Genomic DNA, 72,089 nt, shown 5'->3' on the forward strand with positions numbered 1-72,089 from the left:
GCGGCTTAACCAACTGAGCCACCCAGGCGTCCCTATATATGGGTTTTTGACTGGGTGAGGGTTCAGCACCTCTAACCTTCATGTTGTTCAAGGGTCAACTGTAGTTAGAAATGTTGAAGAATGTCTTTAAGGAAAAAATCATGACTTATGCAAATATAAAATATATACTTACAAATTTATCATGTTAATTAATAAGGGAACCAGTGTGATGTAAAAAAACAGAAATAATTTAAAGAAGAAAGGCACATATGCAATCAAGAAAGCTGAAATGAGTTTGCTACATGGTGCAATATATTATTGAATTATTGAATATATATTCAATACACATAAGAAAATAAAAAGCTATATCTCCAACAAAAAAATTCAACTGCATTTCTACAGATAAGAACCATGTGCATTAAAAAAAAAGAACCATGTGCATTACTAACAGTTTCTGCAATTTATAAAGTATAAAATATCTCAAAGACAATTAGAAGTATAGATCCATATATAATAAGATAACCCTAGAAGGATCCACTAGACAATGGCCAACATTTTATTGCATGATCTTTTTGACCATTTCAAAGTCTGTCACCATTTTTTTCTAAGAAAATGTTTAAAGAAATTTCATCTTATCAGTATCTGGGGAATTAGATATGACAGCCCTAAACATCTTTTAACTTCATACCTCCAGTTTTATTATCCTAATGTTCTCCCTATTTTTGAAACTTTAAGAAAAGCAATGTTGATTCTGTTCTTCATAATGGTCTCTACAACTATAAAAGTCTCTATATCTCTACAATGGATATTTGCTTTTCTGAGGACTACTAGGTTTGGTAATACCCTTAGCACTGATAATTTGTCAATTTATCTTTTCCCTCTGGAAAATTTCTTCTCACTCTACACCCCACAATAAAAAGTACAAATTGTTTAGTATGACAAGTCCTCTACATCTAGTCCAAACCTGTATTTTTCAATTTCATTTACCACTGCCCTTCTCCTCCTTCATATTCCAACTGAATGTGTACAATCTCTGTTCACAGCACAAAGTCTGGGCTGATAACTCTCTGTCTCTGTTCATAATATTCCTTTATTTAGAATGTCCTTTGCTTCACATTTGTATGCCCAAGAGACTAGTCTCGAATTTCACTGCCTAGTTTAAAATCCTGGTCCTGACCCTTGTTTTAAATTACTATTCTAACCTCTCTGTAACTCAGTTGATTTATTTGTAAATAAGGATAATAATAATCCTTCTTCAGAGAATTGTTCTTAAAATTAAATTAGATAAATCAGATAAACCACTTAAAAAAATCTCTGGCACCTAATAAACTCTTATCGTTAGCAGTCATCATCATCATCATCATCATCATCACTCTCCAAGATCCTACCACATACCACAAATTTTGCCTTACCTCTCTAAAAATGAAAAAAAATAAGACTTTTGTCTAAAAACCTCCACAGGTCTTAAGCAGAGAGTGTTTCATCTTAAAAAAACAAAACAAAAACAAAACAAAAGCAGTGAGAGGTATAAATCCACAGGTCTTTCAGTGAAGCTCCTCCCCCACTCTTTTCACTCTAGAAGAATGTTATAACTATCAGTTCCTTCGACAAATATGTTTTCCTTCCCCTGGCCTTTCTACTAGTTCAAACCACAAGAGCCATAATTTTGGACTGCTCTTTGGGCTCACATTCTCATGCCTGACCCTCCTTAAATTTGTCATCTTTGGGTTTTTTTTTTTATTGTTGTTTATTTACTTTTGTCTTAATTCACATTGCTCTTGTGGTCTCGTATTAGTCCTACATTATGGCAAAAAATAAATTGAAAGAAACAAGTAGAATCTAAGATCTTTAGTTCTCAACCAGATACCTACCATGGTCACAGATTCTTGAGGAATATACACAATGGGATTATTCCATACAGGAGTCTCAAAGCTCAAGGTGGGGTCCTGTTGAAATACAGTACATCACATGAACTTAAAAAGTACACCTCTTGGTGGGTGTGGTGGCAGAAATTTATCATCAAGAAATGCCATCCTTTGGTATTTTGTTTACCACTGAAAAGATTTTCATAAACTCCGTATTAAAAGCTTTGTCCTAAGTCCTCACCTGATCATGGCCATCTAAATGCCATTACTCAGATGGCAAAGAAAAAGGGAAGACCTACAGAAAGCCAAACTTAAAGGAGGTACAGCTAGGCATTTCCAGGGTGGAGTTAATCCTCTTACAGGCAACAACCTGGGTGTATGTTTCCATACCAGCCACAGGAGAAAACCAATAAGCAATGTGAAGAGCTTGGGAATTTCTAAAGTATCAAATCTAGAAGTTCAAGCTTGGAAGACTTAAGAGCATCTATTATTTGGAATCAATCATTCATTTATTTGATAAAATATATTAAAAGCAGAGTTACCATGTTAATACTTGGATAAAATAGTGAACAAGGCAGAGAAGATAAAATACGCTCTCAAGGGTATATGACTCAGGAAGGTAGTTAGACAATGCAACTAGAATTTATTTCCACTAGATGAAAAGGATTTCAATAAGGAGAAGCCAATGTATTAAGGGTCAAAAGGGAGATCAAAGAGCAGAGGCAACTAGCCAAGCCAAGGAAAGCTTTCCATAGGAAATGTCACCTAGGTTGAAACTTAGTGATAGTACAAACCACATTAGTGATGAATGCTAAGGAAACAAAATGAAACAGAGAAACAAGAGCATAAGGTGCCAGATGTGGAGGATGAGGGGATTGCTTAGCCACAAAATTAGACAAGACTGGCCTAAATATGACAGCCCAAAATGCAGTCTAAAATTTGGAACCACTTTAAACTACAGTTCTTTATGTATTTTAAATATTTATTTATAGGAGAGTTTGCGTGGGACAAGAGAAGAGAATCAAAGGGTTTGCCTCACACCATTACTCAAAGACATTTGGTACTAACCCAAAGCTCTCAGATCCCCTACATCTAAACAAAAGTCCAGTGGTTACTGGAGTCATCTTCCCCAGAAGGCAATTCATAAAACATGAAAGTTCGCTGTGTAAAATTGTCCCTTATAGGAGTTTTCATAAATACAATTTCATCATCCAATTATATTACCAGCCATGCCCTAGCATCTTACTAATGTTAAGTGGCTCTTTATGTATAGGTAGGACTCCTGAGAGCTGACTGGCTGGCTGACTGACTCACCCCCTTATCTGGCTCTAAGTGAAAGTGGAAAATTATGTTTAATTTTATTTCTGAGGAATTGCAAGGAATACCACAGATCTAGGAGTAAAAGCAGGATGTAGAAAAGCTTGAAAGAAAGATGAATACAGGTCACAAATTTACCAACTTCATAATCTGGCCAAGGACTGTTGCTGTAAATATAATTCCTAACAAATGTATTGTTTTACATAGGATATTTCTAAATTGTGCTAAATGGCCTTCTTCCCTACTATTTTTTCCTACACAAAATTCTAGAAAGTGCTCATATAGACCCTATCTTTCACAGACATATGCCCCCGTTTAGTTACTGCCAATGTATTTGTTTGCTGGTAAATAGAAAGAGTCATAATGATGGCTTCCAGCTTCTTTATTTTATGTACATCTTCAATTACAGCTGGCTGAAAGCATCTCTCACATTCTCCTATCCATTTTTTCCAAGGAAACCTTGATAAATTTTAGTTCTCTTGCTATCAAATTTACCAAAATGGCTATTTCCTTTTTATGTCTGCCTTTGTGTTCACAGCAATTTCTTAGCCTCTTTTGTAAATTTGCCAAAATCTTAATTGCATTTACAAAAGCAAGCAAATTAAATGCATAAAGGAGTATACCAAATATAGAGGTTTAAAGAATGACAAAAATAAGACAAAATGGAGTGCAGAGAGTAGCATTTAAAGCTCATTTTGTTTTTTGAAATTTCTAATTATTATCTTGTTATAAATGGACAAAAGAACTTCAAATGTCTGCAAAAGGATTTTAAAATGGTATCACATTCTTAAAATTAATACTTGTAAAGTATTCACCTATCTAGTTGATTTAAATCTCAAAACCTAAGTGTTCATGCCAGAGTAATTAACAAGGTTTGGCTTATTCAATTAAGAATAGTCTGAAAATAAGTTCCTAAAAAATAAAAAAAGTTAAAAAATTAAAAATGGTAAACATTAAGTAAATCATCCCTTTTTTTTTCCTTTGTATTTCTTATCTGCTTCATAACAAGTTTTATATTTTCTTCGACATGTAAAGAAAGGATACTTATTAAGGAATAGATACAGCTTTATAGCAAAACTGAATATTGTGCTAAAAATTCACTAAAAATAAACTTCTTTGTCTTACAGTGATAAAGCAATATGGAAGCAGTGTACAGAAAGGTCTTAGACGATTCATGACAGTAGAATAACTAGTTTATAACATAAACACCTACCAAAAAGCAACAGAGAAATGAAAAAATCAAGCCTCCACTCCCCAAACTGACACAATATATTTGCATAGGAATAAGCATTCTCAAAAGCTCTCTCAAAACTTAACATTCTAATGAGAACTAATATAACTTGGCCATAAAGTCGCATTCCAACTTTTGCCGTCATGTAATCTACGGGAATCTAACTCCCAACTATCTTTACAAGAGCTCAGACAAACTAAAAGCCTAATACCATCTTTAATTATTACAAGTCATGCTGTATCACTTTTTGTTGTTTAGGCAAAATAAGTCTATCATAAAGGTTATCTGATGATTAATCATTAGTGATCTCTTATTTCATAGTTGGATGGGATGAACGCTCAAAGGTCTTCCTATTTGTAACCATTTGACTTTTTAAGCTAATCCACTAATTGAAAGCTCTTAAACCTCTCAATCAATGAATCAGTTAGGATACCAAGGTACCAGTTAGGATTCCATGTGTTGAAATGGATGTACCAATCAACCCAAACTAGGTTAACAGAAAAGTTCAAAGTTTCATACATAGTTTTATTCAAGACTCAACTTATGTGCGGTAAGCCAGCTGTAAAGATGATTCCTAATGACTCTAGTTTCCTAGTATTCATGACCTCCCACAATGAATCAGGGTTTACTGGTATGATTAACTGAATAATATAGAAATAGCTATATGGGAAAAAAAAAAATGAAATAGTCATCTGAAAGTTTCAAGGCAGTGTCAAAAAAACACATCTTCCACATTGGCTTCATGGATCACTCGCTCTGGGGGAAGTTTGACACCATGTTGTGAGGAAGCTGAAGCAATCTTGTGGAGAAGACCACCTAGTAGTAAAGTAAAAGAAGGCTGGCTTGATAACAGCCAGCACCAATTCCCCATCTATGTGTGTGATCCTCATTGAAGGCAAATCCTCTAGCCTCAGTCAAGCCTCCAGATGACTGCAACACTGGCCAACACAGGACTACAAGTGCAACCTAATGAGAGACTCCCCTTGCCAAAACATCTCAGGCAAGCTGCTCATTTCTTACCCACAAAACTGTGGGCGATATTAAATAATTATTATTGTTTGAAACCATTCAGTCTTCAGATAATGTGTTATTTAATCACAGATAACTAGTAAACTGTACCATGAAGTACAAGTTGATATACATTTCTTTGCTCTGTGTATGCATGTTGGCTCTCCAATGCCAGGCCCCAAAGAGTCTCAGGATAGCCACTAGCAACTTAAAAGCAATTGGATACATACTCAGAAAGGTTGTGAGGGGCCAGATCATGAAATCATTGTAAAGATTTTGGCTTTTGGCTATTAATGAGAATGGGAAGTCATTTAAGGGATTTGAGCAGAATAATTATTTGATCTGGCTTACAACTTTAAAGCATTTAAACCTAGATTCTGTGCTGAGAAGTCTACTGCAAACATCCAAGAAAGGGAGGATGTACGGGTGAGAGTGACACAGATGGTGAGAACTGGTCAGATTCACCACTTGTGATACTTGTGGCAAGCTACTGAACTCTGAAAATGTGACATGTTCTATACATGTACACTTTAGATAGTGCTATCTTCCTCACAGTGTATTTTGCAGCATTATACAAAAGAAGAATGGGACACACCCAATGAGTGCTTGCTCCTCAGTCTCAAACAATCACAAACTATGAATGGAAAACCACAGGCAGAGGGCAGGGAAAGGGGAATCCTGTGGCTGTAGATCACAGGCTGAGGAGAAATTGAGAAATGTTCAGGAAATCTTGTTTTCTATATTTCAACATTTTCATTAAACTTAAGAAAATAACAGAGCAGGGGCACCTGGGTGGCTCAGTGGGTTAAGCCTCTGCCTTCGGCTCAGGTCATGATCTCAGGGTCCTGGGATTGAGTCCCATATGGGGCTCTCTGCTCAGCAGGGAGCCTGCTTCCCCTTCTCTCTCTACCTGCCTCTCTCTGTCTGCTTGTGATCTCTCTCTGTCAAATAAATAAATAAAATCTTTAAAAAAAAAAAAAAAGAAAAAGAAAATAACAGAGCACTGCAAAGACAAGAGAGAATGAAATTTTTCAATTTTATAGAATTTCTTCACATAGGTTATCATGCAATAAAAAAAAATTAAGTTGGCCTACCTTTAAACCCATCAAAACAATGCCTTTTGAATAAATTTTAACACAAGCTGCTGTATCATTGGGGTTTGAGGTTTTTTGTTTTTTTTTTAAAAGATTTTATTTATTTATTTATTTGACAGACAGAGATCACAAGTAGGCAGAGAGGCAGGCAGAGAGAGAGAGGAGGAAGCAGGCTCCCTGCTGAGCAGAGAGCCCGATGCGGGGCTTGATCCCACAACCTGGGATCATGACCTGAGCCGAAGGCAGAGGCTTTAACCCACTGAGCCACCCAGGCACCCCTGGGGTTTGAGGTTGTTGATCCTTGCTAGGATAACTCAGGACATAAGCACAATCCAGAGGTCGGTGTAAATGTAGAGAACTAAACAAAATTCACCAAATAGAGGATTAAAGGTAGAACCACAGGGATCTTCTAGTTTAAATGAGTTTTATTCCTAGAAGTAGTATCAAAATTGGTCTTTAACAAGATGCCCAGTGTCTCTAGTTTTGAAGAAGAATGTTATAAAAAGTAAAATGGAGCTAGAGCCTAACACTGAACTCCCTAGACAGTTTTCCAGTGTATTAACAGCCAGCACTTGTGGGTTATTAAATGTTGAAGTATTTGAGAAAAGTTTAAAAAAAAAATAAAGAACAGAATAACAAGCTAGTTTTCAAAATATTCTTGATGAGGGCCAAGCCACTTCTTATTTTCTGATCCATTCACTTCTTATTTTCTGATCCATTCACTGTGCTTCTTACGCATGGGTGTGTTGGGGGCAGTTAACTCCGATATTTGTCCTTCAAAAACATTTAGCCTTCCCTACCCCTCCAAACATAAAAATCAAATCCAGACAGAAATACTTGGCAAATTATACAAAAGATAATCCAAAATACACTTATTTATACAAGAAAAACAAACAAGGACAACACTTGGAAGAATATGCAAAATCACTTTAATAGTTTTTAAAAGCTGGGTAAAGAATACAAAATACAAATAATATAATCCTAAATCTGAGACAAAAATTAGCATAGATAATCATGGGCAAGTATTTATTTTTATGCAGTTTATTAGTGCTTAGTTTCCTGTGTTGGCGTTTAATCACCGTTTATAAATATGTCCTATCCTGGGCGCCTGGGTGGCTCAGTGGGTTAAGCCGCTGCCTTCAGCTCAGGTCATGATCTCAGGGTCCTGGGATTGAGTCCCACATCGGGCTCTCTGCTCAGCAGGGAGCCTGCTTCCCTCTCTCTCTCTGCCTGCCTCTCTGTCTACTTGTGATCTCTGTCTGTCAAATAAATAAATAAGATCTTTAAAAAAAAAATATGTCCTATCCTCACCTTTTATAGAACAGTTTATATCTAGAATGAAACTTTTTTTTAACTTGTTTAAAAGTGTGTTTCCATGGCTAAGTATTATAGTACCTGCACTCCTAAAATAAGAAATAATCACTGTCATGAAGAATTTGACAGTCTAGATAAGGGGAAATACCTGGCCCTCTGTGTAATGACCTCACATGACATGCTGAATAAGTAGGATGGGTCCAAAAGAGATTATACCTGTGTATCTCTCTCTCTGAACAGGCCTAAAAATTGCCCAGAAGTCACATGAGCTATAAAGTGCAACATGCTAATATTAGCATTCTATGCATTTCATAAAACATGATCAGATGGCAAATAATGTCCACCCCTCTTTATTAAACTCAGTGGAAATGATTTCTGTCCCTTACCACTCAGAGTCTTACTTGAAATATCCTGTAGGTAAAGACAACATTTCAACACAGAAGTATATCTATTATCTTATGTGATATGTTGATAAAAGTGAGTGAATGAAATATTTTCAGATTTTACTAAAATATATTTTAATGTATATATAAATTATATCACTAATGAAATCTTTATGATACCGCATTTTGTGTCTGTCTGCAAATAAAATATCTGCTGCAAAATGTAGTTATCATCTTTCTATTGTGAGTTAAGTATCTTGTATTTTAAAAAAATGTTTTTACTCTGTCTGTGCAAACATACGATGACATAATAGAGTATCTTCAATTCATCTAGTGTTGTTTAATTAGCTGTGCAGTGTAGGGGAAAACTAGATGCTTAGATATGCCTACACCAGTGACTGGCTAAGAGTAGCAGTGGCAAAATCTCTTTTCCTCTTTGTGTCATGAATTCCACATGTGAAATGGGCTGATTATTCCCTAGGGATAAACTGTCAATATGGTGATCACTTACCACATGTGGTTCTTGACCATCTGAATGTGCTAGTCCAAACTGGTATGTGTTATAAAGGTAAAATGCACACACAATTTAAAAAACAATACAAATATGAGGTAAAATAACTGAGCAATAATTTAGATTGATTATCTTTTGAAATAATTTTTTTACATGTTGGGATAAATAAAATATAACTTAAAAATTATTTTCATCTGTTTTGTTTTACTCTTTTAATGTGACTACCATAAAATTTCAAATTAAACATGTGGATCACTTTTGTTACTCTCATTATATTCCTATTAGAGAGCATTGCCCTAGAGGTTTTTCCCAACACTTTTCCAAGCATGACAACTTTTCAGTGCTCTACAAGTTTAAAAAAAAACAAACAAAAAAATTTTTTTAAATCCAACTACTGAGGAATGAATGACCTTTTCTTTCTTTCTTCCTTCCTTTCTTTCTTCCTTCCTTTCTTCCTTTCTTTCTTTCTTTCTTTCTTTCTTTCTTTCTTTCTTTCTTTCTTTTTCCCTCTCTTCTAGTTTACTGGGCTGGAATGAATTTGAGGATGCAATGAAAGGAAATCTATTCACAGATTCATTCCCTTAATTTTTCCTGCCTGTGTCATTTAGCATCAAAACGTGAGATGGCATCAATAGGAATGGATTAACCAGTTTATACACTCCTCCTAAAGGGTTAGGGTTGGTCATTACTTGTTAACTCTACCAGCTTATCTACAGATGACCCCTGTTTCTGAATACTAATACGTTTCCACCAATGTATATTCCACATAGTTCTGCTAATATATTGACAAAGGTCATTTCCACTCTAGAATCTTCAAGAACTTCTATGCTTTCTTCCAGTCTCCCAGCTGCCAGTGTATCCCACAACCCACTTGGGCAACATTCTTCTCCACAGACAGCCCTTAATAGAAATGGCAGAAGTCTACAGCTTGTCCCATTACCCAGGTCTCCCTCAAATACAAATAACCCTGACCCTGCCACTACACCTGCACCCTTTATGCATGTGCATCCATTTCTCAGGGGTGAGTACGCCACAGGGCACAAAACTCCACCTGCAGCACTGAATTCTAAGCAATGTCTATAAAAGATAACCTGCTTGCTTTCTAATTCTAAAGTCCTAGAATTGAGTCCATATTTATCTCAAAAAGAAAGAACTCCAGAAATGCATATTTTACATCCTATATTTACTCAGTTACTTTTATGATAATTCATTTGCATAAATGAGATAATTTTTTCTTTTCATTATTTTTTAAATCATGCTTTTTGACCTAAATGTTGAGCATATGGCATGTAATTTCATATAGGAAATTGGCTTGGTTTCTCTAATTCTCATTTTACCATTTACTCCCTTGAGTTGTCATATCCACAGTTCCTGACAAAAAAAGAAACACATCACTGTGTTGTTACAAACCAAAAGCAATGCTGCCACTCTGGGTTCATGAAACCTTTAAAAAATCAAGGCACAAAGATTTATAGAAAATGCTGACTTCTTCAATGGTGAAGTGCTCTCTTTCATGTTTTACCATAAAATGATATGGAGTTTTATCAAAATATCTTATAAGACTAAAATGAGAAGTATACTAAAATTCTCCTCCATAAAAGGAGGTATAAAAGGCAAACAAAATGAAAATGTTTTACAAGTTCATTCAATTTCCCATTCCCTTTTAATAAAGAATAAGCCATTGATAGAAAAATGAACAAAATTGCAACAGATAGCCAGTCAGTTCACATATACTACATCAATGAAAAAAATAATCTCAACAAGTATAAAACACAGAAAGGATTTGGCAAAACCTCAGTGGATTTACTTTAAGAACATTAGACAGCAACTAAAGAGATTTAAGTCAGTTAAAGATATGTAAAGGGATTTTTGGCCAAGAGAATCACAATAAAAAAGGACATATATTTAATAGCATGTGAATATTAAAAAACAATAAAAGGGACAAATGATATAATTAACTTTAAGACTGAGTAAGCTATCTTTTGTTTTGCATCTTTTGAAAAGGCTGTTATGTGCCCTAGGACATTTTTATTTTATTTTTTAAATTTTATTTATTTGAGAGAGAGAGAAAGAGATGGAGAGAATGAGTGGGAGGAGGGACAGACAGAGAAGCAGACTCCCTGTGGACCAAGGAGCCTGACGCAGGATCTGATCCCGGGACCCTGGGATCATGACTAAGGGGAAGACAGACACTTAACCAACTGAGCTCCCAGACACCCTGCACTACAACATTTTTAAATAAAGCTTTATGATGAAAGTGATTATGAGCTTAATCATTATAGTTAGTATTTATAAAGTCTATATGACTTGTTACATTCTTTTTGTGGAGTATCAGTGTTATTTCTCAGAAAATAAAACATTTTTTCCATTTTGTAAATAAGGAAGCTTAGACATAGAGAAGTTAAATGACCTGTCCAAGGCCACCCAACTAATAAGTGACAGAATCAGTATTTGAACTTAGAAAGTCAGGCTCCAGAGCTCAAGATTTTTAGTGCTTTGATGTACTAATGAACTGGACACACCTTATTTCCACATCTCATGCCCCTGATAACTTAAAACATACTAAAAAAGATAATTAAGAAAATAATCTCTAAAAAAAAGAAAGAAAAAATAGTCTCTAGAGTACTAAACTCATAGTATTTTAGAGGAAGCCACAACAAATTTCACATATTAGCACACTAGTCCAGGAAAGTTAATTATTTAAATCAAACATCATTTTTACTTGGGAAGTTTTAGCCAAAGTTCAAAAGAAACTCTCTCACACTTAAGAAAACCTTAACGTTTGTGGCGCCGGGGTGGCACTGTTAGGTGGGCATCCAACTCGTGATCTTAAACTTAAAACTCAATAAAATATGAATGGAAAGGCTCAGACATCAATCAGATAATAGATGACAAATTCTTTTTTATTCCTTTGCTTTTATTTTTGAGCACAACTTTACTGCACATATTAAATCCATTGTAATTATTGGTCTCTTGTTAGTCGATTTTATTGGTTTATTGAAGTGGGAAGCAGAATTCTCTAAGACCCCTAAGATTTCCCACCCTGTGTTGTATATGCCCCGCATAATCTGTCAGACTATGAATGTCATGGATTTTTATTCCTGTGATTAAGTTATGTGATATGGCATAGCTGACCTTGAAATAGGGACATTATCTAGGTGGGCCTGAACGAATTACATGAATCCTTTAAAAATAAAAATTTCCTACCTGGTTGCAAAACAGGCAATTGGAGATTCCAAGCCTGACAAGCATTCAGGGGGCATGTGGTAGCTTTAAGAGTTAAGGAATGTAGGCAGCCTCTAATAACTATGAGGGCCCTCAACTAAAAGCCAGCAAGGAAAGGAGGACATCAATCCTACAGCCACACAGCAAGAAAGATTTGGGAAGCAGTGTTTTTTCACCAGAGACTGCACACATGAACTCAGCCCAGATGGCACATGATTTCAGCCTCATGATACTCTGACAAAAGTATCCGCCGTGGGCACCTGGGTGGCTCAGTGGGTTAAACCTCTGCCTTAGGCTCAGGTCATGATCTCAGGGTTCTGGGACTGAGTCCCGCATTGGGTTCTCTGCTCAGCAGAGAACCTGCTTCCCCCTCTCTCTCTGCCTACTTGTGATCTCTCTCTGTCAAATAAATAAATAAAATCTTAAAAAAAAAAAAAAAGCATCCTCCACAGTGGGACAAACTTCTAATTTAAATGAGTTGCAAGCTAACAAACAGTTGTTTTTAAAGCCACTAAATTTGTTGTAATTAATTACACAGCCAGAAAAAAAAAACTAGTATAATTGATTTTCTGTGAAAAATGAGTATTTGAGAACCCACCACCCAAGCAAAGAACTAAAAATAAATAACCCTACCTGTAGGTTTCTTTCCTTTCTTATACCCCTGCCTCTTCCCCAACAGTCCAGCTTATTTAATTTCTTGCTTATTTTATTTTACCAAAAACACATGTATGCCTAAATAAAATAATATTTAGAATAGTTTAGTCCAGATTTATTTTAAACTTTATAAAATGGGTACCATTGTTTGAAATCTTTCAAGACCTTATTTTCACTAAAAACTGCATTGCTTAAATTCATTCGTATGATTTCACTCATATAATTGTAACTTATCATTCCATTTCACCACTATGTTACAACATATTTACCCCATTCTTGAAGATGGTCATTTGAGTTTTTTCCAATTTATGCTACTAAAAAAATACATTGCTTAGATATTCTTGTGTATCTCTCCAACTACACATATATAAAAGTTCATTTTGGATATACCTAGGAAATGAGTTGCTAGGTTGTAGGAAATATGAATGATCAACTTACAAGATGACACATTTTTCAAAGATAGTTGAAGGCCATCAGCAATGGAGAAGGAAATGCTTGTTCCCCATTTTCCCCAACCATAGTGTCAGGTTTGTTATTTTTTGCCAATAGAATGCCATCTCTTTGTTGTCTGTTTTGCATTTCCATAAACAATGTTGAGTCTTTAATGATTTGAGGCCAAACAGGTTTTCTCTTCTCTAAAATGCTTTTTCATGTGTTTTGTCTACTTTTCTTTTGGATTATTACTTTTTCTTACTGATTTTTAAATTTCTTATACAGTCTCAATAATAATCTGCCATTAGTTACATGTTGCAAACATATTCTCACAATTTGTGACTTTTCATTTTTTTCAAGGCATCTTTTTATACATAAAAATTCTTATTTTTAAAAATTTCAAATGTGTCAGCCTTATAGACATTTTTTCCTAATTTGCTTCTTAGGAATTCTTCCTGACCAAGATCAGAAAGATAATTACCACTGTTTTGTTTGTTTGTTTGTTTGTTTGTTTTTTAATTTCTGTTTTGCTTCTGATATTTTAAGGCTTTAATCCACTTGGAGTCAGGACAGAGGTGACACGGGGATCTGGGCTATCTGCTCCTGCATCTTATTTGTGGCATGTGGCCCTATTAATGCTTTATCCTGGATGTACCACTTTCATTTTACAATGATTTCTGCTGAGTCTGCCCATGTGACTTGGTAACATCTGACAAAACCCAGATCATGATTAGCAGTTCTGGTTTCATAGTTATTTTCGCCCACAATCAGACACCCCATCTCTACCAAGGCCCAATAACACACCAGAAGCATATGTTTTAAAAAGTATATAATTTTCTGCTATAGATATTCTAGAACCCTAGGGTCTCCTCTGTGACTCTCTGTCTCATGTGACTTGCCATAAGCTCCATATAAGATCTTCTCCCACTATTATACCTCTAAAGTTACAGGTTTACTATGTTATAAGGCCCAAGCAAGAAAACTGATTACAATGTAGTCTGGACTTTGGGCTCTGCAGAGCCCTTTCTATTCTGTGTCCCCTCTCTGAGCCGTAAGCCTTTTATGCCACCCAATATATGGGTTAGAATACTACTCACAGATGTCGAACATGCTGCCTCTAGACTCCTAAGAGTGTTACCAATCATCATGCTTAATTTTTAGTGTGGGGAGTATAAGAGATGGGGCCATTCCATCATTCCGCAGACCTCCAGGCTACCAACCTCCAGTGATTAGGTCTTTGATGCCAAACAGATAAGCAGCATGTTATCTGATTTACAGATCTTGGCATTCTTTTCTTAGAACATTTCTGGGACCAAATTTTGCAGGTTGGGTATACTGAGAACTAAATTCTGAAATGGTGATTAACTGATGCAGGCTCTCCTAGGGAGCGTTCTGAGGACTGTCATCTGTGGAAGGGAATGGAGTGAAACAGAAATGGCTTAAAGGAGAATCTGGACTGCTATGTGGCTATAACAAAGGCCTTAGGCACCTTCTGGGGAGATCTGAAGCTGGACCAGTCCTCTAGAAGGTCCCCAGCTCACATGAGGGGAAATGTCTTTATATCCATAAGCTGATAAGTGAGTGGATTCAGCTCTTTAATCCTGAAGGCTAATCTAGGTGGCATATCTTAGTACTCATCTAAAAAATCACAATGTCAACAGGGGTGCCTAGGTGGCATAGTCAGTTAAGTGTCCAACTCTAGGATTCAGCTCAGGTCCTATCTCAGGGTTGAGAGACTGAGCCCCTCACTGGACTCTGTGCTCAGCATGGATTCTGCTTAAGATTCTCTCTCCCTCCCCTGCTGCAAGCCCCTCTCAAATAAATAGATAAATCTTTAAAAAAAAAAAAAAGTAAGCGTGCCAACAAAGATGTTACAGGATAATTCTGGAAACTCAGAATAACTGGAAACTCCTATAAAATATAATTGATCAAAATATAACCAGAGGAGATGCTCCTGGGTGGCTCAGTAGGTAAGCGTCTGCCTTCAGCTCAGGTCATAATCCCGGGGTCCTGGGATCAAGCATGGTGTTGGCTCCCTGTCCAGCACTCCCCTGCTCCCACTCCCCCTCCTTATGTTCCCTCTCTCACTGTGTCTCTCTCTGTCAAATGAAAACATAAAATCTTAAAAATATATATATATATATATCCATATATATATGGATATATATATGGATATATATATATATCCAGAGGAAATAGAACGCATGAATGGTCCCCTGTTGAGAACTTTAGTCAGAGTTGAAAATCTTTCCACAAAGAAAATGCCAAGCCTAAGATTTTATGGGCAAATTTGACTAATTCTAAAAAATCTCATGAATTCCATTTCTGAAAAATTTTCCAAAGAACAGAGAAAAATGATAATATTCCCAATTCATGCCATGGGGTCAGAATAATGACAAAAGTTGGCAAGGCATTTTTAAAAAGGAAAGTTATATATTCACCTTACTTGTGTATATACATGCAAATATCCTGAACAGAATCCTAGCATGCTGGAGCTAATAAAAAAAGAATATACCACATTGAGTTTACCTCAGTATTCTATAGTAGAGTAATATTAGAAACATTTCAAATGTTATCCACCATGCTAATAGATTTATATAGAACACTTTTTTATCTCAATAGATGCAGAGAACAATTTTGATAAGACTTTTTTATTTTCTACCCAACATAAAATGTGTAAAATTAGATATTACACCATTTCATTAGCCTTCTGCCAGCGAAGCCCTTGTCCCTGAACTACTGACTACTTCGATGTGGCAGGGCTTCTCCATGTATTAGAGGAGGGAAGAGCAAATGAATATAAGGTGGTTTCTCCCATGAGGTGACCTTTTTTTGGTAATAAATCTTTTCCAGTTTTATTGGGAATATAATGGACATATAATTTTCTATTAGTTTAAGGTTTACAACATAATGATTTGATATACAGGTAATCCCCAACTTATGATGGTTTGACTTAACAATTTTCAACTTTATTATGGTGCAAAAGTAATAGACATTTAGTATTTTGGATTTTGAATTTTCAACTCTGATCTTTTTCCAGGCTACCAATATACAGTATAACACTCTCTGGTGATGCTGGCCAGAGGCAGTGAACCATAGCTCCCAGTCGGCCAGATGATCACAAGGATAAACAGACCATATACTTAACAACTATTCTGTACTCATATAGATATTCTGTTTTTCACTTTCAATAAATTCATATTTAATAAATTACATGAGATATTCAGTACTTTATTATAATACAGGCTTTGTGTTAGGTGATTTTTTTCCAACTGTAGACTAATGTATGTGTTCTGAGCACATTTAAGGTATGTGAAGCTAGGCTATGATGTTCATTAGGTTGGGTGTATTAAATGCATCTTCAACTTTCAATATTTCAATTTACAACATATTTATTGAAGTGTAACACCTCATCATAAGTTGAAGAAGATGTATGTGAATATACTGCAAAATGATCACCACAATAAGCTTAGTTAACATCCATCACCTCATACAGTTGTAATTATTTTCATGTGAAGAGAACTTTTTTCATGTGAAGAAAACAACGATCCTCTTAGCAACTTTTAAATATACAGTAAGTATTATTAACTACAGTCACCATACTGTATATTATATCCCCAGAACCTATATATCTCTCTTTTTAATTCAAAAGGACAAACTCTGAGGATTACCAATTATGACTTTTCCTTTCTTAATGGGGTTCTGGAAGATAGGCTTTCTCCAATCTCTGACAATAATAATTCAAAGTAACAAGCATTTATACTAAACAAAAATTTCATGATATAGTCAAATACAAAAACTGGAAAAAATCATTTTATTAAATCCCTTTGTTGTATATTGTATACATTATCTTCTGGAAATGGAATGTTTGGACATAGCTATGCCATGCTCCTCTGGTGAGAAATAATCAAACCTATCTGTTACCACACAGAAGAAACTTTGTCCCACTGTAAAAGGCAAAATAATCTACTTGGCAAGATAAAAGTGGCCAACTGTCTCTCACTAGTAATTTTAGCAGTTGAGCTAAGATAGAACATATCTTCTATTATTTCCTTATAACATATATTTATAACTAAGTTCTGTTCATACTAAGCATAAATACACTTACAAATACTCAGCCCAAACTGCAGAAATCTCTATATTTGTTTATTTCATGATCCTAACTCAACATTATTTCTTTTTGACTCATAGGTTCTTTTCGATTCATAAGTTCCATATTTTTCTAACATCAGTTTCTTGTTTTTCTTCTGATCCCACCATTGACTTTTTGGGTCAATGGGTTAATTGTGTCAAGTTGAAGACCTGATTTAGAATATACCATTTATTAAGTTATCATCTTATTGTTTAAAGCAAAGTTAATTCATAGACTCTCTGACTCTGTTTTTATAATGCATAAGTTATCAAAAAGGCTTTTTCGAAGGTGCCTGGGTGGCTCAGTCAGTTAAGCATCTGCCTTTGGCTCAGGTCATGATCCTAGATTCCTGGGATCGAGCCCTACATCGGGCTCCCTGTTCAGTGGGGAGCCTGCTTCTCCCTCTCCCTCTGCTGCTCCCCCTACTCGTTCTCTCACTCTCTCTGTAAAATAAATAAAATCTTTAAAAAGAAAAAAAAAAAGGCTTGAGCTCATCCAGCTCTGATCCCCCCTTAAAAAAAAAAAGTTGTTTTTAATTGGTAAATTATTTAAGGGGTTTGTTGAACAAATGAATTTACCAGGTCAACAAATGTTTTATGTAAAGGACAATATAGTAAATATTTAAGGCTTTGTGGATTAATGGTCAGTATGACAACTGTACAACTCATTGAAATGCAGAAGTAGTCATAGGTAATATGAAATTGAATGTGTATGGTTGTGTTCCAAAAAAAAAAAAAAAATGGCAGTAACTCAAATTTGGTCCACAAGTAGTAGTTTGCCCAATCTCTATTCCAAAGTCTCTCTCTCTTTTTTAAAAGTTTTATTTATTTATTTGACAGAAAGAGACACAGCAAGAGAGGGAACACAAGCAGGGGTAGTGGAAGTGGGAGAGGGAGAAGCAGGCCTCCCACTGAACAGGGAGCCCAATCCGGACTCCAACCTAGGACCCTGGGATCATGACCTGAGCAGAAGGCAGATGCCTAACAACTGAGCCACCCAGGCGCCCCCGAGACAAAGTCTCTTAATTAGTTGATTTATTTTGGTTTCATTCTCCTGTTCCTACATACCATAAAGTTAAAAGCTAGTAAGCGAGATGGGGAAAAAATGATGGACACTGTGCATTTCCCTGGATCATGTAACATAATCATAGCTGTTCAAATTTTGAAACTTTCTAACAGAGATGCCATAAGTATAGACAACCATCCAAAAAAAAAAAAAAAAAACAAACAAACATATGTACCAACAGTAATTTAGCACCATGCAGTAGTTCTGTTTTTCTAGCTTCGGGAAAATGGCAGTTTTCAACTGGCAGTTAGATAAACATCTAATGAAACACACTTTACAAGGAATGGCTAAATTGTTTTTCAAGCTGGCTATATCATTTTGCATTCTCAGTACCAGTTATTCTGCATCTATGCCAGGGTTTGGTATATGTATGTATATGCCAGAATGTGCCAAAAAGAATATAAATATATTAAATAAATCTATTTAAGCCCTTCTCAGTGAGGTCATGAAACTAAACCTACGTGATACTATAGTTACAAAAATTCTATTCATACCAAGTTGCAAAAATGACCATGGTCCTTTATCCTTTTCCATATCCACTCCTTTGTTGCAAAGCAACTTTTCTATTATTTCTCCACACCTTAAATCTGGGCTGGCATTATGACTTGTTTTGATCAATAAAATACAGGAGCAACAACAGGCCAGTTTTGAATGTGTCCCTCAAAAACTTTTGCATGCCTCTACTCTTAATCTTGGATTCCTGTGTCAATCATATGAACAAGCCTAGGAACATAGGTTAATACATGAAGCACTTTCAAATCATGCTCACTCAGGCACTTTTTCAAATGAGCCAGCCTCCAGCCAATCTAGCAACTAATTACAGAGGCATGAATGATCCTAGTCAAAACCAAAAGAACTACCTTGCTTATTAGCCCAAACAAAATTGCCAAACCACAGTCTCATGATTAAATAAGTGGGTGTTCTTTTAAGCCAGTGAGTTTTTCAGTTTTTGCTTTTAAAGATTTTATTTATTTATTTGAGAGAGATTGAGAGAGAGAGAGAAAGAGAGAGAGAGAGAGAGAGCGAGCATGAGCAAATGGAGGGAGGAGTGGAGGGGGAAGGAGAGAAGGAGGAAAAGAATCCAAGCAGACTCCCTCTGAGCACAGAGCCCTGTGTGGGGCTTGATCCCACAACCCTAAGATCATGACCTGAGCCAAAATCAAGAGTCCAATGGGTAATCAACTGAACCACCCAGGTGCCCCTTAAGCCACTGAGTTTTGAAGTGGTTCATTACATAGCAATAGTTAATCCACAGACTGTTTCATCCCTAGTCTGTTTATAAAGCACAAAATAAAGTGAATGCCATTATGATTAAACAAAATTAATGTTCTTACTGGCTTTTCTGTAACTATTCCAATCTGCAACATAAAAGGGTTTTCTTTCCAAATAAAATGGTACTTCATATAAGTATGCAGACTAGTTCCTATAAATAAGTTACATTCTTAGTTCTGCCAATAATAAGCTTATGTAATTTAAAAAAATTGTTTGACTTTTGCTTGCCTTAAATCTTCATATGTAAAAGGAGAATACTGGAGAAATCACATTTTAGGAAAGGAAATGCCATGTGTATGTATATATTGGTATATGTATGAATACACATTATATTAATGTATGTATTATACACACATATATACAAACGTGTATGTGCTTTCATGTGTGTATGTCCTTCTACATTTTCGTATTTTTATTTTTTAATTTTTCTCAAAGACTTATTTATTTTTAGGGAGAGAGAGGGAGAGCAAGCGCAGTGGGGTAGGAGTGGAGGTGTGAGAGGAACAGAGGGAGAGAGATTCTGAAGCAGACTCCATGCTAAGCACAGACCCCAGGTTGGGGCTCCGTCTCACAACCCTGAGATCATGACCTAAGCAGAAACCAAGAGTTGGATGTTTAGCTGACTCTATCACCCAACATTGTATTTATTTTTAAAAGCCCTTGGAAAAACAGCTCTCAATGGAGCTCAGTCAGAAAACATGTCAGTGTCCCCAAGATACATAAAGTAGGTAGGTCATATTTTCCAACCATCTTAGAAAGCCCCAAATATATGTGAGCTATAATTAGTACAGACAGATAAAGAGATAAGGACAGTAAAAATTTTTAACAAATGTTCAGATACAACGATCTCTGGGAGTGGTAAGAAATTGGCCAGTCTGTTGTTAGTACATAAGTGAAAGAGGCAAACGGAATTTTTTATATACTACAGTGAAAGCAAACTACAAGTACTGAATGAATAAGTCATCACAGAAATTTAGATATAGTAGGAACTTTTTTTAAATTTTTTTTTAAGATTTTATTTATTTATTTGACAGAGGCAGATCACAAGTAGGCAGAGAGGCAGGCAGAGAGAGAGAGAGAGGAAGGGAAGCAGGCTCCCTGCTGAGCAGAGCACCCGAAGCAGGACCCTGGGATCATGACCCGAGCCGAAGGCAGCGGCTTAACCCACTGAGCCACCCAGGTGCCCCGATATAGTAGGAACTTTAAAAATCAAATCCAACTTTCAGAGTTTCTTGATTTGACTAAGTTCATGTTAATAGAAAATTATTAAAAAATATCCACTGTGAAGTATATCATGCATGTATTATCAAAATTCTATTCTGGATAGATCAAATAACTTATATAAAGTCAATCAATTAGTAGTTGAGAATAGAAAACAAGTTTCCTGATTGCCATTTCAGTACCCTTTCTACCATACGAGGTAACTATCCCAAATAATGACAAAACATCTATCTCTGACAAGTTATAATTATGTATTAGATAGTAAACAAAAATGGATTTTAATATATTGCAAGTTATATGGTTACATAGTAAACAAAACTGAATTTTAATATATTGCAAGAGAGTCAGCTATTCAATGTAATCTTATTTGGAAAAGAGTTTTTTAGAGGAAATGGGGTGAAGAAAATTCCCCAATTTAACCAGAAATGTAATCAAACTCCTACATTTAGTTGGATCTCTGGGATCCTATCTATGTAGAATCTAAATTGTCCTGCCAGTCACAGTTAGGAACCGGGTATAAACTACTGAAAGCAATTCAGGCCTCACCCACTTTGTTCCCTATCTTTAAAAAGAATCCCTTCATCAATGTAATAGTGGGAAGCTTTTCTCTTTTCCGATACCTGCTCTCTTCCTGCTGCAAAACTCTCAATCTTCTTGTGCCGCAATGTCTCCTAAAATTAATTATTCTCTCTGAGTCATTGTCTCCTTTTTTCCTTTTCTCTTTCTCAAATACACTATGCCATGCTGTCCAGATTCTCCTTTAATTTGAGATTCTATTCCTATTTGAGAGAGGAGGAAGATGTTCAAATGGTCGTGATTCTTTTTAATCATATATAAAGAGATGACAGTTGCTTTTTAATGTCTCTGCTTGACAAATAAAAACAAAAACTATTAATAAACAAACAACAAACAAACCACAATTTCCTAGCTCAGGAAATTCATGTCTGGAAATCAAATAAGAGAGTTTCAGACCAACAAATGCTCCCAGATATATTTTAAAATTCTCAAGCATGCTCTATTACTTATTGATTTTCATTCCCATAATTAATTAATCTGTATATAAAATACAAAAGGAATGTTTTATTTAGCTATCTCAAATTAGTGCAAATAAAAAACCAAGTGAATTATTGACAATTATTGATAATCATATTTCTAAAATATTTTACAGTTTCTTAAAACTTTTATAAATGTTATCTCCTTGATAAAGCCAGGCAGTATTTCTAGTATCATTTTACAGGATGAAACTGGAGTTAACAGAGATTATCTGATATACTAAGAACCTAATAATTGAAGGATCTAAGAAGGATCTAATGGGGAATTTAGACATAAATATTTTGACTATAATTCTAGAGTTGTTTCCATTGCCTCTGGCTGTATCATGTCAAGAGGTTTAAGTTGAATATTTCATTGGCCCCAAATCATATGATTAAGTGAAGAATAGCACTCACATATATAATTATATAGTAAAACCAGATTTCATAAATCTGGGGAAATTGGGCATTTGCTCACTTAAAATGTAGAGAGGGTAGCGGCATCTCTTTCTAGGAGACAGTCAAACTCAGTTCACTGCTTAACACACTTTAAATCTAAGTTGTAATATATAGCAAATTGAAAATCACTTTCCAGTTTATCTGCCAGTCTAAATTTTGTTATCCCAGGATAGATGTGATCTAATCCACAGCACTTTTTTTTTTCCAATTAGTTGCTTCCTTTTCATACTAGAAAAAATGTTCTTTAATATCAGAGATATATCTCTACCAAGTCTTTTTACCAATTACTACAGTCTTCCCCTAAGGGATTCCTTTGAACTGTGAGCATTCTTGGGAGGAATTGATGCTACAAGCATTATACACTATATATTTTCAAATTAGGTATCATATTGCATTGATTTTAAAAGGGTTCTTTCTAAAACATACAACTCACTATTTTCATCCAAAAGAATTCAAGAAATACTGTTTTTAGATTTAACTTCAAAAGGTTATAGCTTTTAAAAAGATATAAACTTTTGCAACACAAGATCTGGAGTCCTATTTTGCCTTATACATTGGCTTCTATTTCTTAAATTCTTTTTTTTTTTTAAAGATTTTATTTATTTATTTGACAGAGAGAAATTACAAGTAGGCAGAGAGGCAGGCAGAGAGAGAGGAGGAAGCAGGCTCCCTGCTGAGCAGAGAGCCCAATGTGGGGCTCGATCCCAGGACTCTGGGATCATGACCTGAGCCGAAGGCAGCGGCTTAACCCACTGAGCCACCCAGGCGCCCCTATTTCTTAAATTCTTAAGAAAATATCTCATAAGAATTATACTTGTATTTAAAACACTAGGGTATAATGCTTTATACACACCACTGTATAGCCACATAGATTTTATTCCTTCATCTAAAGGGGGGAAATCTATTACATCAGAGAGATTTCAAAAATAAATTAATAGGGGCACCTGGGTGGCTCAGTGGGTTAAGCCGCTGCCTTTGGCTCAGGTCATGATCCCAGGTCCTGGGTTCGAGCCCCACATCGGGCTTACTGCTCAGCAGGGAGCCTGCTTCCTCCTCTCTCTCTGCCTGCCTCTCTGCTTACTTGTGATTTCTCTCTGTCAAATAAATAAATAAAATCTTTAAAAAAAATTAATAATTAAGACTTAAACAGGATGTTAGTTATAACATTTATAATATGTTAGTTATAACATTGGGGTGTGTGTATGTCTATGTCTGTGTTCTAAAAAGACTTTTATTAATCAGCACTATGTTATTCCATTTGGAATATTTGGTTCCTAAATGTGATTTTTCACATGTCTAGAAAGAAATTCACAAAATAATGTGATTTCTTCCTAGCTTATGAAATAAGGTTAAACCAATGCAAATCAAAAGACATTTTGAAACTTGTATGCCTATACTCATCCAATCATTATGTACTCATTCAACAAATATTTATTGGAAAGCAATTACATGTCCGGCAATAAGATGGGTCTTGAGGGTGATACATTGATGCATGAAGAAAAAGTCAGAGTTTTGTTTCAAAGAGCTTCCATGACTAATAGTGGTAAGAGTTAAGTGACAAACCATTACTTATGATAACAAACAGTTAGAATGAAACAAATGTTAAAGAGAGAGTAGGGTCAGGAAGCTATATAACAAAGTAAGAGAGGTAGCCACATTAGAAGAGGTTAAAAAAAAAAAAAAAAAGGAAAAGCCTCCCAAATGAGGAAAAGGACCAAGAAGTGGGGACGTAGGCATGCTAAAGAATGAAAAGGGCCAACAATTATATAAAATGAAGAGGCTGAAACATGATATTTAGGAAATCACAATTTCAGTACAACAGTACAGGGCAGGTCATTGGACAGAAGTTGTAGTAATGTGTATGTTCTGATTAAAGAGAAGGAATTAGAAACTACTGTCAAGAGTAGTAGATGATGAAAATTAATACAAAGAGGAAGTGATAAAATCAGAGAGTTTCACCTTATAAAGGAAATATAAAGATAGGAGGAAGTAAGCTTAAAAAGTGGGATATTTTAACTCAAAATTTTAACATACAGTTTCAGAATTAGAGAAGAAAGAACTTCGTTTTTTATTTGTAAGCATTTCAAAAAGAAAAATAATTAGAACCATGAAAAAAGACTGACATCCAAGATAGTGGATTAACTTTTAAAATCAAAGAAAATACCTCACCTACAAAAAATATTTCCGGAAACAGAATAAATGTTAGAGAAGATTTTCAGTTAGCATTTTTCAACTGAATTATAGACGACGGTGTATCTAAAAATATGGCAAAAATAATCATCAAGAGAAAAGCAGCTAAAATCCTGCAGAGATTGTTTTAATTTAAGAAAGTTCATTGCCAAATTATAAACCATGATGAAAGCAGCTAGGTAAAATATTGTGAAAATCATATCAGCAAAGTTCAAAGAAAAAGACCAAAAAGACTCCTAAAAATTAAAGTTAAGATTTTAAAAAACTTTTAAATTAAAGAAGTCCACACTAATGCTAACTGGGAGATAATGCAATGTGTAAAACTAATGCATATGCTTTCGAATCAACAAGAAGGGACAAAAGATACGAAACAGCAATTTACAGAACAAGCAAATAGCTAACAAGAATATATAGAGGAGATCAATTTTTGCATAGAAATGCAAAATGAAAGGTAAATGATGTTTTGCATTACATACATCATAGTGCTGAATATTTGAAAATAGGTAACATCAGTTTTCAGCAAAATGAGAAGTAGAACCTTCATGAATTACTGGGAGATGTATCAACTTGGGATGACCATTTTCATGAGGATTCTGGTAATACTGTAGTGAAATTTAACATATATGCAAACCCACTCATAGGTATAGGCAGCTGAGTAATTTCCCCACTGGTCGACAGGAGATGAGCAGGAATATCTCTTAGCAACGTGTTCAAGGCAACGAGTAGTTGATGTTCAGCATTAAGCAAATGGCTATATAAGAGATACACACTATGTAATACTATGTAGCAGGGGGAAGAAATTAACAATATGAACTACAGAAATTAGATACATCTAAAAATAAAGGATATTAAGTGAAACTTTTAAAATAGTATGAGTTAAAAGATGACAAAATTCAGAATAAGGAATCTAAATATACTAGAAATCAAAACATAATTCTATTCTCTACTATCTTGTAAAAAAAAAAAAGATAAATAAAACAAAAATAATTACCCCCCCAAAAAAAAGAAATTAAAGGAAAAGATTTTCTGAGCTGAAAAAAGATCTAAGTTGGCTAATCAAAGAGCTTTATGAAAATATAATGTAACAGAGGCACCTGGGTGGCTCAGTGGGTTAAAGCCTCTGCCTTCGGCTCAGGTCATGATCGAGGGATCGAGCCGGCATCTGGGCTCTTTGCTCAGCGGGGAGCCTGCTTCCCTTCCTCTCTCTCTGCCTGCTTCTCTGCCTACTTGTGATCTCTGTCAAATAAATAAAATCTTAAAAAAAAAAGAAAATATAATGTAACAGATAAGATTGATTAGGTTATGTTACAAGTAGCCTCCAAAATTCAATGTTTTAATCCAGCTAAAGTTTACTTCTTCCTCATGTAAAGTTGGCTGAGGATCTGGGTGATATTTCAGGCCAATCTGCCTCCTTAAAGTGCTGAGAAATTCAAGCTGTGTCCATAGTAAAGCCTCCATCTCAACATGTGCATCCACTATTTCTGTTGTAAGAGACATAACGAGGAAATCACAGGCCACCTCTTAAAAGCACAGATCCCTTCTGCTCTTGGTCCAGTAACAGAGCCAGTCATGTGGTCAATTTTCAAGAACGCTAGGAAATAAAAATTTCCATATACCCAGGAAATAAGGAGGAACATATAGTGATGAGTACAAGTAATAGTTCTTCGTGTGGTACATAAATCTTTCTCAAGCCCATATTTAGTAGCATAGTTTAGATAAATTTGTAGTTCAAAAATCAGCAAATAAGTATTTATACTAATTTATCCAAAACACAGGGACTGTGGAAGAAAGAAAATCCTTAAATTAGAGGCCTGGGGATTCTGAGTTTATTCTAGGAGCATATATTTATTCATTATGTAATCTTTAGTAAATTATTTGGGTCACAATTTTATTATTCTGAACAGATATGATAATAATGATGATAATAAAACAGATAATATGATAATATTATAAGAAAACAGATAATTGTTATCTGTTTAATAATTATCAGATAATAAGATAATAATTGTTAAAATGTTTTAAGTGTATTCCCTGTGTCAGGCATTCTTCTAAATCTTTTGTATATATAGTTCATTTAATCCTTACAACAATCCCAATGTTCTATTAAGTACCCTCATTCTACAGTTGACGACACTCAGAAAGGTTAAGTAATTCATTTGAAGTCACAGAGCTAGAAGAACAAAGATTAGAATCCAGGCAGTCCAATACCAAAGTTCATATTTTTAATCCTAGCATGAACCTTTTTTCCAATTAGTGTCATTTCTGTCCTATTTCATGTGTTGAATTAGAATATCAAATGAGATTATAAAAATACTTCATAAACTTCAGAGTCCAATGCAAAAATTGTTGGCTTATAAAAATCAGCAAATACTCCTTTCCACATTCCATGGTAGTCATTTCTCTGGGTCAAAGAAAACAGCAAGGTGTGATATTTCTTGCCATAAATTTCACAGTGTGTATTTTTCCCATTACAGGTAAAGATAACTTTCACCATAATTCTTTTCAGCAATATAAACTGATGAGTCAAAATGTGAAACGAAGAAACTACAGAAATTTACTATTTAAGTTCCATATTTTGAAATCTGCTCTACAATACATGAAAGTGTTCCTTAAAATCTATAATATTAAGCTTGCAAACTAATGACACAATAATATGAATGTTTTAGCTATAGTTACATAATTTTTCTTGTTTGAAAATGAATTGATTCTTTCCTGAACACACATCTTTCTCTCAATATATTGCTACAGACAACCAATAATAACCAATACAGGCCATGACATTCTGGCTATTCACAACAATTTTTCCTCAGTCATGAGGTTCATTAGGCACATGGCTGCCTTCAAGGTTCCCACAGGCAACAGCTTCCCCACAGCATCAGGAGACAGCCCGGACTTCCAGCCTGCTTTAGTTCTTTTGCTTCACTGACAATTACCCAACCACAAGCCATGGCCACATATTTAAGACTTGTTATGGCAGCACCCTATTAATACAATTTTGTGTATTAAGGTAATACTATTTGCTGTAATACACGCATATGAAATGTCAGAGGCTTGACAGAACCACATATCTTGTGTATGTAAAAATCTACTGCATGTTGTTCCAGGTTGGAGGAGGGGGAAGCTTCTGTTGTAGACTCTGGATGACACGGACCATGTCACATTTAATACATGAACAAAGGTTATGCTGCCCATTGACATCCAGCCAAGAAAGGAGAAAAGAAAGTGTCTGGAGAAGATACAGCCTTCTCGTTTACTTGGCCTTGGCCTTGGCCTTTACCTTGGCCTAAGAGTGCCATATATCATTTTGTAGTGTGTTCCCTTAGAACAAGACACAAGTCCTAAATGCAAAGAATTGGGAAGTATAATCATTGTCAAGACATTACGACATTACCAGGCAATGACACTATAAGATAGGAGAAAAAAATATTATCATTAGACAACCACCAATTTCTGCTACACATCATGTATTTAGCTCTAGGTGGCTCCCAGCTGTGTTTGACTGGTTATTGCTATATTGTTTTATTTAGCCTAGCATCCACCTCCACTTGCATCCTTGCTTCCCAGAATTAGCTTCTTGTGATTTAGTAATGATTCCTTCACTTGTCATCATGTTAGAATCACTTGGGAAACTTTAATGAATACCAATATGTGGATTGAATCAGAGTCTGCAAGAAGGGCCTGGGGACAGTATTTAATAAAATCTTCTTGATGGTTCTAATTGGCTGCCAGAGTTGATGACCAAGGCCTAATATGCCGTCGAAAATCAAAACTTTTGTATTTATTACCTCCTAAGTGGATCTTTCAGTCAATATTCTGGTGTTCCTAGTTCCTTTTGTAGGCTTACATTTACTTTGCTGCTAGGTTTCCTAAAACTCCCTTTGTTTCTTTGTTGGTACAAGCAGAAAAGTAAATGTGGGATCCACTAAAAAGAATTACAACTCTGGTGGTATTATTACAGGTGTAAGGTTTAATGTGTCACATCTTGAGTTGGTTTGGAACCCGGCAATTTATTTTACAAAATGTAATGATTCTTTTGGTGGCAGGACACAACGCAAAAGCACTCAGAGAGATGAAAGGTCAAACTTTATTATTTACAGATTTAAACAGGAGAAGGCTGACAAGTAGGGTCAAATAGGAGGTTGCAGCTGGGAACAGGGTAACAGCAAGCTGGGGCTGTAGAGAGGGTGGCTTATATATAACATTTAGAGTTCGGTTAGCTAGGTTTCTAATGCTCCCTGTGGACTGGCTAATCTGAATCATTCTCCAGGCTCCAGGTCATAGGGGCTGTCCCTAGTTGTCTGAACCTGGTTTTAGAAGCAGTTAGAGCAGGTACATAGTAGCCCCTGAGTGTGAGAGCCCCGTAAAGGGAGTGGTTGGTATGTAGAGTTAGGCAGCTGCACAAAAAAGAACTGACTGGCCTCTAGCCAGTACCTCAAAACTGGGTCAAGACAGCATTTCAAAAAAAATCTATATTAGAAATTGACCCACTGATGTCTTGACACAAGTTTTGAACTCAATTATTTTGAGTATTTGAGTAGCCTGAATAATAGAGGAGGCTTCCAGAGAATAGGGTATAAGATGTCCTATAAGTGTAGGTTAACATTTTATTATGAGAGAAAAAAAAAAAAAGGAGAAAAACAATAAGAAATATAAGGAGTCTTTTACACAGCAGCCTACAACCAAGTTCCCTATTTACATGGAAGTAGTCAAGAAAACAGATTTCTAGGATCTCTTACAATATCGTGGTGTAGCTGTAAAGTGTGGAAAGGTATCAGCTAAGTTTTTCATGACAATAATGTATTTTTGTATTCCTTGGGTCAAGTTGGTAGATCCAGCAATCATAGTGTAGGAGGACATAAAGTGATAATTCAGCAATGTATATGCAAAGGTTACTGGAATTTGTTTGTTTGTTGTTGTTTTTTTTCTGTAACCAAAGGGAACAGGTAATTGTGATGATCATGATCAAAGACATGGGTGGGAGGTCCATGGTGGAAAGATGGAATATGAGAAGGTGCTGGAGAGTGAGAAACCCCTCCCTAGAGGCTTGAGGAATGGACCTAGATGAGGCAACTGCCCTTGGGGAAAGCAATAATCTTTTTTTTTTTTTTTTTTTTTTGAAGTGACACAGATAGTAGCACCCATCTCAAGATCTTCCTTTAGGCATGGGAGTATAGGGGTGGATGTTTTGACAGAGAAAAAGGAATATTCCAGATCATGGGCCAGGCAAATAGTGAGCTCAAGAAATGCAATAGAATCCTTATTGAGGAGGAAAAATAACAAAAATGTCCCATGTCCAATTTGTCAGCCCTTAGGAGAGGCAGCCCATGAGTTTTGCCGGGCAGTGGTCCAACTCTCCGGGGTGAAGTCAATTTCTATGTAGGGGGCAGTCATCTCCAACAGTGATGACTTGAGCTGAGCAATGCTGCTGGATGCAGTGTCATCTCTAGTGGAAAGTTCCAAGGCCAGGCTGATGCCATCTGGGATACAGAACTAGATACTCTGCCCAAGTGGATATCCACACAGGTTGATGTGGATCATGTTTTTGTATAATGGAATTATAACAAGTCTGAGCTACATTTGGAATTTTAAGGCAACATAGGGCCTGTGAGCTTGATTTACAAATATCTTTTAAGAAATTTTGTGGTTGCATAGATAGCAAAGGTGATGTGTCACCGCCATAATCTGGGACACTGTCACCTGTGACACTCTAATCATTAGACTAAAGTGCTGAAACTTGACCAGCACAATTAAAACTCCAGTTAAGGGGTGCCTGGGTGGCTCAGTGGGTTAAAGCCTCTGCCTTCGGCTCAGGTCATGATCCCAAGGTCCTGGGATCAAGCCCCACGTTGGGCTCTCTGCTCAGCAGGGACCCTGCTTCCTCCTCTCTCTCTCTGCCTGCCTCTCTGCCTACTTGTGATCTCTGTCAAATAAATAAATAAAATCTTAAAAAACAAAACAAAAACAAAAACAAAAACTCCAGTTAAGGGTAGCTGAGTCTAAAAGCTCTCAAAAATCCAAGGTTTTGCTCAGATAAGAGATGATAGGGATTGTGCTAAAAATAGGTTTGGAGTCATATGTTGTTAATAGCCTATCAGATTGTTTGTTAAGTAAAATATCAGCAGCTGAGAGGCCCCTCTCATATTAGCTTATAGTCAGGCTCCCCAATTTAACTAATCATCACCAGTCCTTTGTCTAGGTTGTCAGTGCAGCTGGGGACAGGCAAGCCAGCAAGGTCTGTGCTGCCGCCACTCAATGACATGAGGACCTCAGTATTTGCCATGCTTGTCTGAAACAATGGCTTATTGGGAGCATTTGGGCTTCCAGATCACCAACTAATGAAAGCACCCAGACCAAAACTTACAAGACCAACTAGCCAATAGATTATGTATAGAGATATGTGACAGTCTTTTCCTCTCCGATGTTGATTTTCCTTACTAAGGACGAGTTATCAAATTTCATCATACAAGATATACTACTGATTTCATTATTATCTCTAAGTGTGCTTTAATTTACTAAACAGTTTTCTGTTTATCTTCTTGGTAGTCCATACTGTCTGTGGAAATGCTCTGGGGCACTAATTTTAGCTTCTTGTAGGATATCAGAGGCAAAGCCTGAATTAATTATCTAACCCTTATAATTTAAACATTGAGGAAATTTTTAGGGGGAGTACAAGTTCAGGATTCCCAGTTAAAATACTTAATGTAGCCAAATTATGTCAAAACTTGACCTTCAAGAATTCAAACTTATTATACATAAGATCTAATTAATGAATAGCTCTCCCAACTACTTTTCCATTTGACAGTCTTAAACTGAAAGAATAAATGGTGCCTCACAGTGGGTTAGCACCACTTCAGTGTTGTGGTCCTATCCATTAAGACCTCCATACCCAATAGTATTTTAATGAGTTTATTAACTCCATCAAATCAGCAATCAATAAATATCCTATTATTACATATTTGACTCATATGTTCTATTCAGTGCTCATTTCCACAGGCCATAGGATACTTTTAGAAAGATGGAAAGAAAGATTAACTATAAAATTTTGTCAGTGCATCAGGGTCCTTGCTCAGGAGAACACAGCTTTCCTTTCATTCAAAGGGTTCTAAGTCTATAAATTGGCTCACGTCTGGAAACTGATGGAAGGGCCATGTCTCTCTGTTTTTATGACTCAGGTTAGAATTCTGTTCACTTCACTTACGTTTCTGTTTATACAGATTAACTAAGAATTCAATAGATTTCCTATATTTCACTTTTAGGAACACCTTGATGAACACCATGAGCCATCACTGCAGTTCTATGCAAGTCAGACTATTCTGATTGCTGTTCTGATGCTGTTTTCCATTATATTAACCAAGCTCATCCTGCCTTTGGTGGTTGAGTGTGGCCACTTGGCTCCTAGCATCCTAAAAACCAATTATTCCCATTGCATACAGGTTTCCCAATACAGCGACTGCAGTTCCCGCTGCAGGTCTGGCTTATGGAAAAGAGCAATCAAAAAGTGCTTTACAGATGCTGGTGCTCTCTTCATAAATTTACTGATTACAATATGGTAAAAAGTACATATTCTGGACACTGCCAACATAGGTGAGCAGGTCTTAAATGACATATCTAATATTCCAAACTTAAGCTTTTTAATTTCTTCACCTACATTAAACCAAGCCAGGTCCAGCATTTCCAACGCACTCACTATGAGCCACCTTTTGGTCCATTTCTCAGCTAGCCAACCCACCAAATTGTTAGAACTCTAATTCCTTCAGCTATAATATTAAATGCAGAATCTCTGTTTAGTGAGTCCATATCAATACATTCAACCTGATCCAACTCTACAGCCCTTCTTTATAGCTTTTCATTATCCTATAACCTAAGTATCCATTCCCACACATGTGGAATGCAACAGACTAGATGTTTGTCCTTTCCTCCAAATTTTTATGTTGAGGTCTAACCTCCAGTATGACGGTATTTAAAGAAGGGGACTTTGGGAAGTAATTAGGGTTAGATTAGGTCACAAGAATGTGCCACCTGTGATGGAATCAGTGGCCTTCTAAGAAAAGGGAGAGAGATGTCTCTGTCTCTTTCTACATGTGAACACACTGAGTAAAGACCATATGAGGACATAGCAGGAAGGCGGCCATCTGCAAAGTAGGAAAAAAGCCTTCATCAAGACCTGACCAAGCTGGGTCCTTGATCTCAAACTTCTAGCCTCCAGCACTATGAAAAAATAAAATTCAATTTTTAAGACATCCAGTCTATGATATTTTTGTTATATCAGCTCTAGCTAAAACATACATAAATACAGTTAGTACAGATGCATGTATTTTTTTCTTTGTCAGATGAGCTAGTCTAAGAGAAACAACCCAGCAGCAAAGAGCACACCTAGTCCCAGAACTTGGTTTCTTTTCTTTCTTTCTTTTTTTTTTTTAAGATTTTATTCATTTATTTGACAGAGATCACAAGCAGGCAGAGAGAGGGGGAAGCAGGCTCCCCGCTGAGCAGAGAGCCCGATATGGGACTCGATCCCAGGACCCTGAGATCATGACCTGAGCCCAAGGCAGAGGTTTTAATCCACTGAGCCACCCAGGCACCCCCAGAACTTGGTTTCTAATGTTGTTAGAAAAAGTAACCAGGGATCCTTGGAGAAAAGACTGAGCTAAGACTAAGGAAGGAAATATAATAATGAATATGGACTAACATAACAGAAAATATGGAAATACTCAAAAACAATCACACAAACAAAACCAGAAAGGAAATACTCAAAAACAGACCAAAAAAAAAAAAAGGCATTGGGTAAAACTAAGAAAATCTAAATAAACTATCGACCTTAGTTAATAATGACCTATCACTATTGGTTTATTACTTATAACAATGTATCTTGTTAATATAAAATGTTAAAAAAAACTTGATGTGTGCTATATGGTTAATTTTATACTATATTCTCAATAGATCAATAAATCTAAAATGATTTTTTAAAGAAGTATATTTAAATGTGCATTTTTAGTCAGGTGTTCTCTTTGCACAGGTTTTGAGTTTTTTGTTTGCTTGCTTGCTTGTTTTTGGAAAATAAAGTTCTCATCATATTCTATTTTCTTTGATATTTTCACCAATAACAAAGGTTCCTTGAGAACCTCTGAGCCAGCAGCAGTAATATCAACTGAGAACTTACTATAATTACAAATTCTTGGAGCCCACTCCAGATCTACTGAATCACAAACTCCGACGTTGCAGTAATTAAGGTTTAACAAGTAATTCTAACTTTATGCTAAAATTTGAGAACTATTATCCTATAATATTAGATTTATACTCCTAAGGATAAAAATAACCTTAAAAAGTAATATAATTACATAGGGACTAAATACTGCAAGATAAAATAAATATTCATTAAAAGGCCAATAATAATCTTCTAATTAAACAAATTTAATAAGCAACAATTCCATACTGCAAAACAAACTGGGAGGATTTTCATAATAAAATTGCAAGATCAATGCTATGACTCTCATTTATAAATCAGAAAAAGTAGATGAGGAAAATTAAGTGACTTGGTCAAAGTTACAGATCTTCAATTCAGAAAGGGTCATAAAACACTAAAATATGTAGCCTTTCTGTTACCTATTCTATTTACTTTCCATAAAAAAAATAACACAGTCAAAAACATCTCAATCACTTCTTAGATCTGTGATTTTGTCATTAAAATCACTGAGTCTTAATTTCCTCATCTTAGAAATAAGTCTGATAATATTTGCTTATTCCACACATTTCTTATGAATACTAAGTTAATGCACACAGAAGGTATTAAACATCAATGAGGACACAAATAAAGCTGTTTTGGGGATTCCTGGGTGGCTCAGTCGTTAAGTGTCTGTCTTCAGCTCAGGTCATGATCCCAGAGTCCTGGGATCAAGCCCTGCATCACATCACATTGGGCTTTCAGATCAGCAGGAAGCCTGCTTCTCCTTCTCCCTCTCCCGCTTTCCCTGCTTGTATTCCCTCTCCTGCTGTCTCTCTCTCTGTGTCATATGAATACATAAAATCTTAAAAAACAAAAAACAAACAAGTCACACAACCAGAAAACGTTGGTGTTGAGGTTCCAGTGCAGGTTCATCCAGTTGACTTGAATGGAAGCTGTATCACTTTACTGCCTGTTTTAGCTTCAGGCACTCCTTTATTCAGGAAGGAGGTTTTGTACTGTCATGTAGTTAAGCTGAAATTACATTTCCTAGAATTTCCTCCTCTGCATAGTTCTGAGTTAGGGTTAACCACAAGGGAAGTTGTACAAGATGTGGAAGGCAGAGGAAGAGCAACAGCCATTGTGCTCTGAAAGTCACTGTGGAGTTAAACAGGCATCCCAAAGATCACCTAGCTGGGCTAATATGTTGGATTGCATTGTTGTGGGACAGCCACCAGACACTCAGCAACTTTGATCTTTTCTGAGTCCTGGGCCAGGTAAGGGGACAGGTCTGTGGTGAAGGCTTCTTCTGCCCATCACCCAGATCCTCAAAGTAGTAGGTCCTTTTTGCCTTGCTTCCCCTTATGTTTCAGTTTTTCTTCAGGGTGTCAGATTTTTCTGACTTTCCCCAGATTCATCAGCTTTTCTTCGTTTCTCCTGGCCCCGCTTCCCTCTAGGAACTTTAGGGCCGCTGATAAATGAGAAAGAAACAACCTTCTGTAGATTTCTTTACCAGCAGCCACAAACTGGACAGTGCTTACTCTTCAAAATATATCAGTTCTGTAATACCCCTAGTGGTTCTGCCCTCCTGGTAAAACCATGACTGCCATACCAGTAAAACAGGTCATGCAATGGTCATGGTAGATAATTTCTGAAAAATTGTAACAGTATTATCTCTGAAGCAAACTATAAACTATCTCTGTTAAATTATAAGTTAAAATCATTGTTTGCCTTGCTTAAAAGTGAGTGATTTCAAAAACTAAAATGATCTCTCTAAAGCTATTCAATTGAACAGCTATTAGAGTCCCAGTATGATTTAAATGCTTAAATTTACAAGCATGAGGCCAAAATACCAGTTTGTATTACTCACTGACTCTTTACTATAAATCTCACCTAAGTAATCCAAAGTAATTTGCATAGGATCAATTCTAATCTTTGCTATTGAGTGTTTTGTGCTTTGTATTAATTAAGGTGATTGGCTTGTAATTACTTCATTACTTATGCCCCTATTCAGTGGCTGCATTACTAACAATTACCCTGCCTTTAATAGTACAAGAAATGACTTAAGTCTTGATTGAAACTGACTTTAAAATATTTAGAATCTATGTACTAGATTAATATGTCTTCTTTTTTCCCCTTCAGATTATACAGAAGTAGCTTAATTTAGTATTTCATTCAAGATTTTTGTATTGTCCATGCGTATGGACCTATGTAATGTCAGCTATAGAACTGATCAGAATCTCCTATGATCTAAAATGAAGGAAGAAATAGAACTGACATGCATCTAATATGTGCTTCTATTTCCCTTATTTCTACTCTTTGTTTACATTTCATGAGTCACCACATTTGTGAAGAAACTGAGACATGTATCCTTGACATCAGAGGCCCACTAATCTGGTAATAAGAACTGGTAAAGGAATCAGATATAGAACAGCTTCATTTGTTTTTTTGTTTTGTTTTCTTTTGTTTTTTTAAAGATTTTATTTATTTGACAGAGAGAGACTTCTGTGTGACCTCTTTGAAAAAGTCACTTAAACTTTTCTGAGACTATTTCTTTGTCTGTTCTCAAAGTATAACACTATGCATTTAGTAGCCCTACTGTAAGCATTAAATGAGATCATGGAAATAAACCACTGAGTGCAGTTTCTTACTCAGAGTAGGTGCTCAATAAACAGGAGCTATTACTCAGATTATTGATACCAAGATGAGCCTTGAAACATGGGACACATGGAGTCTATCCAGAATTTTAGCTTCACCTTGAAACTATGCATGACTTGGCATTCAACCAAAGATTCATTTGAGCTATAAAAACAAAGTGATTTGAGACCAGTTCTATGTATTCAATCAAAAGTCGACCACATAACTCCTTTATATTAAAGAGAATGCTACCATAGAAATAAACTATTCATTTTATAGTTAAAATTAAAGGCATAAAGGGGCTAAAGAATTCCATAAGAAAAATGAATTTTTATAAAGTCATCATCTTTAATCATGCTTAAGAATTACAATCAGAAAAAAATATTTATCATCCTTTAGGATGGCTGATGGTAGGTTAGTCATTAATTATCCCAATTTTTCTTTCTGCAAAGTGTAATGGGATAAAATATTTGAGGATTTCTGTTTACAACATCACCATTAACCTTTGTCTTCAGGGCATTCTCTTCCTAACTTTGAGTACAACAGTAAATACATTAATGAATATTCATATGCATCCTTGCCTTTTACAATTGTTATTTTAATGCTTGACTTTTCCTCAGGGACCCACCTTTGCTTTGGTGCTTCAAAAAGTACTACTGTTGTACTTTACAGTCATTCCAGAGAGGAAAGTTTGTTATGTTTTGATCACTAGCAAGTGCTAGAACTGTGCTAGCTATTTTACTTAATTTCATTTAATCCTGCAAGAAAATCTCTCTCTCTCTCTTTCTCTCTCACTCTCTCTGAGAGAAAGATAATTTATTAATTCATACTATATATTATATAATATATATATAAGTTGTAGTGTTTATTATTATATATTAATTGTTTTATATACTATATCAATATCTACTGATATTATATTACTGTTATACATCTTACGTAAATATTTTTATACTTATATAAATACATACTTCTTGAAACATATATTGAAAATAGAAATATTTATATATATTATCTTTTCTTAAATTGAAGCTCAGAGTTCAATACCTTCCCCTGAATTTCACACTTGTAATTCCCTGGTTCATTATGCTGCCTATGATCAAGTCTACAATTTTGCCCACAATCTGTAATTGCATCAGCAATTCCACAAGCATTAAAACCAAACAAATAAAGGACAAAATTATACAATCAGGAACTCTGTATCAGAACTGTGAAGATTACAGAAATGAGAGTGCTGGACGATGTCTGCTGAATGTTCTTTACATAATGCAACAAAGTACTTCGCATATTTTGTATTTTATAAGAACAATTTAATGACAATAACCTGGAGAAATGAAAATAGATTACTTGCAAAAAATATCCTATCACACAAACAGAAAGAGACAGCTTTTCACAGATCCCAATACCTAAAAGAGGAGGGAAGGAAAATCCAGTATAATAAGTTACTTTGAGTTAGATATGAAAAAGCCCAGAAATTATCTGGTGGCTGACTATTTACCTAGCTTCATTAATATAATTGACTGATTTTGCCAATATTAGAACCCCATGTCTTTGTAAACAGCATTAAGTTCCTTTGAATTTTTATGTCCTCTTTCAATTTGCCTTTCTAGAACCATACTGTGGGCATTATCGAAATCAATACACTAGTATTGAATAATGTAATTTTAAAATATTGTGTAAGAAGTCTTTTTGAATAGTAACACTCTGATGTTAAATTACATTAATCCATATATTCACACTACAATCAGCTTCTCCAATATAGCATTCCACAGCATCACAGTAGTTATGGAGGACTCTAGGGTTAAGCAACAATTTCTGTTGAGTAAAAATTTATATAAAGACAAGAATATTACCTTTCTCATTTGGACAGATAGAGAGTATATATTGTCATGGGGCCACTGAATAAGATATTTCTTTACATTTTCTTTATTTTGAAGTGACCTTCCATCACCTTTGGGATATCAGCCCAAATGAAACTGCCAACCCATATCTCATTGTGGGGAAAAACAAACAAAAAAACCAGCTTTTCATTATCTACTTAAAACCTAGGAGCTTACAGATAGAAATTTTCTCTGCAGATTTAAACATGGCATACCTTTTATTTATATGTTAACAAGACACAAACATCTATTGTAGATTATTATATATGCTAGGCTCTAAGTAGATCAGATTTCTGTTTACGAAATGGTACATTTTTTATAAATGTTGAAAAACTGTACAGAATGGTGGTGAATAGATTCTTGAAATATTCAAAAATACCTGCAGTTCATGAGAATGTTTAAATAGGAGTTCAGGAAGTTTGCCCAGTGGATTTTTTATTAAAGTTGAGTTCTTCTAAATATGTTGTCATCATTGTGATGTATTCAATAACTTGTTATGCAGCAGAGTTAGAATGGGAGTATCACAAGGGCAGGGACTAAAACTTAAACAAGGATGCATAACCAATTCACTTCTTAAACTGTTATCACAACTCAAGAAATGTAAAAGAGCAAAACCTTAAAAAAAGTTGTTCTAATTTTAAATTTATACAGTTCATGAAAAATTCATCGATGATTTTGTAAATACTAATTTACTGAAAAAGTATGTATTGAGCATTTATACAGTGTTTGAAACTGTATCTATATACATGCAAGTTAAATAATATTTATAATTCTGTGGTAGGCAGAAAAATGGCCTCCCAAAGAGGTCCACATTCTAACCCTCAAAATTTATGAATATATCATGTTATGCTACAAAAAAAATAAATAAATAAGGTGTAACTGAAGTTGCTAATCAGCTTATTTTAAAATAGAGAGGTTTTCCTGGATCATCCAGATGGGCAAATGTAACCACAAGAGTCCTCAAATATGGAAGAGAGAGATAGAAGAGTCAGTGTCAGAGTGATATGTGAGATAGACTGACCAGCCGCCATTGGCTTTTATGATAAAAGACACCTACTGAGTCACAGATAAAGGCAGTTTCTATAAGCTGGAAAAGGCAAGGAAATAGACTGTCCCCTAGAGCTTTGGGGAAAGAATACAGCCCCATTTTTCCCTACAGTGACCCATTTTGAACCTAAGAATAAATTTTTGGTTTTTTTCATACACTAAATTTGAGGCAATTTGTTATAGCAGCAACAGAAAACTAATGCAGACTCTACAACTAAATATGGCATAATAAGGGTAATCAGAGCCTACAATGGGATTACAAAGCAGGATGCTTAAATCAGCTCATGGTAGTGGTCAGGCATGACAAGAAAGATTTCCTTAAGGAGTGATGAATACTGTAGCTGAGTTTTAAGGAATGAGAATTTAGTGAGAAACAAACTTAGGAGAAAGTTATTTTAAACGGAAGGACCACCATACGCAAAAGTTCATAGAGGCAAGAAAACAAGGACTGCTTATAAATGTGACTAAAGCACTGGGGAAATATACAGGCACCAACACATAGTTTGCCTTGTGCCTTAAGCTGGGGTGGGTGCATTTTATCTGGTAGGCAGAGAGGAGCAAGGACAGAGAGAAGAGGATGAGTTCAAATATTATTAAGAGGTATAACGAGTAATTGTTTTTAATTTAAAATTTCTGATTAACTTTCCAAATCTGTTGCAGTAGCATCCTGATAAACCAGCTTTTAAAAAACAAAAAACAAACAAAAAAAAAAAACCTTGACATGTAGCAACTGTCATTTTTTTAACACGTAAATAAATATACCAACCATGGCCAATTTCAACATCACAAGATTAAACACGGCACAAATCGCTCTCAAAGGCCAGTAGGACCCAGTTTCTGTACATCACTTGTATGTTTTCCACAGTTAATACTAAACACAAAAAAAAGAAAGAAAAAAAACCCCACCAAAATAAACAAACAAACAAAACTTGTAACTCTCTAATATGCTAATGATATGCTAATATCATTCCTATGTCTTCCCACCATTTGAGTGGGATTAAAGATTCTAGGGTCCATGAAACTGTCCCATCTCAGTGTGGAGCTTCCATCCCTTCAACAAGACACAATCATCATACTGGAAGATGGAAGCTAAACTATAGGTCTTACTTATTGAATCAGGAGCCTTTATGTTGCCCTCTAAGAATTAAAAAGTCTACTTCCCTTCTCTGTATTATAGGCTCTCTGCTTTTACAATACTACCTTCTTCTAATTGCACATTATTTTTTTTATTGTATAACTGTCCCCAATATAGATATCTCATCTAAATAATTTAAATTAACTCCTTTCATTGATATCATCTTAGGCAGTTTTCAGAGGAAAGATAATACCTTCATTCTTTAAAATTTTTTCAATCACTCAGTATCTTCCCACACAGTGGGGTTTCCAATGATTGAAGGTTTTTCTGTGAATCCCCTCTCAATATATTTGTTAAAAAGAAAAATAATTTTTAAAAGTTCACGTATCCATAATCTCGCAGTACATGAAGGTTGGCCTCAATTTTCAATTAAATAATCTCAGAATAATAATGATAGAAACACATTCCATGCTCATGGGTTGGAAGAAAAAATATTGTTAAAATGTCAAAACTAGCCAAAGCAATTTACACATTTAATGCAATCCCTATCAAAATACTAACAGCATTTTTCACTGAACTAAAACAACCAATCATAAAGTTATATATAACCTCAAAATGCCTAAAATAGTCAAAGAAATCTTGAAAAAGAAAAATAAAACTGGAGCTATCACAATTCCAGATTTCAAGTTACATTACAAAGCAACAGTAATTAAAACAGTATAGTAGTAGCATAAAAATACACACAGATCAATAGAACAGAATAGAAAACCCAGAAACAAATTATATGGTCAATTAATCTTCGACAAAGGAGGAATGAATATACAATAGGAAAAAGTTTCTTCAACAAATGGTATTGGGAAAACTGTACAGCTATATGCAAAAGAATGAAACTGACCTTTTTTTAAAAAAAAAAGAGTGTATTTATTTATTTGAAACAGAGAGACACAGTGAGAGAGTGAACACAAGCAGGGGGAGTAGGAGAGGGAAAAGCAGGCTTCCTGCTGACCAGGGAGCCCAATGCAGGGCTCAATTCCAGGACCATGGGATCATGACCTGAGCCGAAGGCAGACATTTAACGACTGAACCATCCAGGCACCCCTGGACCACTTTTTTTTTTTTTTAAATTATATATTTACTTATTCAATGGAGAGAGAGAGAGAGAGAGCAGGGGAGGGACAGAGGGAAAAAAATCTCAAGCAGACTTGCCGCTGAGCTCAGAGCCCAATGCAGGGTTCCATCTCACAACCCCAACATCATGACCTGAGCTGAAATCACGAATCAGACACTCAATAAGCTGAGCCACCCAGGTGTCCCAGGTATCCCTGGACCACATTCTTTTGTCATACACAAAAATAAACTCAAAATGGATTAAAGACCTAAATGTGAGACCTCCAACCATCAAAATCCTTAAAGAGAGCACAAGCAGTAAATTCTCTAACATCACCCATAGCAACATTTTTCTAAACAGAGTTCCTGAGGCAAGGGAAATAAAAGCAAAAATAAACTATTGGGACTGCATCAAAATAAGTTTCTGCACAGCAAAGGAAGCAAAATTAACAAAACTAAAAGGCAACCTCCTGAATGGGAGAAGATATTTACAAACGACATATCCATTAAAGGGTTAGTACCCAAAATATATAAAAACTGATACAACTCAATACCAAAAAACAAATGATTCAATTTAAAAATGGTCAGAAGACATGAACTGACATTTCTCCAAAAAAGACATCCAGATGTCCAACAAACACATGAAAAGATGCTCAATAGCACTTACCATCAGGAAAATGCAAACCAAAACTATGAGCTATCACCTCACACCTGCCAGTATGGCTAAAATTAATAACACAGGAAACAACATATATTGGCGAGGATATGGAGAAAAAGGAACTGTCTTGCACTGCTGGTGGGAATGCAAAATGGTGCAGCCACTGTGGACAACAATGTGGCAGTCCCTCAGAAAATTAAAAGTAGAACTATCCTACGATCCAGGAATCACACTACTTAGTGTGATTTACCAAAAAAATGCAAAAATCACTAATTCAAAGGGATATATGCACACCTATGTTTATTACAGTATTACTTAAAATAGCCGAACTATGGAGACAGCCCAAGTATTCATCCATAGATGAATGGATAAAGAAGATGAGATATATACATATTCACACACACACACATATATATATAAACGGAATATTGCTCAGACATAAAAAAGAAAGAAATCCTGTCATTTGCAACAACAGGGATAGAGCTAGAGAGTATAACACTAAGCGAAATAAGCCAGTCAGAGATAGGCAAATACCATACGATTGCACTCATATCTGGATAAGAAACAAAACAAATGAGTAAAGGGGGAAAAAAAAGGAGAGACAGAGAGAGACCAAGAAACAGACTCTTAACTATATAGAACAAACTAATTATTAGATGGTTACCAGATGGGAGGACGGTGGGAGCATTTGGAAAATAGGGGATGGGGATTAAAGAGTACACTTATCATGATGAAAAAAACATAAATAAAATGAAAAAAACTGCATGTTGTTTATTCTTAATTTACTTCTAGGAGTTTTTTTAAATATAGCAAGCAATAAAATACTTCATATTAATAGAAATAACAAAGCTTGGAGTGAAGAGATCAATAAGGAAGTATCAAATTAATTACTGCATTCAGTGAATATTAAGCATTTATTACTTACCATGGATTATAGAAATGTTGGGAATTCCAAAATGAAAGAAAAAACACAATAATCCCTATCGTCAAGGGATTCATAACCTAGAAAAGGAGAAACATATTTTAAATATACAATTGGCCAAGGTTTTTGCTTCAACCCCTAAACTGTTCATTTTATACTTTGCAGAAGAAATTAGAATTGTAGAAAGCATAGACACAACTTCAGTTAATATGGGAAACTCAAAATTTGCGACAAGTTTACGCAGTTTTTAAAAGTTCTATTTTGTTGTCTTTTTCTCCATTTCTTCCATTTCCTTTGCAATGTTGGCAGTTGTCTGTATTGCACTGAGAGCATGTACTTATTTCTTCTATGAAAAACTGAATGTTCCTGCAATGTCAACAGTATAATTGTGAGCTCTGAGAAGTGCATCCGTGCTTTGTCCAAATGAGCTATAGGCCACTAAATCATAACTAAGTAGACACATTTCATTCCTTTCTAAGTATTCTTAAGCATTACCATCAAGTCCCCTTGGGATCTCTTTGGAAAGAACAAATAAATACATTCTGCCTCTGTCTCATAACTATTAATTAGTAGACTGGTTTTCCATATGTAATTCAGTAAAAAGTTTTGTCCCACATTAGCAAAAATCAGACATATCTAAATGATATTTTCAAGGTGTGGGAGTTTTTTTAATTACCAAAAATATACACACAGAGATACCACTGTATCAGTCTTCCATTCTGACCATTAAGGACATTGAGGGAAGAAGCTATTCCAAGGAGCTTGAGAAAATGAAAATATTATCTTTTGTAAGTTTCTTGCCAACATTTATTAAGCACCTACTGTATGGGTGTTCTATATTGTGTTAAGTGCTTGGGGAAGGAGAACAAGAACATAGCAAGTAATTAATATTTGCTGAGTAAATAAACTACTTTATACCTACTCTAGAGAAGGGTAGAGTACCCAGGACATATAGGATATGCACAAAACTAACAGTAATATAGGCTCTTGTAAAAATTAAGCTTAAAACAGACACAAAAAAAACCAGGTACCATCAAAAGATAAAATTATTTTCCTTGAGAGGAGCCACAGAATATTTCATATGAGTAGCATTTCAGCATATTCTTGCATAGAACCAAAGTCACACTAGATCCTCAAATTTGAGAATGAACTCAAGCAGCAATGTAAAGAATTTCCAAAAACTTCACTAGGTAACAAAAATTTTATTTATTTTTTTAAAAGATTTTATTTATTTATTTGAAAGAGAGAGGGAGAGCGCACAAGCTGGAGATACAAAGGGAGAATGGAAGAAAATCTCAAGCATACTCCTCGCTGAGCACAGAGCCTGACATGGGACTTCATCCCAGGACCCTGAGATCATGACCTGAGCCGACACCAAGAGTTGGACATTTAACCAACTGTGTCATCTAGGTGTCCTGAAAATAAATATTAAAAAAAAAAAAAAAAAAAAAGATCATGTCACCTCGCTAATATAGCTAGAATAAAAATAAAAAATTCAGTTAATTAGAAATAATAGCTTATAAATAAGTCTCAGAAGGACTCTGACCTTGAGGCATGGTCTGAAACTTAAACTAAAACAAGATCATCAGTCCAGAAAAAAATTGGTTTAAAGTTGTGATTCCAAAAGAATACTACAGTTTCATTAAGTACTCAAATTATACTGACTCAGATCCCATAGTCTTGATTTCCAGAACTTAGTTTCACCACTACCTCCTCTACCAGCAAATGTTTCCCCTAATTCAATAACCTCAAAATGTCTCCTATTCTAGTCCAGTTCCTATAATATTATTTCTATAACCTATCGCCACTGGGCAGACACAAGTCTCCCACAATAGGGATTATATGTGCAACTACCTCCTGACGATGTTAGCTCCTCTCCTTTACTAACCCCTTCCCAATTCTACAAAACAGTCCCGAGAGCAATCTTTTCCCAGAAGAACTGACTTTAGAAATAGCCACTGCCTTTAGGGAAAAGCAGATCCTCCCTATAAAGGGATTCTTCTTCCCTTACAGTTCCATAGGGAAAGCTGAAGTATACAGAGTTTAATAACCCAATACCAGAGCATGTTTTGCTATTCGGTCTAAATCTAGGGAATTGAAAGTATAGTTTATGTTAAGATGACAGAGTGCCATTGAACTCTTCAGTTTCTCCTTTCATTCAAAGTTGCAGAACTAGACTTTCCCTTGCCCTTGGAGTTTCTGTTCCCAAGCCACTGTTAGCAATGTGGTAAAAATGCATAAAACTTATCTTTCTCAAGAGCAAAAATAACTAATAATAAAAATAGTAAAGTCACAGGATACTTTAAACTCACTCTTCTAAATATTTTTAACAGAAACAATCTTTAAAGTTGAAACTAACAAAACTGTTATCAGCTCATGTCTCTATAAACACACAAAGTAGCTTAACTGACTGAACATTTCCAGCTTCAAATATCTGTTTTAGTTGAGGATATTTAATTTGCATTTATATAACTTTGAGGGCCACAAACATTGTGTGTTCTTTATTTGTTTTATTGCAGACAAAATTTATCATTTTGTCTCCTAAAAGTCACCCTAAAGATATATTCAAACCTCATATTTTTGAAATTACCTTCTATTTTAAAAGATAGGGTTTTTTTTTTTTTCTTATGATTGGGACTCTCTTAAAAATTATAGGGTCCAGATTCAATTACAACCCCCAATTGAGTATTGAAAGCAAATCTATAAGATGAATCCTAAAGTCAGGCTCTCTATCTAAGTAAAGATGAGAACAGGACGTTGGAAATTCAGAAGCATCAAGAAAAGAAGAGACAAAAATATGTGGGCAGGAACCCAATTATTTGGAGATGTGATGTGTCATGACAGCAACTCAGCTGCTACAGAACTGGAAACTATAAATGTTACTTGTGATGCCAGAGTACTGAGGGAGGTCCTTCATCAGAAGACACAGAGTCCTGGTTATAGGCAACTAAGTTATCATGGCCAGGGTGGAGTCAGCCACATTAGTGTGAAGCTTCGTTTTCCAAAGGTCTGACTGGTTTCCCATCCCGCCATACCTGAAGCTCAAACCACAGGCAGAGACTGTGCAGAGGGATAAGAATCTAGGAAGAACAAGAAACTACTATGTCTTCTCATGTTAATATTCTGCCTTAGAAGTCAAAGCTCTCTACCTATTTTCAAGAGCTTCAACAACATAGTCCAAGTACAAATTTTCTTATATATTACGTTTAATAAGTGCTATTAAAATGCATCTTCTAAATCACTTCCTTACATTAAAATAGGCTCTTATTAGATTTAGAATTCTTATTTAAGGTCATGACATTAGTTTCTGTACTTCCTTGCTCTAGGAGTACTATAAATGCAATTTTCATGGATAAATCAAGCTGTGTAACTCAGGCAGAATGTTTCACTATCGCCCAAGGTAGAACTGTGAGTCTTTCATAGCAGTCAACCTAATTATCTTTTATTTTTATTCTTCCCATCAAAAGGGCACATTCATACCTTTAAAAAGAGCTTATTAAAATAGACTTCTTACATTTACATATTTCAATAATACTGTACATACTGTGAAAAAGCCAACAATATTACTGCAGCTCCTGTTAAAATTATTAACTTCTTTTATAGGCAAAACTGTCAAAAAATATTTCATTTAGGGTAAAAAGCTTTGACCCTGTTGCCTCCTAGTAGGCAACTTTATTTTGTGGCAACTAACATTTGTGCTTCAGTCAGTCACAAGTACTTGCAGTCCACCCTTGGGTTACATTCATCCATATAATGGGGCAGCAAAGACAGCATGAAGAAATGGAATTTAAGATAAACTTCAAACCTCATTAAATCAAGAGCTTCATAATACTTTCCTAACCAAATACTGGACAGGTTTGACTATGTAAGTTTCTTTTCTTCTTCCAGAAGATTCTAAATAAAAGTGGCCCAAAATGGAAAATGGCATTAAGGATATATTATCAACTGGGAAATTAGTCTATTTTCAGTATTTAGAATAAGATAACATATACATTGAGTAAAGGCAAATAAAGTAATAAGACGATGTACTTAATGTTAAAATATAATAACGCATATTATAAGCCAGATCAGAAACAAGGAAATGTTCTCCTTATAAAAATAGCTTCCAGGATTTGTCTATTACCAAACTATCTAAATTTAACTAAGGAAAGAATATGTCAATCAAAGGAGCAGAGAAGTAGGCACCTGGTCAGCAGTAGAAGACTAGAAAAAGAAGTCACTGTGAAAATACTGTCTTTGCCCTTTTAAACACTATCTAAAGAACATTAGACAACAGACTTTAAATATTCTGTCTCAGTAGCAATACCTGTGTGAAACTAGCTAAGATGAACTTTATTAAACACATACATCACTTCTCTTTTTTTTTTTTTTTTTTTTTTTTTTTTTTTTTGCTGATTTGCTTAGTCTAGTAAACACTAAGGATATCTGTGGTAGCTTCACATGTTTTGAATACTCATTCTGTACTTGTTGATTCCTATAATTTCTTATATTTTTGCATTCCTATAAAGTTGGAATTTCCAATATTATGAGTCATGGCTTCCAAAGGTAAAAGTTAAACTTCAGATTCTCAGACTTCTGATTTGTAAAGAGCTCAGAAGTCATCACTTTGTTCCCTACAAAAAGACAAAGCTAAACAAACTGCAAATCAGTGGCCTTTCTTTTACCATTAGAGAATACACATTACATAGTAAAACATCACCCCAAAATCTGGGAATATAGATAAAATAAGCAAACACAGCCAATATCAGTTAACCTGAAACCAAAGCCGCTGTAGCCAGAATAGGTAAGAAAACTTAAAGGGAATTTGATGAATTTTGAGAAACTGCATGTAGTAGACCAAACTGAAAATGAAAATGTCCTGGACAGGAGACCTAGAGGAGGTTCACATTCATGGGATTCACATCCAGAAAGTCTACGTTTCATGTGAAGATCCAAGAAAGATCCCACTCTAGACCTGACTTTGTGAAATATGCCCAGAGTTTTCCCCATAATAAAGGCCTGCTATCGAAGAAAAAGACATTACCAGACTCTTCACAGCTTAGGAAGGGCATCGTCTCCACTCCAGCCACACATACTTAAAGGATAAGAAAAAAAATGTCTGAAAATCACAGTCTAGGGACACAGGAAAACTAAAAGACTAAGATTAAAATTTCTAAAATTGAAGAATGCTTCCCCTTCTCTGTATCTTACCAGCACACAGAGGGAGCTCTGGTATAATAACTAGTTTTATAAATAACTATATAAAATATGTATAAACTATATATGGTTTTCTCATTCATAATTAATTAAAAGATAATGGCTTGTTTAAAGTAATAATAGTGATGAAGTATTTGGGTGATTATAGCATAGAGATAAATACAATGAATGGTACTAAACTTGGAATACTCTGTTATAGGGTACCTACATATATGTATAGCATATAGTGTTGTTTGAAGGTAAACTTAAATTAGCTACAAAATAATATGACAAACTCTAAAGCAACCACCAAAAACATTGTTAATGAAGTATAATTAATATGTTAAAAAAGGAGAGGATATGCAAAGGGAATGGAAATATATAAAACAATGTCAGAGAAAGCTAAAGGGGAAAGGGAAAAAAGAAAACAAGAAGAAATCCAATAAATTTCTTTGATTTGTAAAAAAAAAAAAAAGAAAAGAAAGAAAACAAGAAGAAATGTAATGAACATAAAATTTACAAAAATGTACATATTAATCCAACGATGTCAATAATCACTTTATTTTTTTTTAAGATTTATTCATTTGAGAGAGAGAGAGAGAGATCATGCGTGCACATGTGAGCACGCATGGGGCGAGGGGCTAAAGGAGGAGAGAGGGAATCTCAAGTGGACTCCCTGCTGAGCAAAGGGCCCCACAGAGGCTCAATCTCACCACCCTGAGATCATGATCTGAGCCAAAATCAAGAGTTGGACTCAACCATCAGACACCCAGGTCCTCCTTCAATAATCACTTTAAATGTGAAGGGAGTGGATACACTAATCAGAGGACAGGGAAAGATAGACCATGTTGATGTTAATACAAGAAACCTGTAGTAACTACATTTATTTCAGAAAAGCAAACTTCAGAACAAGGAAAGTTACTGGTGATAAAGTGAGACATTACAGAATGACTAATAGTTATGTACCTAGTAAAGTATCAAAATAATATGAGGCAAATCTGATCAAACTGAAAGAAGAGAGAGACAAATCCACTATATACAAATATGCTTGGAAACTTCAAAACCCTTTTTCAGCAATTGCTATATGAATCAGGTTAAAAATCACTGAGGGTACAGTTGATTTGAAAGGCACCATGAATCAGTTTTATCTAATTGACATTTATAGAAAACGTCACTCAATAATAACAAAGTACATGGAACTTGAGCTCACATGGAACATCCTCCGGGACAGATCACATTTGGGAACATAAAGCATACTTCAACAAATTTAAAAACATAGAAACTGTCTTATTAATTGAATAAGAAACTAGAAATAAGTGATAGTTGAAAATCCACAAATATTTAGAAATTAAACAAATTAAATAATACATGGTCAAATAAGTCTCAAGGGAAACATATATTTTGAACTTAATGAAAGTAAAAATATAACTTATCAAAATTTGTGAGATACAGTAAAAGCAGTGTGTACAGGGAAATATCTAACATTAAATGCACATTTTAGAAAAGAACATTTAGGGCGCCTGGGTGGCTCAGTGGGTTAAGCCGCTGCCTTCGGCTCAGGTCATGATCTCAGGGTCCTGGGATCGAGGCCCACATCGGGCTCTCTGCTCAGCAAGAAGCCTGCTTCCCTCTCTCTCTCTCTGCCTGCCTCTCCGTCTACTTGTGATCTCTCTCTGTCAAATAAATAAATAAAATCTTTAAAAAAAAAAAAGAAAAGAACATTTAGAAAAGAACTAAATGCACATTTAGAAAAGAGAGCTAAATCAACAATACCCTTAGCTTCTACTATAGGAGACTAGAGAAAGAACAATTTAAGCTTAAAACAAGTAGAAGAAAATAATGAAATTAAAGATAGCAATAAAATAGAAAAACAGAATAATAAAAGTTGGTTCTTTGAAAAATCAATGAATCTCATAAATATTCAGTGAAGCTAACTATGAAAAAAAGAGAGAAGATCCAAATTATCAATATTAGAAATAAAAGAGAGGCCATAACTACTGATTGCACAGACATTAAAGAAAAAATACCAGAAAAATGCTACAAATGTGATAATGTAGATTAAATGGACCAATTCTTTGAACGACAAAAACTATGAAAACACACACAAGGCAGAATAGGTCATCCGAATAGGCCTACATTTATTAAAGAACTGAATTAGTAGTTTAAAAACTTAAAAAAAAAATTGGGGCGCCTGGGTGGCTCAGTGGGTTAAGCCGCTGCCTTCGGCTCAGGTCATGATCTCAGGGTCCTGGGATCGAGGCCCGCATCGGGCTCTCTGCTCAGCAGGGAGCCTGCTTCCCTCTCTCTCTCTCTCTCTGCCTGCCTCTCTGTCTACTTGTGATCTCTCTCTGTCAAATAAATAAATAAAATAAAATCTTTAAAAAAAAAAAAAAAACTTAAAAAAAAAATAAATAACCACCAGGCCCAGATGCTTTTTAAAAAAACAAATGACACCAATAATTCACAACTTCTTCCAGAAAATTCTGTTTCCCAGCTTCCTTAGCAAATAGGATAGAGGCATGTGCCCTTGGCTCTGCAAAGAAGACACACAGGAGACGATGCTTGGATAAAATAAAGTCATGTCCAGGAGACATTTCAAGGAGAGAAGTAGTAGATGTCCTTGTGGAGATGTCCAACAGCCACCTAATTCTTAGACTCAGGTATAAAAAGATTGTGCCCACCAGCAGGCTATTAGAATGACTTCAATAATGTTCCTGACTGTGTAGCTTCCATGGATTCTATGATCTACCATATTTTTTAGTAAATTTCATTTCTGATTAAACTAACTAAAGCTGGTTCTGTTGTTTGCAACTATATCATTGTGAGATATTCTGCTTACCCATAAACCTCTTTATTTTTAAGCATAAAGCTTTTTTTTTTTTTTTAACTTATTTGACAGAGAGAAAGAGATCACAAGCAGGCAGAGAGGCAGGCAGAGACAGAGGGGGAAACAGGCTCTCTGCCGAGCAGAGAGCCCAATGTGGTGCTCCATCCCAGGACCCTGAGTCATGACCTGAACCAAAGGCAGAGGCGTAACCCACTCATCCACCCAGGCGCCCCTAAACCTCTTTTTAAACTAATATTTGGCTTCATACATGGACTCTGTTTAAAGAGAAAAAATATGCTTCTCTTGTCAGCAAGAGACAATTCATGTAATAGTAGTAAGTTAACAGCAGCTGCCATCTGGATAAAGGTCCCCCTACAACAATCCCTATAGCAGTATAGCATAGTTAGAAAGAAGTCAGTCTGGTTTAGCAAAAAACAGACACACACACACACGCACACGCACACGCACATGCACACACACAAGTTTTTAACCAGACAGATCTGGGGTTCAATCCTTACTCTACTTTTTCTGGTTGTTTTACATTAGGGGAGTTATAAAGACTCTCTAAATCTCCACTCACCTATAAATGCACAAAATTAAACCTACTGCCTCTGGAAGACTATCATTTGCCTGCTCATCAGTCATTTCTCTTTATTCTTGGTTAACACAGCTCCGATTTTATTCAGATATCATGTAGCTATGTCCTAACCCAGATGACATTTCTTACTGATGGTAATCCTTTCACCACTTGCCAATTAGAAAGTGGTTTATAGTTTGATAAGTAGTATGATCCAATTTTGTTCAAAGGAACCTCATAGGAAACATGCTAGAGATTTCTGGAAACGATTCCACACCCTGATAAAGACAGAATGAGAAACTGTGAGAGTGAGAAGGAAAGCAAGATCAAGAGTGAGAAGGAAAGCAAGATCAAGAGTGAGAAGCTTTCTTTCTTCCTGCCTTTGAGGACTATTGTGTGAAGATGTGATTCCTAGAGTTACAGCAACCACCTCATCACCATGTATGAAGGGAAGACCAGGAAAAGGGCAAGCCCACACTGAAGCCTACAGAATTAAGCATCAATTAATTCACTAAACCATTCTCAGAAACATCTCTGTCCAGACCCACTGTTCCAGGAAAAAAAAAAAAAATCAACCTTTAACGTGAAATCCAATTTCAGTCGGTTTGCTTGCTTCTAAAATAATTCTTGCTGAAACATTGCTTCATAGGGTTTTTTTAATAAGTACTGAATAAGATAATGTTTTTTAAACAAAATGTAGGCAAATTACCCCTCTAGTCTAATCCCTCTCATGGCTTTCCATATCACTAAGAGTGAAAGACAAATACCTACTACATTCATAATTTTGCTCTGCTCCTTCTATCTCACCATTAAATCTGACCTAATCTCCTACTGTTTTTTTCCCTGCTCCCTCTGCTCCAGCCGTTCTGGTTTCTATGCTGTGCCTCCCTCACCCAGGAAAACCCCTTCCTAAGCATCTTCACTACAGTTGTGCACACTGCATAGACAGACCTTCCTCCAGACATACTCTTGCCTAATTCTCATCCATCCCTTATGCAGACCTTGCCTCTCAGTGATGCCTTCCTGGTCACCTTGTCAGTACAATTTTCCTGTTCTACAATTTTCTTTTTCCCTATAGCACTTTTCACCTTTCTCATAGTGTATTTCTTTATTTATTATGACTATTATATGCCACCTAAATATGGGTTAGTATAGAGCTACACATGGGCAAGACTTTGTTTAATGATGGATCTCAAGGATCCAAAGCAGCCTCTGGGATATAGTATGTGCTTAAAAATATATATGTTAAATTAAGGATGAATATATGAGTATTTCCAAAATTCCCAGCACATGCTAGCTATTCAACAAATCTACCCTTAATCACAGTACACTTCCTCACTTGTACTTGCCTCCCTTGTGGTCCAAGCATGTAGTGGGAGCCACCTCACTGTTTTTCTATGGCTCTACTCTTCTTCCTCCCTTTAGTTTCTCTTTCTCCCTATCCTCTTTTTTTTTTCCCCACAGTCCTACTGCACTTTCCATGCTTACTTCCCCTGACCTTTCTCTTTGTAAGCACAAAGAGCAGCATTATTCTTATTTATTCAGCAAATATTTACTGTTTGACTAGTGTGTGTGTCGGGTATTTTGCAAGGTTTTAGATTTTGAAAGAACAATAAAACCTAATCTAAAAGGTACTCTGGTATGTATTTTCTCACACACCAATGTGCTTCAAATAGTACACTCGTGCTCTTATTCAACACAAGAATAAAGGTTTTGGTACAACGTGCCCAGGTCCAGGATGAAACATGCGTGATGGTCACTGGTCAAGAAAACAAGCAGGTTAAGCATGCTGAACAACGAACTGCAGAAGGAAAGGTCAGGAGAACTGTACCATGAATTATTGTACAAACAGAAGTTCCAGGCTATGCCACTAAGAAGATAGGAGGACAAGGGGGGGTCTTTTCAGAACATAAAGGAAGTGCTAGTCTAGGAGTAAAGGTACAGACATTATAAGTTTGTAGAAAATAGAATATATTGGCCAAGGACACAATGTCTTTTTAATGAACAAACCCTCCCAGAGAACTTGTAAAATATGACATATATTTTATATACTTGAAATTGTTGAATCATGCAAAACGTTTAAAAACTGCTCTTAAAATTATCCTATTTGGTGGCGGGGTAAAGATATTTTCACACAGTATTTTTTCAATGCAGAAATTTCCAATTCTCAAAAGCTGTCATAATGCCAAGTGAAGAAGTTATTCATCCATGAAAGTCTCCTTTGTTAAAAAACAGATCGCATTATTTATACAATCTGAATGTTTAATGAATGCATACAAATTCAAATGTCATTGTAGATAAACTAAAATTACATTTCTATCAAGGAAGAAAGCCTTTCCAACAAAGAACAAGACTTTTGTTTTAAGGTGAAAAAGTTAAAGTCTGAATCCTGTTTTTTAAAAAGTAAAGGACAGGGAAGTATATGAAGGTTTCCTTAAAGGTTATCTTAAATATAAATGTGAAACTGTATCTTTAAACAATGAATGGTGTAGACATTTCATTTTGTAGTTTAGAGAATAAATTAAAATAATATATCTTTATCCCATATCATGAGAAAACATGGTAAAAACACTCTATAAGCATAATAAATGCAATTTAAGAATTTCACTTATGTATGCAGACTGAAGCAGCATGAGCTTTAATGACTTAGACTCTTATCAATAACATTTGCCATTCACAGAAGACTTGTCATTCATAGAAGAATATGACCATAACAAAAGATTCTTGAAATTATATTTCAACTGTGTATGAAACTTTTCTCTAACAAGCTCTTATATTCAGGTTTGTAATTCCAGATATTTACTCCTCTGGAGGTCACATGAGGAACTATGACAAAAGGAAATTATCAGTTTCTCTCAATTTCTTCCTATTACAGTGGCACAAGGGAAAGATGTTTTATGAAACCATTTTCAAAATATTTCCCGAATAGCAAGGAAGACACATGGAAGGGAAAGACTTAGTTTCAATGTCTTCACATATGCTTCCCAGCAAGTTTACTCTTTCTGTAGACAAACCAAATTGGCATTAACAGTGTGCTATCTGGTGAAATTGTTTTGCCCCTTTGGGCCTATTCTAGCTGTTACTTTCTAACTAAAATTCCCACCACTAAGGTATTTTTGGTAAAAGAGTCAACAAAGAGTCAACAAAGACATTGGTGGTATCTGTAAACTGAGCTTTATTAGATATAAAGGGGTGATAGAGAGAAAAAGTTTGAGGGAAAAGGAGTCAGAAACTCTCCCTTACTATTTTTCTCACACACAATATGCCCAGTGTTGTCTGAAAGAATCATTAATCATCACTGATATATAAGTCCCAGCTGCTATGCATTCTGGAGGAAGAGGCTACTTAGTTGTCCACTTGAGAAGTTGCTCAAGTGCAAATCAATGCATATGATTTGTAACATCTGTATTTGTGAATTTCATTTGGAGGCCACTATGATTCTTTCAGATGCAAGAAACAAAAACTTCAATTAAAAATGACAAAAAAAGTAAAAGGTAATTTATTGGCTCATATAACCAGAAATAATAAAGACAGTTCTGGGTCTGGGGACTTGAATGATGTTACAAGATGCAGTCCATGTCCAGCAATTCATGATTCTTTATGTTGGCTTCATCCAGAATAATAACCTGACAGGCCACCAAAATAAAGAGTCATGATCTCTCACCCAATTCCAAGGCTTGCTCTAGTCTAAAAACTCAGAGTCTCTACAATGAGAGGAAGGCAGATACTCCTCAAAAAAAATTGTATCATATAAAATCTTATTCTCATTTTCTACAAAAGAACCTGTAGGTGCTTACCAGAAAAATTCCACTTTGGTCCTTCAGGACATCCCTCTGTTAAACAGTCAATAAGTAATATCACATTCCTTAAGGACAGAATTGATTTGAGCCACATCAAAGATTCCAGAGATGAAGATATTCAATTCTCCTGTTTCAACTGCAGAAGAGTGATGGATCTTGGACTATGAGAATGGACTACTATAAACTTATAAATCCCATACGGCATCCTGAATACTCCATTCAATAATGGTAAAATACATTTTTTTCAAGCCCACATGGAACAATCACAAAGACAAAAGACAATTTTTAAAAAGTATCCAATTTAAAAGAAATGATACAAAGTGTGTTCCCAGTCCACAATGGAATTAAACTAAGTATATCAATAACAGAAGACAGCTGGACAATCTCTAACATTTGGATATTAAAAGACACTACAAATAACACATGGTCAAATGAAAAAGTCTCAGGATAATTTGGAAAAAAAATTTTTAACTAAATGAGAGTACAGTTTATCAAAATCTGTAAGCTACAATGAAAGCAGTGATTAGAAATATGTTTATAGTGTTAAGCGTACGTACTAAAAGGAAGAAATACTTAAACTCAGTATTCTAAGTTTGTATCTTAGGAAACAAGAGACAGAAGATCAATTTAAGCCTTGTATGTATTAAAAGGAAGAAATACTTAAACTCAATATTCTAAGTTTCTACCTTAGGAAACAAGAGACAGAAGATCAATTTAAGCCTTAAATAAGCAGAAAGAAAGAAAGAAAGAAAAGAGCAGAAATCACGGAAATAAAAAATAATTCAATATTAAAAAGCAGCAATATCAATGTTGATTCTTTTAAAAGATTAATAAAGTTAATAAATTTCAAGCCAGAATGAAAGAGGGATCATCCTTACTGATCACATAAACATTTAGGGTAAAAAAGGATACTGCATAAAACTCTATCTGTACAGACTTGACCATTTAGGTCAAATGAGTCAATTATTTGAAAGACACAAATTATAAAAACTCAAACAAGGAAAAATATATAATCTAAATAACCTATATTTATTTTTAAAATTAATTAATAGCGGGGAGGCCTGGGTGGCTCAGTGGGTTAAGCCGCTGCCTTCGGCTCAGGTCATGATCCCAGCGTCCTGGGATCAAGTCCCACATCGGGCTCCTTGTTCTGTGGGGAGCCTGCTTCTCCCTCTGCCTCTGCCTGGACTCTGTCTGCCTGTGCTCGCTCTCTCTCTCTCTCTCTCTGACAAATAAATAAATAAAATCTTTAAAAAAAAATTAATTAATAGGGGCACCTGGATGGCCCAGGGGGTTAAACATCTGCCTTTGGCTTGGGTCATGATCGAGTCCCATGTTGGGCTCTTTGCTCAGGGGAGAGTCTGCTCCTCCCTTTCCCTTCTGCTCATGCTCTCTCTCTCTCTGTCAAATAAATAAAATCTTAAAAAAATAAAATTAATTAATAATCTTCCAAAAAATAAAGTGTGGACCCAAGTTGGTATCATTCACACATTCCTCCAAATGTGTAAGAAAGAAATGACACCAGTTCTCTAGACTCTTTTCCAGAAAATCAAAGTAGAGGGTACATACACTTCCTAACTCATTCATTGAGTACATTAGTCCTCTAATAATGAAACCAGAGAAAACATTACAAGAAAGGAAAATTAAAGACCAATAATTCTCATGAATGCAAGATTAGAGATGCTAAAGTCCTCAAAAAATATTAATAAGCTGAATTCAACAATGTACAAAGAATTATGAATCATAACCAAATGGGATTTATTCCAAGGAGAAAAGTTTTTGGGGGCGCCTGGGTGGCTCAGTGGGTTAAAGCCTCTGCCTTCAGCTCAGGTCATGATCCCAGGGTCCTGGGATTGAGTCCTGGGATTGAGCCCTGCATTGGGCTCTCTGCTCAGCAGGGAGTCAGCTTCCCCCCTCTCTGATGCCTCTCTGCTAACTTGTGATCTCTCTCTCTGTCAAAAAAATAAATAAAATCTTTAAAAAACTTTAAATAAAAGAAAAATCAGTTTTTTAATACATACTAGAAACAAACCATTGGAATTTGAAATTTAAATACATATATACATATATATGTATTTAAATACCACCAACAAATAAAATACTTGGGCATAAAGCTAACAAAATATCTATAGACTTTCTATGCAGACTATAAAACTGATGAAAGGATCAAAGATTTAAATTAATGGAGATATATTCTGTGTTACCAGATATCATTACATCAGTACTTCCCAACATGATCTAAAGATTGATTAAAACTCTAATCAAAATCCCAGCAACTTATTTTATAGCTAATAAACTGATTCCAAAGTTTACATGGGAAGACTAAGGACTTAGAAAAACTAACATAATCCTGCACAAAGTTGGCAATCAGGACAGTACAAGATTTGCAAAAGAGCAGACACACAATTCAGTGGAACAGAATTAAGACCCCAGAAATAAACCCATACAAATATAGTCAACTGATCCTTGAGAAAAAAGCAAGATGAATAAAAGGAGAAAATACAGACTTTGCAACAAATGGTGCTAAAACTATTATACACTACATCTAAAAAAGAGAGGAAAAAAAAGAATCTATAGCTCAAAAAATATCAAGGACCTAGGGGCACTTGGGTGGCTCAGCTGGTTAAGCATCTGCCTTTGATTTGGGTCATGATCCTAGGGTCTTGGGATTGAGCCCCATGCCTGTGTCTGGCTCCCTGCTCAGTGGGGAATTTGTTCCTATCTCTTTGCCCCTCCACCCACTCATGTGTGCTCACTCACATATACAAGCTCAGATGCCCTCTCTTATTCTCTCTTTCTCTCAAAAAAATAAATTATTTTAATAGTATATTAAAGATTAAATGCAAAATGCAAATCTATAAAACTTCTATGAGAAAATGCACATGACCACTGGTTTCAATAATGAGTTTTTTGATAAAACATCAAAACCAAGACTAATGAAATAAAAACCTGATATGTTGGGTTTGTTTTAATTAAAAATTTCTGTGAAAAATATTAAGAGAATGAAAAGACAAGCCACAGCTTGGGAAAAAATATTTGCAAAACACATATCTGACAAAGTACTCATCTCCAAGAGCTCTTAAGAGTCAACAGTAAAAATATAAGTGATCCAATTTTTAAATGGGCAAAATATCTGAAAAGAAAAAGCATCAAAGATACACCAATATTGGGGAGGAGTCAAGATGGCGGAGAAGTAGCAGGCTGAGACTACTTCAGGTAGCAGGAGATCAGCTAGATAGCTTATCTAAAGATTGCAAAGACCCACAAATCCAACGGGAGATCGAAGAGAAGAAGAACAGCAATTCTAGAAACAGAAAAATCAACCACTTTTTGAAAGGTAGGACTGGCGGAGAAGTGAATCCAAAGCGACAGGAAGATAGACTGCAGGGGGAGGGGCTGGCTCCTGGCAAGCGGCGGAGTGACAGAGCACACAATCAGGACTTTTTTTTTTTTTTTTAAAGATTTTATTTATTTATTTGACAGAGAGAGATCACAAGTAGACAGAGAGGCAGGCAGAGAGAGAGAGAGAGGGAAGCAGGCTCCCCGCTGAGCAGAGAGCCCGATGCGGGACTCAATCCCAGGACCCTGAAATCATGACCTGAGCCGAAGGCAGCGGCTCAACCCACTGAGCCACCCAGGCACCCACAATCAGGACTTTTAAAAGTCTGTTCCGCTGAGGGACATCACTCCAGAGGCTAAACCGGGGTGAAGCCCACGTGGGGTCAGCATGGCCTCAGGTCCCGCAGGGTCACAGAAGGATCGGGGGTGTCTGAGTGTCACAAAGCTCACAGGTATTAGAGCAGGGAAGCCGGCTACAGAGACAGAGCCGAGGAGTGAGCTCTCAGCTCAGGGTTACCTTGAACCAGTCGCAGGCTCGGTCAGCTCGGAGCGCAGTGGGAAACCAGGGAGTAATTGGGCGCTATTCTCTGAGGGTGCACTGAGGAGTGGGGCCCCGAGCTCTCGGGTCCTTTGGGCCGGAGACTGGGAGGCTGCCATTTTCATTCCCGTCCTCCAGAACTCTACGGAAAGTGCTCAGGGAACAAAAGCCCCTGAAAGCAAACCCGAGCTGTTTACTCAGTCCAGCCCCTGGTAAGGGCGGTGCAATTCCGCCCGGGGCAAAGACACTTGAGAATCACTACAACAGGCTCCTCCCCCAGAAGATCAACAAGAAATCCAGCCAGGAACAAGTTCACCTACCAAGGAGTGCAGGTTCAATACCAAGGAGAGCGGCAGAATTTCAGAGGAGAAAGCAAAGCACGGAACTCATGGCTTTCTCCCCATGATTCTTTAGTCTTGCAGTTAATTTAATTTTTTTTTCTTTTTAAATTTTTTTTCTGCTGCTAATTTTTTTTAACTTTTACCCTTTTCTTTTTTAACGTTTTTTAACTAGTTCACATCTAATATATATATATATTTTTTTTTCTTTTTTATATTTTTTCTTTATTCGTTTTTTTTAATTTTTTTTTTCTGAACCTCTTTTTATCCCCTTTTTCCCTCCCACGATTTAGGATCTCTTCTGATTTGATTAAAGCATATTTTCCTGAGGTCTTTGCCACCCTTTTAGAATTTTACTTGCTCCTTCATATACTCTTATCTGGACAAAATGACAAGGTGGAAAAATTCACCACAAAAAAAAGAACAAGAGGCAGTACCGAAGGCTAGGGACCTAATCAATAAAATCATTGGTAATATGTCAGATCTAGAGTTCAGAATGACAATTCTCAAGGTTCTAGCCGGGCTCGAAAAAGGCATGGAAGATATTAGAGAAACCTTCTCGGGAGATATAAAAGCCCTTTCTGGAGAAATAAAAGAACTAAAATCTAACCAAGTTGAAATCAAAAAAGCTATTAATGAGGTGCAATAAAAAATGGAGGCTCTCACTGCTAGGATAAATGAGGCAGAAGAAATAATTAGTGATATAGAAGACCAAATGACAGAGAATAAAGAAGCTGAGCAAAAGAGGGACAAACAGCTACTGGACCACGAGGGGAGAATTCGAGAGATAAGTGACACCATAAGATGAAACAACATTAGAATAATTGGGATTCCAGAAGAAGAAGAAAGAGAGAGGGGAGCAGAGGGTATATTGGAGAGAATTATTAGAGAGAATTTCCCTAATATGGCAGAGGTAACAAGCATCAAAATCCAGGAGGTGCAGAGAGCCCCCCTCAAAATCAACAAGAATAGGTCCACACCCTGTCACCTAATAGTAAAATTTACAAGTCTTAGTGACAAAAAGAAAATCCTGAAAGCAGCCCTGGAGAAGAAGTTTGTAACGTACAATAGTAAAAATATTAGATTGGCAACAGACTATTCCACAGAGACCTGGCAGACCAGAAAGAGCTGGCATGATATATTCAGAGCACTAAATTAGAAAAACATGCAGCCAAGAATACTATATCCAGCTAGGCTATCATTGAAAATTGAAGGAGAGATTAAAAGCTTCCAGGACAAACAATAACTGAAAGAATTTGCAAATACCAAATCAGCTCTACAGGAAATATTGAAAGGAGTCCACTAAGCAAAGAGAAAGCCTAAAAGTAGTAGATCAGAAAGGAACAGAGACAACATACAGTAACAGTCACCTTACAGGCAATACAATGGCACTAAATTCATATCTCTCAATAGTTACCCTGAATGTTAATGGGCTAAATGCCCCAATCAAAAGACACAGGGTATCAGAATGGATAAAAAAACAAAACCCATCTATATGTTGCCTACAAGAAACTCATTTTAAACCCCAAAACACCTCCAATTTAAAGTGAGAGGGTGGAAAACAATTTACCGTGCTAATGGACATCAGAAGAAAGCAGGAGTGGCAATCCTTATATCAGATCAATTAGATTTTAAGCCAAAGACTATAATAAGAGATGAGGAAGGACACTATATCATACTCAAAGGAACTATCCAACAAGAAGATCTAACAATTTTAAATATCTATGCTCCTAACGTGGGAGCAGCCAACTATATAAACCAATAAATAACAAAATCAAAGAAACACATCGACAAGAATACAATAATAGTAGGGGATTTTAACACTCCCCTCACTGAAATGGACAGATCATCCAAGCAAAAGATCAACAAGGAAATCAAGGCCTTAAAAGACACACTGGACCAGATGGACATCACAGATATATTCAGAACATTTCATCCCAAAGCAACAGAATACACATTCTTCTCTAGTGCACATGGAACATTCTCCAGAATAGATCACATCCTCAGTCCTAAATCAAGTCTCAACCGGTATCAAAAGATTGGGATCATTCCCTGCATATTTTCAGACCACAATGCTCTGAAGCTAAAACTCAATAACAAGAGGAAATTTGGAAAGAACCCAAATACATGGAGACTAAACAGCATCCTTCTAAAGAATGAGTGGGTCAACCAGGAAATTAAAGAAGAATTGAAAAAATTCATGGAAACAAATGATAATGAAAACACAACGGTTCAGAATCTGTGGGACACAACAAAGGCAGTCCTGAGAGGAAAATATATAGCGGTACAAGACTTTCTCAAGAAACAAGAAAGGTCTCAGGTACACAACCTAACCCTACACCTAAAGGAGCTGGAGAAAGAACAAGAAAGAAACCCTAAACCCAGCAGGAGAAGAGAAATCATAAAGATCAGAGCAGAAATCAATGAAATAGAAACCAAAAAAAAAAACAATAGAACAAATCAACGAAACTAGGAGCTGGTTCTTTGAAAGGATTAATAAGATTGATAAACCCCTGGCCAGACTTATCAAAAAGAAAAGAGAAAGGACCCAAATAAATAAAATCATGAATGAAAGAGGAGAGATCACAACTAACACCAAAGAAATACAGACAATTATAAGAACATACTATGAGCAACTCTACGCCAACAAATTTGACAATCTGGAAGAAATGGATGCATTCTTAGAGACGTATAAACGACCACAACTGGACCAGGAAGAAATAGAAAACCTGAACAGACCCATAAGCAGTAAGGAGATTGAAACAGTCATCAAAAATCTCCAAACAAACAGAAGCCCAGGGCCAGATGGCTTCCCGGGGGAATTCTACCAAACATTTAAAGAAGAACTAATTCCTATTCTCCTGAAACTGTTCCAAAAAATAGAAATAGAAGGAAAACTTCCAAACTCATTTTATGAGGCCAGCATCACCTTGATCCCAAAACCAGACAAGGATCCCAGCAACAAAGAGAACTACAGACCAATATCCTTGATGAACACAGATGCAAAAATTCTCGCCAAAATACTAGCCAGTAGGATTCAACAGTACATTAAAAGGATTATTCACCACGACCAAGTGGGGTTATTCCTGGGCTGCAAGGTTGGTTCAACATCCACAAATCAATCAATGTGATACAAAACATTAATAAAAGAAAGAACAAGAACCATATGATACTCTCCATAGATGCTGAAAAAGCATTTGACAAAGTACAGCATCCCTTCCTGATCAAAACTCTTCAAAGTGTAGGGATAGAGGGCATATACCTCAATATTATCAAAGCCATCTATGAAAAACCCACCGCAAATATCATTCTCAATGGAGAAAAACTGAAAGCTTTTCCGCTAAGGTCAGGAACACGGCAGGGATGTCCTTTATCACCACTGCTATTCAACATAGTACTAGAAGTCCTAGCCTCAGCAATCAGACAACAATAGGAAATTAAAGGCATCCAAATCGGCAAAGAAGAAGTCAAACTATCACTCTTTGCAGATGATATGATACTCTATGTGGAAAACCCAAAAGACTCCACTCCAAAACTGCTAGAACTTGTACAGGAATTCAGTAAAGTGTCAGGATATAAAATCAATGCACAGAAATCAGTTGCATTTCTCTACACCAACAACAAGACAGAAGAAAGAGAAATTAAGGAGTCAATCCCTTTTACAATTACACCCAAAACTATAAGATACCTAGGAATAAACCTAACCAAAGAGGCAAAGAATCTATACTCAGAAAACTATAAAGTACTCATGAAAGAAATTGAGGAAGACACAAAGAAATGGAAAAATGTCCCATGCTCCTGGATTAGAAGAATAAATATTGTGAAAATGTCTATGCTACCTAAAGCAATCTACACATTTAATGCAATTCCTATCAAAATACCATCCATTTTTTTCAAAGAAATGGAACAAATAATCCTAAAATTTATATGGAACCAGAAAAGACCTCAAATAGCCAAAGGAATATTGAAAAAGAAAGCCAAAGTTGGTGGCATCACAATTCCGGACTTCAAGCTCTACTACAAAGCTGTCATCATCAAGACAGCATAGTACTGGCACAAAAACAGACACATAGATCAATGGAACAATGGGAATGAGAGCCCAGAAATAGACCCTCAACTCTATGGTCAACTAATCTTCGACAAAGCAAGAAAGAATGCCCAATGGAAAAAAGACAGACTCTTCAATAAATGGTGTTGGGGAAATTGGACACACATGCAGAAAAATGAAATTGGACCATTTCCTTACACCACGCACGAAAATAGACTCAAAATGGATGAAGGACCTCAATGTGAGAAAGGAATCCATCAAAATCCTTGAGGAGAACACAGGCAGCAACCTTTTTGACCTCAGCCGCAGCAACATATTCCTAGGAACATTGCCAAAGGCAAGGGAAGCAAGGGCAAAAATGAATTATTGGGACTTCATCAAGACAAAAAGCTTTTGCACAGCAAAGGAAACAGTTAACAAAACCAAAAGACAACTGACAGAATGGGAGAAGATATTTGCAAATGACATATCAGATAAAGGGCTAGTGTCCAAAATCTATAAAGAACTTAGCAAACTCAACACCCAAAGAACAAATAACCCAATCAAGAAATGGGCAGAAGACATGAACAGACATTTCTGCAAAGAAGACATCCAGATGGCCAACGGACACATGAAAAAGTGCTCCACATCACTTGGCATCAGGGAAATACAAATCAAAACCACAATGAGATATCACCTCACACCAGTCAGAATGGCTAAAATGAACAAGTCAGGAAATGACAGATGCTGGCGAGGATGTGGAGAAAGGGGAACCCTCCTACACTGTTGGTGGGAATGCAAGCTGGTGCAACCACTCTGGAAAACAGCATGGAGGTTCCTCAAAATGTTGAAAATAGAACTACCCTATGACCCTGCAATTGCACTGCTGGGTATTTACCCTAAAGATACAAACGTAGTGATCCGAAGGGGCACGTGCACCCGAATGTTTATAGCAGCAATGTCTACAATAGCCAAACTATGGAAAGAACCTAGATATCCATCAACAGACGAATGGATAAAGATGTGGTATTTATACACAATGGAATACTATGCAGCCATCAAAAGAAATGAAATCCTGCCATTTGCGACGACGTGGATGGAACTAGAGGGTATCATGCTTAGCGAAACAAGTCAATCTGAGAAAGACAACTATCATATGTTCTCCCTGATATGAGGAAGTGGAGATGCAACATGGGGGGTAAAGGGGGTTGGAGAAGGATAAATGAAACAAGATGGGATTGGGAGGGAGACAAACCATAAGTGACTCGTAATCTCACAAAACAAACTGAGGGTTGCTGGAGAGGGGGGTTGGGAGAGGGGGGTGGGTTTATGGACACTGGGGAGGGTATGTGCTAAAGTGAGTGCTGTGAAGTGTGTAAACCTGGCGATTCACAGACCTGTACCCCTGGGGATAAAAATATATTTTATGTTTATTAAAAAAGATACACCAATATTAATTAAGTATATGAAAAAATGCTTAACATCATTTGTACTTAGATAATTACAAATATGAAAACTACAATGAGGTATCAATACACAACTATTAGTATAGTTAAAATACAGAACAAAAGGAAACCTGACAATATCAAATATTGGTGAGGAAGTGAAGCATAAAGAGTTCTTATGAAAAATGATATAGCCACTTTGAAATATAGTTTTTATTTTCTTACAATGTTAAATATAATTTTACCATTCAATTCAGTAATCACAACTTCACTCCTAGTCATTGACCAAACTGATCTGAAAACAAGTTTACACAAAAATCTTCCTTCATGTAAATGTCATAAGTGTTTTATTCAGAATTTCTAAACTCTAGAAATTAGAAGTTTCACTGCCCTTCAATAGGGAATAAGCAAATTGTGGTACCTTCATGCAGTGAAATATAATGCAGCAATATAAAGAAGCTAGCTATAAAACCACCTAACAACTTAAATGAATTTTAAATACACACTGATAAATTGATGAAGCCAGTCTTAAAAGGCTACCTACTTTATGACTCTAATTAAATGATGTTCTAAATAGGATAAAACTATAGCGACAAGAAAAAGAATTTCTAGGGGTTCCCAGGGAAGTGAGAAGGGTTAAAATAGTGAAAACACAGAGAAACATTTAATGTGGTAAAAGTATTCTATATAATACTGTAATTGAGGAAATATGACATTATGTATTAATCAAAACATATAGAACATATGGAAAAATTTTAAAACATAATTTGTAAGGTTAGAGAATCCCAGATTGGAATAGAGAATGTGATGAAACAATATTACTAGATTACAAATGTATGAGACAACCTCCGTGAAGGAAACTGGGGGGAGAGGGAAGTGCCAGAATGAGTTTGTACAACTAATGGCAAAAGAAACTATACGTAAGTACTCAACTATACTCAATTAAGTTGTCTCCCATGATACACAGGTTAACAATTCCGATCCTGCTATACGTGTATACTGGGATTGAATAATTCAGCCAACGGATGGCAGATGGTGGAAGCCAGTTTAGACCAAGAGTTTACAGATAAACAAGAAGGGGCTAGAATGATCTATGTGCTGAGGGATTAGTGTTGAAGACAGCAGTGTGAATTCATGTTTACCTTAATATAAAGACAGATGGCTATATGTAGATATATTCATATATATATATATATATATATATATATATATATGCATTAGTGTGCACACATATATTTCTGTGCTCTTTCAGCTGAAATGCCTGGAAACAACCATAACCAGTAGCAATGAGCACACTTAGCACCCAGATCTTGGTTTCTAATATCATTCTCCAATAAAAGGAATCAGCGCTCCTTGGACAGCCAGCTGAATCTAGGACTAAAGGTAATAAATATACAAAGTAGGCCTGGAGCAACTAGCAGTGTCAGAAAGGGAGTGTTACACACACACACACACACACACACACACACATACACACACACACCCCAAGTGATGGGGTATATCACAGAGACATAGGAGCCAACTAAAAGAGTACCAATGGCCAAAGCTGAACAATTTTGAGTCAACAAATTAAATACAGCAGTATTCTATTATAACCAAAATTATTAAATGTTATGCATGATTACATACTAACAGAATTGATTTAATCAATAGACTAAATGGGGAAGAAAGACAAATCTCTAGTGCCAAAGAATTCCAAATAATTTATATACTTATTCTACCTTCAAGAAGGTGGAGTATAAATCCCTGCTCTTTAAGTGTTGCATTCTTTCTGAAGAGTATAACATGGGCAGGGCAGGGGGGAAGTAACCTCAAAAAGAGAACTTAACAAATATTACTTTAGTGGCCAAGAGTGGCATCAACAGCTGTAAGTCACGTGAATAACATGTACCCTCAGTGTGAAGATAACAGAACTTTAGCTTTGTGGTCTTCTTTCTACTAACACAACCCCCAAAGAACCATGAGAAAAACACTAGATAAACTCAAACTGAAGGACATTCTATAGAATATTCAACCACTATTCATTTAAGCAATCAAGATCATTAAAAAACAAGAAGAAAGCAAGAAAGCAAGAAAGAAAGAATAAGAAACTCTAACAGTCAAGAAAAGGCTAAGGAGACAGGACAACTAAATGCAATGTGGTATCTTGGATAGGACACTGAACAGCAACAGGACATTAGGTTAAAAGGAAGGAAATCTAAAATATGAACTTAAATAATAACGTATTAGGATTTGTTCACTAATTGTAACATGTGTACCACACAAAAGCAAAATGCTATTAATCAGGAAAACAAAAGTGGCTGTGTAATATAACTCTACTCTCTTCATCGTATTTTCTATAAATCAAGCATTTTCTAAAAAATGAAGTACTTTGAGAAATACAACTTAAAAAGATAAGCAGTACACTAAAATTACCTTCCATGAGAAGCTGAATCTTATTTTTTTTAAGATTTTATTTATTTATTAGAGAGAGAATGAGAGATCATGAGAGGGGGAAGGTCAGAGAGAGAAGTAGACCCCCTGCTAAGCAGGGAGCCCGATCCAGGACTCCATCCTGGGACTCCAGGATCATGACCTAAGCTGAAGGCAGTCGCTCAACCAACTGGGCCACCCAGGTGCCTAAGAAGCTGAGTCTTAAATAACATAAAAGAAAACTGCCAGTAGCTTCTTTGAATTGGGTATAGAAGAGGGAACTCTCACTGCAGTCATATCCACGGCTTCCTGACAATAAAGTAAACTTTAATAACATATGCCAAAAAAATAAAAATAAAAATAAAATCCCTAAAAACTAAACCCCATCTGCAGAGAGTACCTATATTGTTATATTAATGAAACAAAGAAACCACATTTGAGCCTTGATTCCTTAATGTCTTTTAAATCCTTTTCTCTATCATATAATTGGTGATTGTTCTCAACAAGTACCCTTTACAATTATACAACATTTTGGATGCCTGAGTGGTTCAGTCAGTGAAGCATCTGCCTTCAGCTCAGGGCATGAGCCCAGAGTCCTGGGATCGAGTCCCAAATGAGGCTCCTTGCTTGGTGAGGAGCCTGCTTCTCCCTCTGCCTGCCACTCTCCCTGCTCCTGTACTCTCTCTCTGACAAATAAATCAATCCTTAAAAAAAAATACATAACACTTTAATTTATGAATTATCAATAACTTTAGCCACTAGTCAAAAAAGATATGTGTCAGATTCTTCAGGGATGATTTGGTTCAGATTTGCTAACCATCTATTTAAGTGGGTAGACATGGGACAATACTTAACGGTTCAAAAACTCAAGTTTCCGGGGTGAAATCTAAAAATTCCCCATGTACATAGAAGACAAAGAGAGACCAAAGAAAGAGGCAGACCACCACAGACTGGGAGATGGCAGTTTTAATAAGCGAGGGAACTGACATATGAGGCTTCTTTTGGCCAGCCGCAAGATGGACAAATAGTTTGCATCCACCTGCCAGAACCTTAATGTTTATACAGAGCTTTTGATGGGGTTCACTCACATACACAGTAAAGATGGTCTCAACAACACATTATTATCTCCAGGTTGTGTTCATGACTATGGGAAATGGTTATGGAAATAATGATGAGATGTACATTCCAAGGACAAGGGAGGGATGAGGAGCCTCCAACTGCCCAGGCCCAGCTCCCTGGTCAGTCTGTGGTCATGTCCTCTCAGTGAATTCCTCCAACAAATACTGCTGCAATAGTGTATATCCAAACTTCCCAAACTTGCATAGGCACATAAAAAAAATGTTTAAAAAGGAAGCTTAGTCAGTAGAAAGTTCATGGTCCTACTGCATAGAGAAATGTGGCCAAATTTAGCATATTGGCCCCCAACATTCACTAAAATTTGCTGAAGCACTGGCAGCCAAAAAAAATTTTTTTAAATAAATAAAAAATAAAAAATAAAAGAGGGATATGATGAGACCTTGAAGAAGTATCAGAGTTTTCTAAACAAAAGAAGTTATATAATAGGTGTGTAGTATGTACATAGCATATAATTTCTGTGCATTAAAAAGAAAACTATGCCATACCCCAAAGAAAAATACTTTGAAACCAATCTAAGCACATTCTACCAAACTAATATTATCCATATCTCATCCCTAATAATTAAGAGTTAAATTGAATTAAAACTAGATTAGCCAAGATAGGAGATTCCACTTTCATATTTTAAAATGTTTAATTTAGGTTCAAAATTTATTTAGCCTTCAGAAAATCCTTTTAGACATTTTAATATTAATGACTCCTCAATTAATTTCTCCTAGAATCTACATTGCAAAAGGCCATAAGAGAGCTGATATAAGTTAAATCATTAAAATAAAATTCAGGGTTTTCATTGCTGTTGTTTTCTATTGGACAACTATCTTTTGTTGTAAGAGTAAACTGAAAGAATTCAGAGAAATTACATTAAATCCAAGTGACATTTAAAAAAAAAGAAAAAGCTTTACTACACCAACATTACATAAAGTTTCAGAGTGTCAAATGAAAGAAACTCAGAGATGGGTTTGATGAATCTTTTTGTTCAAATTCAGGCCTAATCATGTGTCTCATAAAGGAAGACTTCTCAGCAAGATGTTCAAAAGAAAGTATTGACTTGTTCACATAAAGCTTTAAATCTCCTACCAGGAAATCTGAAAAGACTAAATAAGGATTTTGTCTTTTGGTGAGATGAAGGAATAAAAACAACCTTAGGAAACTGAATACTTTCATTATAGACTACTGAAAAAACTTCTAAGTAAAGATCCCTGTTCATCTTCTTCAAGTGAAGAATATCTACTGCTAGAACATGTTATTTTATCCAAAGGCCATAAGTAAAAATAATATTACCAAAAATGTGTGAGATGTAATTTTCTATGTATTTTAAAGAAAATTAAACTTCCTCCCCATATACAATTTCTAAGCACCACTATGACTTATTTCCAAAAGAAAAGATTACTTAGGGAAGCTATTGAATTTGTTTTATTTCCTTCCTTTCTCTCTTTAACACTGTTTCACTTCCCTTATTTTTATTAGAAACTCAGTGTTATTTCTTGATGATTTGGCCTGCTCATAAAAATAATTTTGGAACAATCTAACTTTATCTGAGGAAGAAATCTCTATTGGGTTAAATCACATTTTCAGAATATGGCAATGACAAATGATTTTGATGTGGGAAACAAAGGCAAAAAAACAAACAAAAAAACAATTAAATTTCCTTGCTACTTATGGCCCATTGACAAGTCCTTGAAAACAGGTTGAGTGACCTTCTGGAAGCTCAGCTGCCTAGATGATGACACTTCGCTAAGGGCAAAGGCAATCCCAGTTTAACACGATCCCAAACCCCCAGAATTCTGGAAATTTACTTTAACATGCCAAAATCTCTTTGGAAACTTCCTTTAGCTCCACCCCCCAAGACATGTATTAGCAATCATCCTCCAAGCATATGGCCCACTGATAAACATCTGAAGGATCTCATGACTAAGGTTTTATTGGACAGTAATAAATGACCTTTTAACTAGCCCCCTCAGGGTCCTGGAAACCTTGCTTCCAAAATTCCGTAGAGACTTACCCTATCTCTAACCCCCTCGCTGACTTGAAAGTATAGAATCAGTCACCTGTCACAACCTCAGTGCAGCTTTTTCCGTCCATGCGTCCTGTCCCTGTGTTTTAATAAAACCACCTTTTTGAACCAAAGATATCTCAAGAATTCTTTCTTAGCTGTCTTTTCTCGACCTCACCAAACCTCACCTATATTCAAAAACTACATTATCCGGGAATCCAACGTGGGGGCTTAGAGTCTTTTCATCTGGACTCTGAGCTTCTATATAAACTTCGTGAGTACTTTGCTCTCCCCTTACTTTCATTCCAGGGGCTCTTCAAGGAGTATGCTTTTATTGGAACACTTTTATGTCAATAGCTCAGGCTGTAATCCTCCAGACTGTGGCTACTCTATGGGGTGAAGAAAGCCTGCCTTTTGGCTGGAAGTTAGTACCATGACCAGGATGGTAATAAGACCCAGAAACTTGATGCCCTCTCTTTACTCCTGTCCTTATACAAAGTTGTCTGACTTGGGCACAGGACAGTCATCTAAGTGACCAGCATGGCTGTCAGTCTTAAGACTCCCATGTGAGGTTTCTTCCTCACTGGTCTAATGTGATCCCTCCACATCTCTGGTCTAGCTGCTTTTGGCCATTAGATCTCCAGTGGGAGCTGGCTGAAACCAGTACCCGACTGAATTAAAACCCAACCAGGGACTATTTCCTAGGGATGTTGGCTGTAAGGACTGCATGTATTGGCTCATTGCTTAGATCATGATGGATTTACTGTTTTCTGTGAATTTCCTCTAGTAACTACTTAAGGTACAAAATTGGGTACTTTCCTCTTATAAAACTTCCCTAGCATATTCCATGGGTTAAAAACAGCAGGTTCTTCATGACCTTCAGCAAGGTAAGATAGGCACATGTGGCCTTCACAGCAAGGCAAACTCTGTCCATATGTTGGCACCCATCATAGTCTAGAATAGCCTAGAATGTGATGGGAAATCAGGCCTGGTTGGGGGGCAGGCCTCCTTCCTACTGGACTTTGTTGACAGGTGGTGATCATTGTGATTTCATCCAAGGGACGCCTCAGGTCACTCTCACACCAGGAATCTCTGACATAATCATGCCCATGGGACACTATCTGGGGAGTTAGGGACAGTGGGTAGATTTTCTAGGTGATGGGCTTTCTCTCTTCAGTTCCCAAGGACTTTCCCTTGGGATGCCTTTTAACCCACTGGAAACAATTTGGATTACAAAATTTAAGAAAGGTACTGCATGGCCTCGATAGGATCTATCAGTTAGATTTTTTCTACAGAAAACAGGGCAAACAGATGGAGGCACCCTAGGTCCATCCCACGAGTTCAGGGCTCTAAATTAGGATCCAGACCTAATGGCTTCTTGCAGAATGTGTTTGATTGTAACCAGGCCAGTAAACTCCCTCCTGATATGAAGGATGATAAGTATCTAAATAGGTCTCTGAATAAACCCAGGTTGGAGGAAACATGGGCCATCCCTAGCGAAGCGGACTCTGCCCCACCACCCCCATCTCTCTTTTTCACCATTCCTCCTAACAGACTCAGGTTACTCTAGTGGTATGTGGGGGCTTCTCCCTCACCCACTTCCCGGGTTAACAGC

Source organism: Lutra lutra, chromosome 8 (assembly GCF_902655055.1).
Source record: "Lutra lutra chromosome 8, mLutLut1.2, whole genome shotgun sequence".
Taxonomy (NCBI): Eukaryota; Metazoa; Chordata; class Mammalia; order Carnivora; family Mustelidae; genus Lutra; species Lutra lutra.